The sequence below is a fragment of the Gobius niger genome (genome assembly GCF_951799975.1).
Source record: "Gobius niger genome assembly, chromosome: 18".
NCBI lineage: Eukaryota > Metazoa > Chordata > Actinopteri > Gobiiformes > Gobiidae > Gobius > Gobius niger.
The window spans coordinates 8,759,320-8,831,408 of record NC_136869.1 but is presented as its reverse complement, the minus strand read 5'-3'; the positions used below and the strand labels follow the sequence as shown (position 1 = coordinate 8,831,408).

Below are 72,089 nucleotides of genomic sequence, written 5' to 3'. Positions count from 1 at the left end.
ATGCAACTTGCTACGACGCCTGCAGTGGCGCTTATGGCCTCTAGGGGCAAGAGTTACTTAGTTCTGCTTTAAATTTAACATAAAAATATCAATTTAAAAGGCAAACATTGCAGTGAGTTTCATAATGTGGAAGCACAGATGGCAAATGCAGCTTCACCATGTTCAGTTTGTACTCTGGGAACCACCAGCAGAGCAGTGAAAGCCGAGCTCAAGTCTGACTCATATTGGTTTAAGAGAAGGAGTGCAATGATTAACACATGAGTTATCTGGTGTCCGTTCTTGGTCTTCGTGACAAACCTGGCTGCAGCGCTTTACATTTTATAACCAAACCAGAATCTGAACCCATGCAAATCTTTTCCGCTATTCAGTTTCTTTGCTCTTTGGAGACTTATTGCTCATGACAACGATCACGGTCGTTTATTTCCCTCTGTACTCGGTGAGGCTAGTGTTACTCCTATGATATCCAAGCACTCTGTATTAAATATGCATGAAGAAAATTAATTTTGGAAATGCTCTCTCCCTCTCTCTCTCATGCGGTCTCTCTCTTTGAATGTACAAATATGCCTTCATCTGCTTTTGTGTCAAGCCGTGAATTCATTATTTCATTTGGCGTAACAGAACACAATCTACGGCGACGCGGCGATATTGATCTTGTTTGAAGCGATGAAAACAACTCCAGTCTAAAAGAGGGGGGGAAAAAAGCGAGTTGCAAGAGTTTGAAGAGTTTTTCAGGAAAGTTTGCCCTTAGCACTTATGATTCATGAATATTTAGAGCCGTAAAACCGGTAATATCACATTGAATTATGCATGTGTGAATGGGGGAACGTGCAGGGAAGACAATGCAGTTTGGGGGTTGAGTTGTCCTCTGCAAAATAATCCTGTGTAAAAGAAAATATCTTATTTTTTTGCTGCTCCTGACCTACTGACCTACAGAACAGCTGCAAGGATGGAGAGGCACAGTAATTGTAGTGGAAGTCTACTTTTTCACAGAGCATCAGTTATAGATACAGAGACATGGAGAGGAGTGGTTTAACAGCTCATAAATAGCTACTTTAAAAACTTGAAAAACGGACAATGCTCACCAGGAATGTACGCTAGCTTCATGCTACGTAATATTAGCGAAGCGATGCTGACAAGTGTTTTCTTTTTTTCACTTCTACTGAACAATTTGCTGTGAAAAATCTTCCATTTGGACCCGATTTTGACTTGACTTTATTGGTACAGGATAAATATGTTTATAGACTTCGGGAAATTCCACAGTTACCATGGAGATCCGCCATCTTTGCAGCTGTTAGCACATTTCCATTGACTAACATTAGCTAAAAAAGTATAAAAAGTGAAGAAAAAAGCTGTGGAACAACTCCGTCAGCTGCCGAGTTACTCCTGGTAAATACATCTAACACACTGTGGTGTCCAAGTGTTAATGTTAATGTGAACAATAACTCCAGTATTTTAAAATCTCCATTAGTTTACAATTGCTACTAATCCCATAATGCTTAGCGATATGACATCACATTCCTGAACTCTATAGTTCGCCAGAAAACGGCTAAAAGGTCTCATGAGAGTTTCTTCCCCCTCGACGAGGCCACACCCCCATGTAAGACACATGGTAGCAATGATAAGAAATGGTAGAAATGGTCACACAAGCTCTTTTCTACTTCCACTGGGCACTCAAAGCACTTTACATACATTGACACTCTCACTCATAAACCAGGGTATATTGGAGCGTTGTCCAACCACCAGTTGACCTGAGGAACACCTTCTTGCCCACGGCGATCAGGCTGTGTAATACATCCTTGTGTGGTAGGGGTTAACTGGACGTAGGTTTAGTTGTACTGTACTTGTATTTATTTTCTGCACTGTTCAATTTATTGATTGTCTTTTAAGCCTTGTGAATTTTTATAACCTTCTAATCTGTTGCCTCCATGTGTGACTAATGTATGCAGCTGACAAACTGAATTTCCTTTCCGGATCAGTAAAGTATACCTAGTACACCTTGCAGTATAGTGCAGAAACCTACCCCAACTCAGCATGGTGCATTAAGGATGGCATTCGGTCAAAGCACACTGGATGTTGGTAATCTTTGCAGGACTTTGTGGTGACAAAATCATAGCTGTCAAATCTCCAGTTTTGGACATGGAATTAGCATTTTTTACTATGTTTTTTTTTACAATGTTTTAGGTGGTAATAGGCCGCTGATGTAATGGACTTAATATTAATATTCAGGTCTGAGTCCATGATTACCCCGAGATTTCTAACTTGACTTTTGGGTCCCAGTGAAAGAGCTTCAAGATGACCAATGACTACCTCTCTGTGTTTTTGTGGGCCAAAGACAATTATCTCAGTTTTATCTGTACACTGTGTTCCAAATTATTATGCAAATTGTATTTTTGTGTCAAAAAGGTAAAAATAAATAAAAAAATAATGAAACTTGTGGATGGTATCGTGTCTCGGGGCTCTATGAATCACTGACATTAATCTCAGAGACCTGGGATAATTAGTTGTCAGGTTAAGCCCAGTTAAGGGAAAAACTACTGAAAAAGGGTGTTCCACTTTATTATGCAGATCATCATTTTCAAGCAATATGGTTAAGAAAAAGGGTCTTTCTGCTGATGAAAAGCTTGAAATAGTTGAATGCCTTGGTCTAGGTATGAAAACCTTCGATATTTCATGAAAGATTAAGTGTAATCATCATACAGATAAGAGATTTGTGGATGATTCAGACACACTCGGGTTTATGCAGATAAAGGCACAATATGGACGGTTTCTGCCAGACAAACACATCAGATTAAGAGAACAGATGCCACAAAGCAGCATACAGGTATTTGAAGCTGCTGGTGCCTCTGGAGTCTCCCGAACATCAAGGTGTCGGACCCTCCAGAGGCTGCAGTTGTGCAAAAACCTTCTCTCCGGGCCTCCCCTAAACTGTTAATTGAATGCTGATGAACAGAAACGGCTGCAGTGGCTCAGAAATACATGAGGACTCATTTTCAAACAGTCTTGTTCACTGATGAGCGCTGTGTAACCCTGGATGGTCAAATCAATGGAGTAGTGAATGGTTGGTGAATGGCCACCATGTCCCAACAAGGCTGTGACGTCAGTAAAGAGGTGGCGGAGATCATGTTTTGGGCCAGAATCATGGTGAGAGAGCTGGTCGGCCCCATTAGGCCCTTTTAGGTTCCCTGAAGGTGTGAAAATGACCTTTGAAAAATATGTGAAGTTTCTGACTGACGACTGTCTTCTATGCTACAAAAAGAAGAGCCGTGCTTTCCCTAACAAGATCCTCTTCATGCATGACAACGCACCATGTCCTGCTGTAAAGAAAACCTCTGCATCACTGGCTGCAATGGGCATTAAAGGAGAGAAACTCGTGATGTGGACCCCCTCCTCCCCTCACCTCAACCCTGTTGAGAACCTTTGGAGCCTCAACAAAAAAAACTTCTATGATGGTGGGAGGCAGTTTTCATCCAAACGGCAGCTCTGGGAGGCTATTCTAACATCCTGCAAAGAAATCCAAGCAGAAACTGTCCAAAAACTCACAAGTTTAATGGATTTAAGAATTTTGAAGCTGCTATCACACAAGGGCTCCTATGGTCAAATATAACTTGACCTGTTAATATTTTTTTGATTGAAATAGCTTTTGTTTTCAGTAAGTATGACCTCCTAATGCTACACATTCAACAAATGACCATTTTCAGTTAATTACAAGCTTTAAAATGTATTGAAACGATGAGTTGCATAATAATTTGGAACAGTGGATTTTGAGGTTTTTACTATATTTATTTTTGAACAAAATACCGTTATCACTAGGAAATTTTTTCCACCACATTTAATTGATCCTCAACCAGCTAAAGACTTGAAAATTATGCTGACTCTCATTTGAGTTGACAATTTAGAAAATCTTAGAAAAATGTCATTTGCGTAATAATTTGGAACGCAGTGTATTTAACTGGAGGAAGGTGTTTTGCATCCACACACTAATATGTTTGATACAATGACACAGTGAATCTGCAAGCCCATGTTCACCCGCTGTCAGTGAAACATAGATCTGAGTATCGTCAGCCTAGTTATGATAGGACACATTTTTACTGGATATCAATTGACCCAATGGAAGCATGTACAGATTGAACAAGAGGGGCCCTAGAATCGACCCCTGGGGAACCCCACAGGTCAATGCCATTTGGTCCGAGATACAGTTTCCCATTGCGGCAGAGTAAGTTCGTTCTTCGAGGTAGGATCTTAGCCACTCAAGGGCCACTTAAGATTTTTAGCAGATCTTTAGGTCAAGTCCTGCAGTAGACGCACGGTCATGTTTGATGAAGTTAAAAGCCTAAAAAGCCTAAAAAAAGCTTGTGCCGGTTTGTCCACCTACGATCAAAGCAGGATTCTGTGGACTGCCAGATCCAACCGCGAACCACTCACTAGATAACTCTTGGCTGGGGAAAACAAAAATATGTTATAGACGTCATTCCAGGTTAGTTATAGTAAAAAGCAAAGTAAAAGTTGCTGTGTGACATTGCACTTTACATATAACTAAAATAATAGCAGTGGAATTGTCCTCTGCTTCATCAGTGCGGCATTACTGTGTTGTTTTGCTCGTCCCTGACCCGTTGACCCGCAGACCGGAGCCCTGTGCAGTGAATGTGGGAGACAGAAGACAGAGTTTGAGCCGAAAACCACTGCAGTTTGTGGAAGACAGAAAGAAAACGCCGGAACAGGTCGTGTGGGCGGTGAGTTGACACGAGTGAGAGGATAAAACAGCAAAAAAGAAACTGCTTTTAAATGCTATAGGAGCGTTGGAGATTCAGAGGCGTTGAAGTCTTGAAGGCAAAAGAATAGACTGTGATGCTTTCAACTAAACACACAGAAGAGTAAAGAAAGCTGAAAAACCTAGCGGAAAATAGTCTTGTTTAGCTTGATTCTCCCCAAATGCTCTTCAAAATCACAGCAATGTTTTATGACGTGTAACCACCTTAGCTTGCGTATTCGAAATCACCGTAACATGCGCACATCCTGGTAAACTTTGATTTATCAGGCGGCATTGATGTCGGTCCTTCTCTCTGATCCGTTCGGGGACGGCAGGTTTCGTGTCCCTGTGAAAAAAAAGCCAAAACTGTCAGACCTGCTCCCCCCCCCCTCTCCAGAGCCCCCTCGCAGCCCCCCCATGGCCTGGATCCACTCACCCCAGCTCAATCTGCATAACTGCATCTTTCATGAGCTTTTGGTCAATGCCCAATCCATACTGTACAATCCAGTGTGTGTGTGCAAGTCCGCAAGGCTGCATTTTATCAACTGGCAAGTCCCGGGCACAGTGCAGCTCGCAAAGGCCGTGTATTCTAACCGGGTAATATTAATCGTAGGTCGATAACGGTTGTGGAAAGCAGTGTGATTTTAGTGCAAAGTTATGAAGAAAAATGGAAGTAGCAGCGATAATGTAATGATAATGGCAAAAAGGTCAGGGGTCTGCCCCCTTCAACATCCATAGAGCCACTTTCGAACCAAATGAATATTGTAAAGAGCCACTGTAGCATCAGTAGATTATTAATACATTAAAGGTAGTATGTCATTGCTCATACAAATACACATTATGGGTTAATTTTTTTCTAAGATCAAAAAGAGCCCCACCGGAGCATGCTGCCCTTGAGATGGTTGAGTGGTTTCCTATGCACTTCAAAGAGGTCGTCATAGGTGTAGTAGTAGTAGTAGCCTCCCATGAGCAGTATTAGTAGCATTAGTCATCGTCCATTGTCTGTTGCCTGCAGCAGTGGTCAAGACTGATATGTGTAGCGGTCCGCTTGTAAATAGCCTTTGCTTGATTCCCTCTGGAGCCCTTTATTACAGCTTCAACCAAATCGGCATGAGCAGTATCTGTATTAGGATTTGAAGTTATTGTATTAAAAGATGCAGTGGTAGTTTTACACAGACAGTGAATTGAGGAAAAGTTGTTTATTTGTACCAAACTAAAGGTCCCCAACCCTTGTCCTTAAATCAGGTACCGGACTTTACGTTATTCCATGTGCTGGGAGTGTGTTTTGGGGGAGGAATGGGGAGGGGCGTGAACATTTTCCACTGACAGGAAATCTTTATGTCAGAACCCAACACATAGACACCTATTCAAAACCAGAAGGTCTGTTTAAGGGCTGAGAGATATATCGTCATCAAATCGATATCGAGATATGAGCATTCACGATATCAATATCCATCCATCCATCCATTCATCCATTTTCTTCCGCTTTATCCGGGACCGGGTTGGGGGGGCAGAAGTCTCAGCAATCAATATCAATATTGCAAAAGCAAAATATATCGTTATTGTATTGATTTCGAGATATGAACATTCAAAATATTAAAATCGAAATGGCAAGATATAAACGATATAGATTTTCATTTAAAAAAATGCACTTTTTTGTGGTTTTCACCTAACCCATAGTTATATCGTATCGTATTGATATCGAGATATCTGGCATGAATATCGAGATATGAAATTTTGTACATATCGTTCAGCCCTTGTTTACCCACAGATGTATGCTGTTGTTGTGTCATTGGGCAAGACACTTCACCCACCTTGCCTCCAGTGTCTGCGTACACTGGTGTATGAATGAGATAGAGCTGTCACGATAATTACTATATCGACTTATTTTTTTGTTAGTTTCTGAGGCATTAAAAGGTCTTCAATAATATTGTTTATCACAATATTTTCCTGCCTCGATATATCAAACGATTTTGTTTTCGTGAGTGGGTGACTTGTTCCTTGACGTGAAGCGCTTTGAGTGACTAACGCAGGTAGAAAGGCGCTATTCACTATATATATAAAACACATGGAAATAGTGGGTGGTAAATCTTATTTAATTTTCCTCTGCGGCACAGTACTGGACAGCCCACGGCCAGGCTCTGGGCCGCTTGAAATAAACACTCATAACTGTATAAACATAAAGGCAACAAATGAGCAGAAATCACAATCAATTATTGCAATATAATTGATTTAAATATGATTCCTGACCCCCCCAGAAAATGGATTTCAGTAAGTGTTATGTGTTGCTGCAGTTGGTCAGGTAGGACTGTCACGATAATTACTATATCGACTTATGGTTCAATAAATCACAGATAAACGATATATTTTGGGCTCGATATTTATCGCCTATTAGCATTCCCCCCTATATTTTCTTTGTAAAACTTTGATTTTTAACTGAAGCAAATTGAGTTACATTATATTTCATGTTTATTGCAGCTTCAGTGGTATTTTAGGATATGATGATGCACTTTTAGAACATTTGTGTGCCTGAGAGTTGACAGTATCATTAGAGTCAATAATATCGTTTATCGCGATACTTTCCTGCCTCAATATATATCGAACTTCAAATTTGTTATCGTGACAGGGCTATGGTCAGGTCTAGGTTAAGCACCAAAAAATGAATGTAACACTGGATCTTTTGACGTTGCAGAAGCTGATTGAAACAACGTCACAAGGTGGTCTAGTGACATCAGTAGTCGTGGGCTACTCTTTAAGCCTCCCTCTCTGTCCCCTCGCCTCCCTTCAGCAGACTCTCCTCCCCCCCAGCTCTGCTCCCCGTGAATGTTTTGGCCCCTTTTGCTTTTAGACGGATCTGTGCAGGTCCCGACCCGTTTCTCGATTAAGCAGTTCCTCTTTTGGCATTTTTAGCGAATTAGCTCCCTCACCCCTGTCTCTTCATCACCTGGAGCCTCCGAGCCGTGGCACCTTGTTTAAAAGCCGGTCAATATTAGCGAAGAGGAATGCGGCTAACGCTAGCTGCCGGATGACCCCGTAGTTCTTATCAGCCAAAGTGGTTTTTGATTAGTGTTAATGGCTCGGACTAAATAGCCTTTCCGTCGGTTCATGGGATACACCTGCTAAATGTGCGGGGAGGAGAGAGCGTGCGCGGCGAGGCTCAAGGGCACGCCGGCAATACATCAAGAAGAGGAAGCTATCGCAACACAACGCTGATAAACAAGGCTAAAGTCAGTTAACTGTAGAAATATATAGGCCTGATTCAAACTGTTGGCATCATTGTCCCACGGTATATACACCACTGAAGTACTTTGTTCCAGTGTAAGTAATTGCATAGGAATTGAAGACTTGCTGCAGTATTAAAATAGTTTAAGGGGAGACACTACAGGCAAAACTCAATTTTTTCAGTTTTCAGGTTTTGGGCCAAATTGGTCTCTGAACATACAAGCTTTCACCCAGAAACCAAAAATATACCTAATCTTCACAACATCATGTTTAAATATTGCGCTGATTCAATGTTTGCCCATAGACTTATATGGGAGAACACAATTTGAAGGGCCTTTTTCTCAAAACACATTTTTCTGTCATTGTGGCGACACTATGTTCATGTCAGTAGGATCTAAAGACTTCAAATTTTCCAGCCTTGGACTGAACAATATTTGGAAGATTTTTTCAGAGGGATTTTTTATTATCTAATCCCTAGCCCCGTTTATTGAGTTTTGAATGTCAAAAAATAAGGCAAAAATTACATTTTTCCACATTTTTCCACTAAAAAACAGCTTGTTTTAAAACTAAACAAGAAATCCAAAATCCCCTCTGAAAAAGTCTTGGCAACTCATTTATCAATAAAATGAAACCATAAATATGAATGTAGCTCTATCCATTATTCAGATTTCGTCGCCGAAAAGATGGGAAATTTGGGGCATGTTTAGGCATAAAACACCTTGTTCTTATATGAAAAGATAAAATGACAGAAAACTTGCAATGTATTTTTTCCTCACATTTATGCCAGTGATCTACAGCAAAAGTTTCAAATTGATATCTGTAAATGTACATTGTTTTCCCTATTCGCCTGCAGTGTCTCGCCTTAAGCTCTAAATGGACAACGATTAAAAGGATGACTATGTTTTGACTTTTCGTATAGCACAATATAACAACACAAGGCGCCTCATGAAACATTGAAACAGTGAAACTATTACCAATGTAATGTAATGGAAGGAAACGTACTGTCCAAGCAAATGTAATGTTATTCAAATGATTTGAGGATTCTAAAGCACCATCTGTAGCATCTGTGGGGGTCATTCACCACACGTTTGCTTATGTGCAAAACGAGTTGCATGTGTAAAAGTGGATCGGCAGCAGGCTCATTTATGCATGTTTTACTCACACAGAATTGTCTTATTTACATGTCAGTTTTGGGGGCCTGATACTGTAATATAGGACCTATAATATTGCACCTACTATTTAGCACCTGCCTTGATAAATGACCCCCTATGTACTGCAGATTATACTTTACGACAACTCATTTATGCATAAATACAGTAGCTGAATGTAAAGGCTGGTTTAGGAGTTATAAATTACAGCTGTGGAATACACTTTAATAAAGGTTGATTCTAAAGTGAAAGGGCGCATCACAAACCTACAGAACAGTTCAAGTTCTAATATGGCCAAGACAAAGATTAAATGTAGTCTTGAAGAGCTGTAGCTAAATTTATGCCTGTGCTATCTCTCGAAGTAATTAGGAGTGGGTGGTGCGGTGGTTATCGCTCGTGCTTCACAGTAAGAAGGGTTCAGTTCCCACCTGCAGATTGCATTTTCTCTCTAGGTACCCCGGTTTCCCCTACCGCTAAAAACATGTACAATAGACCAGGATGAGTGTGTTTGCAGGCACCTCTTAACCCCCCACCTGAACCGAGCACATTTTCTCCAGTTTGGCTTTACCCAAATCTAAAAGCTTCTTAAAGGGGCAAGATGCAAGTTGGCCATTTTAGACTCACTACTGTCACTTCAGGTCACACGTGTAACTGCACCTTCTGTATTAAGCTCGTGCTTGACAGGGACAGTGCAGGAGGCAGTTGTGGTGAACAGGTCTGGGCTCATTCTACACATTAGGACATGGCTGGACCATGTAGGGGGAGGAAAATACTTAGTTTTAACAGTTTTAAACTCCATATATTCCCTTTAAAGTGATAGTCTGTAAGTTTGCAAAGTGAGGAGAGGTACATTGAAATGTCAAAATAAACAATGAAATGTATTTGCTCTGTAACCAGTAATTCCTTCTTAGTTTGCAAAATGAGGAGGGCATGAAACTGATTTTTAAAAAGTAAACAATCAAGCTCCTCCCCCTCCTACCTGATTGGACCTGACTGGCTGGTTCACTACAAGCTTGTCCCATTGGTCGACACGGGAGGATTCTATACTCTGAATTGTTGCTGATATCCGGGAAGGATGGACTTTACAAAAATAATATATTATGACTTCCTTTACATCAAAATGCAAGACTAGGTGGTCAAGTGTGCACATTTTATAAAATTTGTAAAACATTTAGTCTTCCAGACTTTAAGCTTTTAGATCTTTTAGTTCTTTTTGTAATTTTTTTTATAGCTATTATTTCTGTTTGTTGTTCTTATTCTGTTTTGTTTTGTTAAAAAAGATGTTAAAAATCTTTAATAAAAAAAAAAATGATGATAATAATAAAGAGAAAATCGTGACTAAAAAGTGACTAAAACGTGACGAAAACTCTTCAAAAATGTAACATAAACGCAGCAACAATGTGAAAAATCTGTTTTTGTATACCTCTATTTATCCAGGATAAAACTCATTGAGATCAAAAATCTCTTTTTCAAGAGTTTTGTAGGTCTTAGCTTTCAAATGAGGCGTAACACTGGCCTGTAGGCTGCAAGCTCCAGTCGAGAAGCTTTTAGAGTTGGGTAAAACTGAACTGTAGAAAATGCACTCGGTTAAGGCGGGGGTTAAGAGGTTAAACCAATAGATATATAAATAAAGCAGTAAGAAGAGGTCACAAGTTGTAAGGAACTAAATAAGTAATGTTTATCTCTAAAGAGTGCTGTACGAGAGAATAGGTGAATAAATACTTGTAAAGTAGAAGCATTCAATTGTAGACGCAGTAAATAATGCAGTTTGCAGGAAGACTAGGCAAACACTAATAGTTGCCGAGTACAGCAGCGTCAGCCGTCTAGTTTAAAAGAGAAGGACGAGGTATCCTATATATAGTACTATGTTTGGTCTGCGGTATAGATCACAGCTCAGCTCTTTCCTTCATTCCCTATAGGTGAAAAACCCCCACTATAAACAAGGATGAATGAGAGCGGCCGCCTCTACATTGGATAAGGGATTTGATCCGGCTCTCACACATGACAGAAGCCGGGCTATAAAACAAGTCCAGTGAGTCGCGGTCCAATTTAGACTACCCACAATCCACCGGGGCACACACCAAAATCTCCCTTTGACAATTAAGACGCGCACAGAGCCATGGAAAGCCTCTCTGTCTGCCCACCCAGCCGCAGCTCGCTTATTAGGACAACTGCGGCGTGTTTGTGAAGGGGGTATTAGAGCAATCTACATGGACAGAAGTTATGGAAGTAGCAGCAGTAAATCAGTGGGAGGAAGTTGTAGTAGTGGTGGTGGGAGAAACAGTAAGCAGTTGTGAGCAATTCTAGGAGTGTAGGAGTTGTATTTGTAGGAGTCGAGGTCGCAGTAGCATCAGTCAATTGGTTGTAGATGAATTTGTACTGCTTTTTAATTTGTGCAGTAATCTGTTGCATCCGTTTTTCTCACAGTAATCTGCAGTTGAATGGTCGAAAGGTTCAACAAATGCAGGCTTTGGTTGGAGGTGTATTTATGTAGTGTTTTACATACATTACATTCAAAAACACCTACACATTTAGCCTCTTAACCCCCGCTGGGCCAAGCTCATTTTCATTAACCGAATCTAAAAGCTTCTTGGGAAAATTGTTAATATAGCAACGAAAAGGAGGATGAGAACACAACAAAAATGCAACGAAACAAAAAGCTTAAAAATAGCCAGAAAGAAGTGATAAAAAAGCAATAAAATAGCAAAGGCGACAATAACACAGAGAAATTTGGGGGCCAATCACAGAACGGGGCGGGACGGAAAGACGATGATGCGCTATTCGACATATGGAAGCTTGTAATTTGTTTACGGACCCAACATGACAGCAGTAGACATGACTCCATCTTTTGATCAAGCTTTAGACCGCGCTATTATTATTTATTAAAATGTATTTGAATAGGGACAAGTCACATAAACTCTTGTTAAATACTACAACATTTTAGTCAACGCTAATTCTCATGTCCGTCCCTAGTTGGGCCTTAAAAGGGACTGTACGGAGTTTAAAAATTTCCAAATTATGTACTTTCCTCCCCCTACATGTTCCAACAATGTCCTAAAGTGTAGAATGAGCCCAGACTTATTCACCACAACTGCCTCTAAAATCCTGCACTGCCACTCAAAATGGTGTTAACTCGGGTCCGAAGGGCACGAGCTTAATATAGAAGCTGCAGTTACACATATGACCTGAGGTGGCAGTAGTGAGTATAAAATGGCGGACTTGCATCTAGCCCATTTAACAGAAAAGAAATTAAACAATACATAGTTAAAACACATATCATAATAACACAGCACAACACTATATAAACACGGCAGAGCAGACGGTCAGTGGTCACATTTCTGACCTCCTGATTAAAAAGTCTTGTGTTTGAAAAGGACCCAGTTTGACTCTCCCCTCAGGTCAGTGGGTAAACAGTTCCAGGCTTTGGTGCCTTGTACAGAGAAAGCTGATCGTCCAAATGAAGTGTTTCGTTTCGGGACCTGACAGTTCCCGTTCTGAGCCCCTCTAGTCCTTGAGCCCACAGCCCTGAGAGGAACTATACAGTCACTCAAGACCTGTGGGGCTTGCTGGTTAAATAGTTTAGCTCCAAAGTCTATTTTAAAAGAAGAACAGCCTTTACAATCTCTACATACGTCATCAAGTACAAGTGATTGGCTATGGCTACGTGCAGGCGCATGTGATAGACATTCGTTGCGTCCCATAAACGGCTATGGACAAACAGTTAGCATAAGTTTTGTAGGCCTTAGCTTTCAAATGAGGCGTTATACTGTTGCTATCCAGCCGAGAAGCTTTTAGATTTGGGTAAAGCCAAGACAGCGGGTAAGAAGTAAAAAAAAAAAAAAAACTTCCCTAAACAGTAGTGTCTTGAGCTGCTTATTGAACACAAAGCCACATGGAGGGACAGGGGAACAGCCCACTCTTTTTCCATACTGGGATATCTTCTTACCTGAGCTTAGACGAGTTGATGCGTTCCTGTCTGGTCTTTACGAGTGCGCTCAGTCACGCAAAAAAGACCAAAGATGTTGTTAGCATTTGGCCTCTCCCAGCAACGCAAGGAAGGAGCACGTCGACGTCCGCACAGTAATACCTTCACTTTCTGAATTCTGAGGATATTACTGCACGGACGTCGAAGTGCTCCTAAGGTGTTATTACGCCTTACAATATAGTCCCCCTTTTTATCCGCTTAGAAAATCGACACGTTTAATTTTGTGTGACTATACTTGGATCGTGTAACTACTCATGTAACTATATTTAAAAAAGGAAACCGTGGAAGAGTTTCTAAATTCGCTTCTAACTTCACCCCTGTTTGGCCCCATAAGAATATGCTGGGAGAGGCTAAATGCTAACAACATCTTTGGTCTCAGACAGGTACGCATCAACTCGTCTAAGCTCAGGTAAGAACATATCTCGGTATGGAAAAACGGTGGCCTGTTCCTTTAATACAACAACAAAAAAATGAAAAAGAAGTAGCAAAATTCACACAGCACACCGAGAGGCAGCGCCATTTTCTGACAAATCAGCAAGGCAAAGCTCTAAATTCAATGATTTGCTGAGAGCCCGGTCCCAGACGCTCCAGCTTGTGAATGTAAAGTAGGGGTGGACGAGTCAGACGAGTTTTCCCCCAAACAAACACGTGTGAAGGAGATGATTCTGAATGTCACTGGGATGTCCCTGAAAGGTCGAATCCCAGAGCTGACAGACACAAGTGTTGACTCTAACATTCATTCCGTACAGTATGGACAAATCCAGAGCACTGTTTACCTGAACTTTAGCGCATACCAAGCTGTTAAGGCCTGGTGTTAGAATAAGTAATTCCAGCCTTAATTTCCCTTTCCTCCATGGCAGATTTAGCACCGTCCATGTAGTCTCTCAAATTCTAAGTCTTTCCTTGTTTCCTTAGACAGCCCGTGCCCCACATACACACCCCCTATTCCCAAAACGCTGGCATCTGCTGCACCAGACAGCCTTGCATGTTAATGTGGAGTTAATATTATTCTTATGAACTGTGAGTGACTTCGCATGTTACTGAGCACTCTGTCAAATTAACGTCACTCCCGTTAATGCCAGCGCCGCCGTCTACTTCCTGTCACAATAGCGCTCACTCCAGATTCCCTCTCCTCACTCGACAGACGTGCAGACCCTCAGCGGCACCCACACTCACACACGCTCACACACACTCGCGCTGGTTTAGTGGCAGAGAATTTTTGGAGAAGGGAGAGGAGAGGACTATGTAAAGACTTGAAATGATTTTCGACGCTCAACACAGAATCTTTGCCCTTTTGCCCTTTTTAAATGTGGTCAAGACAGTGTTGCCGGGTAAACTAGGTCAGAGATTCTAACAACAATGTGTACTCGAAGGACATAGGAGTAAATGGATTCAACTGGATGACTGAGAGCTCATGCAAACACAGTTCACAAGAAAATGACTGTCTGTTATAGATACAGACGGCATCTCTGAAATCGCCCATATATGGTCATGTTTGAAAACAGTTAAGGGGGAAAACAATTTGATTAGATGCAAGTTGGCCATTTTATACTCACTACTGCCACCTCAGGTCATATGTGTAACTGCAGCTTCTATATTAAGCTCGTGCATGACGGCACTTTGGCCCCGAATTAACACCTTTTTGAGTGACAGGGCAGGATTTTAAAGGCAGTTGTGGTGAATATGTCTGGGCTCATTCTACATATTAGGACTTTGTTGGAACATGTAGGGGGAGGAAAATAAAACTCTGTATAGTCCCTTTAACAAATGCTGAATTATGAATATAGTTTTCTATTAAATAAAGATACAAAGACATGGAGAGGAGCAAAGTGGTTCAACAGCCCATAAATACATAAATAATGGAGAATGCTAACAGAATGCTTCATGTTAGCATCGGGCTAATTCTAACGGTTAGCTAGCGCTAGCTGCAACTGCTGTTTTTTCACTTCTACTGAACAATCTGCTGTGAGAAAATTTCCATATGGGCCCGATTTACACTTGACTTTATATATGTGATAAATAAGTTCATATTCCACCATTAAAAGGCTAAAAAGAGTGAAAAAATGTGTTTCCCAAAAGATTATATTTTCCCCCTCGGCGAAGCCACGCCCCCTTCTATGACGAGATGCCGTCTGTGTCTATGGCAAAAAAGTTGTCGATTGTTGGTTTAACAAATGCACAGCCTTGATTTTCTCTAAGGATAAAGATCATTTAATGACTATGTTCCTACAACTGCAAAGCTGCAACACTACATTTAGAGGCTATAGACAAAGGGAGGGAGGGGGGGATGGAGTAACTGTCCCGGATCATTTATCACACAGCCCCAAACGTACTCGCGGATTCAGTGATGAGAATCTGTCCTAAGAAATGTCAGTGAGATATTAAATCCAATACATCAAAAACTGCCCAGCGAGCGTAAGCCGACTGCCACAGGACGGTCCCAGGACGCGGCTAAACAGGAGCACACCAGCGCTGAAGTATTTTAGCTCCAGACACTGACCATTTGTCTCGTCCAAAACGAGTAAATAAAGACGCCGAAGAAATCAGATTAACATGCCAAACGAAGCAGAGATAGATTTGTTTGTGCGTGCGTATTATTTAGAGGCAACCGATCTCCCTGCGATGTCAAATGGATTTGTCATGTCATCCCCGATTGAGAATCATGAGTAGTTTGAGCAGTAGTTGGAATGATGGCAGCAGCAGCAGCAGTGGTATTGATATACTTCAGATATAAATTAACTTTAACCTTGGCTTTTGTATATGGCCATCATGGAATACTGCTGTATACAAGGTGGATAGCAGTAGACACATGTACTGTATGGTTGTTGGTGACATGAACATGCAAAATGAAGCAAAGTCAGGCTTAACATGAAATAGACTTTCTCTCATCTTATTGTGGGTGGGGCGGCACCAGCCCAAACAAACTGAAGGGGTGGGAGAGGCTATTGAACATAATATAATCTGATGGCGGAAATTTGTGGCGGTGTGTAAGCAGTCAGCAACCTCCTTCTCTCTCAGTACGGCTGCATATTTTGCCTTTTTCTGCAAACTGCATTTGTGGTTTCTGTGTTCCAGATTGTTTTATAGTTTTGTACGTCTTTTCCTTGTTTTGTGGGGTTCGGTGGATTTTTGTTACTGCAGAGAGTCCAAAATGGTCCTGAAGAAAGCAGATTTTTAAACAGCTAGCTTATGTGCTAAGCCCATTTGAGACAAACATATTTCTTCTTCTGAGACACTGAAGAGGCACCAAGAGCCCCCCCACACTTGGAGCACAGTCGAGGCGTCACAAGAGGAGCTACAGGAAACAAGGAAGGGACAAATGAGGAGGTATCCGGGCGAGACTCACAGCTAAGCCACACATGCCTTCTGGTGTCCTGGCTAATGGACATTCACTGGAGAATAAAACATTAACTGCTCAGCTCTTCCCAGTAGATAGTGAAAGACTGTTGTGGCGCGGAGGAAGCTGCACAGGAGGAAGAGGAAGGAGGAGGAGCTGACCAGTGCAGGACACCACGCTCTGAAACAGGGACAAACCCAGGAGGCGGTGCACCATTTCAGAGGATCAGAGGAGACTGAGGGCAGCCAGCTAGGTTTCCTCCGGGTTTCCCCCTGACCTCCAAAAACATGCTGGTCAGGTTGGCCCACAGTGGCGGCGCGGCTCAGTCATAGCGGCTCAGGACTAACACCTGAACACAATCGCATTGTGCGCTTATACAATGACAAATAAACCACTTACTTACTTACTTAGTGCACTAGGAGGAACGTTCTTCTTCTTTCAGTGACCACAAGCATTGTCCTTTTTGATGAAATAGGACTGGAAAGTTAACATTTTGTTGCTAACTAATAAGGCAGTGCTTTGTATCCATTCTAGGACAATGGTGCATAACTGGGGGTAGGAAGACAATTGCAGGGGGGCGGCCAGATCATATGGGAGACCTATTTTCTATGTAGTTTGAATGGAAAACAATCCCTGTGCGGTTTTCAACACCAGCTTTTGTTACTCTTGGGGTTTGCGATTTAAAACCGTAGAGACGAAGGTAGAGAGTGATTCTGCAAGGCCACTGTGACTTGCATATCCTCTATTCACATTACAGCTGGTACATTATATATACATTTTTAGCTTGGCCCATACTCAGTGCAGCATGGATCCATATCTAAAATCTATACCCCATCGCTCGCCTGCGCCTTTTCATTTCACAGTGGCACCCAAACCGAATTACGTGCTCATTTATTTGTGCATGGCTTTATTATTTCATACATATTCATTCCGAATGTCAGGAACGTGACTCATTTGAAGAAAAAATATTGCTTTTCCAATCTGAGGCAGCACCGTGTTATTTGTTCTCGTTGCTGTTGTTATCCCTCTACCTTTTATACAGCTCTATTCAGACAGCACCGCCGTCACTAATAGATATGACAATAATGAACTCCACTCTGCTAAATTAGGTGCTAAATACAGGTTTGAAAAGAGAAGAAATTATTGCTTCTCTCAAATAAGAATGTGAGTCATCCTCGCGTTTTCTTTTCTTTGGCTTCAGTAATCCAGCCGGACAAGCCAGGATCTAAAGAACTGCATTGGAATGGTATTGCTGCAAACCATTATGTAAAACTAAAATGATCAGTCGTTCTATAAATAGCTGGGAAAGGTCATGTGACTGAAACCCACGAATAACAGGCCACGTCAATAATGATCAGAGCTGGCTGGAAGATAAATGATTTTCCGCGTCGACAGTGAATCTATCAGTAGATCATACGCCCAGCAATCCAAAGGTCGGTGGTTCAGCTCCTGTTGCGACCAGTGCATGCTGTTATTGTGTCCATGGGCAAGACACGCTGGCGTTTGAACATGTGGGGGGGTTTGAGTGGTGAGCGGAGGAAGGAAAGAGCTGTGCAACTATGAACATTCATTTGACCGTTTAACCCTGAAAGAAAAATCCAAGAAGGGAACAGTAAGTAGCCTCTTAACCCCGATTTTCTCCAGTTTGGCTTTACCCAAATCCAAAAGCTTCTTACAGCCTATTGGCCACTGCCTCATTTGAAAGCTAAGACCTGCAAAAGTTATCTAGACTTGCAGTGTTGTTGTCAATTTTTTGTCGCTTTTTTGCCATGTTTTCATCTCGTTTTTGTTGCTCTCTTGTGGCTTTTTTTTTAGTGGGTATTTTTTCCAGTTCGGCTTTACCCAAATTCAAAAGCTTCTCGGCTCCAGTGTAATGCCTCATTTGAAAGCTAAAGCCAACAAAAATGTCACAATTTTCTCTTTTGTAGCTTTTTTTTTTTAATCACTTCTATGCCATGTTTTTGTTGCTGTTTTGTCACATTTTTCAAGAAGCTTTTAGTTTTGGAAAAGCCAAACTGGAGTCGGTTCAGGTGGGGGTTAAGAGGTTAATAACTACAATTTATTTAGCCACTCTTAATTCATCTTGAACACTTCATTAGTTTTGTGTGACCAACACTTAATAACTACTTAACTACTACAGTTAATGTCCAACTCAAAATGAATAGTTCTTCATATACTTCACTTATTTATTGTTAAGTAGTTATTAAATGCTAGTCACACTTAAAGGGACAAAATGTTAAAATTATTTATTATCCTCCCCCTGCATGTTCCAGTAATGTCCTAAGGTGTAAAATGAGCCCAGACCTGTTCACCTAATGCACTGTCACTCAAAAAGTTGTTAATTCGGGTCCGAAGAGCTTAATATAGAACCTGCAGTTACACATAAGACCTGAGATGGCAGTAGTGAGTATAAAATGACCAATTTGCATCTAGCCCCTTTAATTAATGAATTGTTCATAATGAATTAAGTGTTAACTTGTCATTTAATAAGGCGTATAAGGTGTAGTTATTATAAAGTGTTATATGAGCAGTAATAGCAGTGAAAGTTGTAGTCAAGGATTTATTAAAATATGTGGATACGGTTTCGATTAGTGGCCTCGCTGTGGTACTACATCAGAAAATCCCCTTGGGCCCAGAAAGGACTCTTTTCAGAGCTCTGTGCAAAAAAAAAACATCCCCAAGGTTTGGATTTTGTGGTGATTATGATCTGTTTTAACATCAAGGACTTTTCACCTCTCGCTGAAATTTGAAGAACCTTGTCCCGCTCAAGCTTTCAGACGCGCTGGTTGGTCAGATTCGATCACGGGATGCAGGCAATGGCACGCTTCAACCCTCACATCAGGGTCACAGTGCGTCTGCCCAATCATGAGGAAAACGAGCGCAGGCCATTGAAATCAATACAGCGCCATCTTGGAAAGCGAGGGGATTGGTTGTGGTAGTCTGACTGAATATGGTGTCTTATTGTAATCTCCCTTTATCAGTATAGCAATTGTAGTTGTTGTAGCATCACTAATATTAAGTGCAGTTGTAACAGCAGCTAGTGACAGACAAGGTTCCTTAGTTTGACCAGTAGTAGTAGTAGAGTAGTAGTAGTAGTAGTAGTAGTAGTAGTAGTCGTAGTAGTCGTAGTAGTCGTAGTAGTAGTAGTAGTAGTAGTAGTGACAGCACGTTTGTCTGTTCATTAACCTCTTACCACCTACCTTAACTGTGCACATTTTCTCCAGTTCGGCTATACCCAAATCTAAAAGCTTCTCGAGTGGAGCTTGCAGCCTCTAGGCCAAAGTAACGGCTTATTTGAAAGCTAAGACCTACAAAACTGATCTTAATGGATCTTTGTCCTCACGTTGTTGCCGTGTCGTGGTCATCGTGGCTTTTCACACGTCTTTTTCATCTGATTTTTGTCACTTTTTGTGTTGCTCTTTCATAGCTAATGTGTCGCTTTTTTGACACAATATTGTCTTTTTTTTAATTGCATTTTCGTCGTTGTTGGTCTATTATCACTTTTTTGAAGGCCATTTGTTGGATTTTTGATCGAGTTTTTGTTTCATTTTTGTTGCACTTTCATCGCCATTTTTGTTCTTCCTTTATGGCTTTTTTTGGTCATCATGTTGGTTTTCTTCTCGTCTTTGTTGCTTTTTTGCCTCTTTTTTCAAGAAGCTTCTCGATTTGGGTAAGGCCAAACTGGAGAAAATGTGCTCGGTTCCAGGGTTAAAGGAACAGGCCACCGTTTTTCCATGCTGAGATATGTTCTTACCTGAGCTTAGACGAGTTGATGCGTACCTGTCTGGTCTTTGTGCGTGCCCTCAGTCATGCACAACCACCAAAGATGTTGTTAGCATCTGGCCTCTCCCAGTATATTCCTATAGCTCCAAACGGGGGGTGAAGTTGGAACACTCTTCCACGGGCACAAAGACCAGACAGGTACGCATCAACTCGTCTAAGCTCAGGTAAGAACATATCACAGTATGAAAAAACAGTGGCCTGTTCCTTTAAGAGGGTTTATATGCACTGTCGAATTCAAATAAATGAATGAAATGATATCAACACAATGGAACATCCTTGTATGAATGATGCTTCAGTTTACTCGGTATAAACCATTATGACCAAAGGAACAGAACAAAGCACTTTTCAAAAAGGTAAAGATTGCACTAGAGGTCTGCTCGGGACTGTCCAAGGGCCATGTGAAAGCCCCGGGGAGCCTCATTTGGCCCCCGTTCCGCATGTTGGTACCACAAGTATAAAGATTTGTCCTTGCCTTTATAGCCATTAAAGAATTGCAGCTGTACAGGGTGGATGTAGCTGCAGCGGCCGTTGTTAGTGAAGCAGTCGGTACTCGGAGCTGTAGTGGCCATAGAAGTGGAAAAAGAGGAGATTTATTTGCTCTCGCCGCTATTGCAATAGAACAACCTTTTATAGCCATCTATTTTAGGAAGCAGCGGGCGCCCTTTGTTGCTATTTTTCAACCTTGGAGGCCAATTTAACAGTACTGGTAATTGCAGAAGTTGTCAAAAGCACAGATTTACACTCTCTCGTAACTTTTATAGCGTAGGGGCCGGTTTACCTGCTATCCCCAATCACTACTATCACTACCTCCCTCCACTTCATTAGCGCCGGACTGCTCTGAAACGGGACTGCACTCGAGATACGAGAAAATGCGTTTTAATCTAGAAAAAAGGTCAGCGTTCGCGGGCTATTTTGGAGATTCATTGCGGGTTTATAATTGGGCCTTGTCTGGGCGAACAATACCGGATTAAATGAAGACAAAGTTGGTGCGTATGCTCTTGGCCTTTGATGAGAAAAGGGAGAGAAAGGAAGAAAAAAAAAAAAAGGCGAATAAGGGCTTTTCATTTGCGAGCTTTAATCAGCCCCATAACATCAGATCCACTTGCAGATTCTCCGGTAAAGAAGAAAAATATATATATAAAAAAGGCAGCGGGGGCAGAAATGAAATGGTAATTAGTATTGATTACCAATGTGCAGATGACCCCAAAGTCTTCCCCCTCGCGTTCTTTAAATCAAGCCCGATTATTGCCTTTGCTAATTTCGTAGCTGGCACAAAAAAAAAAAAAAACACACCTTTTACAGATAATAATAACGGAGCCGCCGCTGGGGTCTGACAAAATTATATAGCATTTGGTGGGTGTACAAGAAGTTAAAGATGGTAATTATATGGTCTGCTGGGAGAATTCAGGTATTAGGCGATTTTTTTTTCTTTTTTTTTTTCTGCAAATTATTTTCCTATGCCGGCAATTTCGCCAAAAGATGATCCCAAACGTATGTAATTATTCCTAGCCCCGGTTAGAATAAGGGGCCCGCTTAGACCGGCCATTACACGTACACACAATCAAGGCGACCCACGGGGGAAATGCATTTTATTTTCTTTCTTTTTTTTTTTACTCCCCGTATCAATATATTGTTAGATGAATTCCCCTTTAAGACACTCACTTGCGTAGTTAATCTATTTTGGCCATAATGAGCCTGTGCAGAGAGGGAGTGGAATTGTGGGAGAAGTGGACATAGGTTGATATAGAGGGAATCCATGTCAGAATGGACTCGATGAACCCGGACAGCGCCGGGTGTGGTGGTGCTCTGGCGCCATCTGCTGGAGGACGGGGGGAGCGGCGGCGGCGGTTATGTAAACGGGGACAATGTCAAACTCTGATGAGGGGGGGAGACAATGGAGGATCAGGATACACGGAGGCCGGGACGTATGGGTAATTGAATAGTCTATTAATCTAACCAGGAAGATCAGATTCAAAATGAAAGACATCTCCTCGGTATATTATTAAATGATCTAATTTGTAAAGTATTCATTTTCTCTGCTATAGGGAATAAAGTAATACTGCTCAGATGCTACATGTCTGACTTTCAACTTTCAATTTTCAGTTTTCATTCAATTCTACACCTTTTTATTCAATTCTATGCAGTTTTAACCTCTCTGGTTCGATTTAGGTAGAAGAGAAAATGTGCTCAGTTCAGGCGGGGGTTAAGAAGTTAATGTATCCTGCTTTGTGTATGAATTGTGTCCTGCAAATATAATTGTCTTGACTCTATGACATTTATATGAGAAACTCAGGTCACCGCTTCTTCTGGTCACATGACGTGGGTGAGAAATAGCTGATGTCCAAAAAACAGTCAGTAATGTGGTCATAATATAATGTATAACTTGGTTCAGGCACAGCATCAAAGGAAGTCACTTGGTTCTTCCACAAAACTAAATATCAAACATGGATTTAAATGACTATTTGAGAATATTTGTCTCATTTAGACTTTTTTCCTGATCATACCAAGAATACTTTGCTTGTTTGAGAACATTTTAGACCGGTTCTGAGGTCATCGAGCTTGAAATAAGAAAGAGAAGTGCAATTTGCTTACCCCATTGGCGGATAAATCAATTCTATGCCTGAGATAAAGACAAAATGTATTGAATTTAGGAACACAAGTGAAATAAACTAGGTAAAATACCCAACTAAATCTTCACTAGTCAAAACAACAACAACAACAACAACAATTATTATTATTATGCTCAATTTGAGACATTTAAACTAACCTGGATACACTTTTTTTTTTACAGTGCAGCTCAAATAAACAATGCAAATTAATATTATTGTTCTGTTCTAGACATATAGTATAGGTATCGGAAAAAAGTACTGGCATCGAAGAAAATGTACCAGTACCCAGCCCTATTTATTACCAGGTTTCATTCTCGATGTCTGGGTCCGAGCTTCCCCCGAAAAACTGCAGCTCTTGTGGGGGGATTCCAGAGCTACAAGAAATGTTCAGTGTGTTTCCTGTGTGGGAGTGTAACCTGTCATAATATTATGACAGGTTATATGTCATATATTATTATAGTCATAATATTATGGCTGATCAACTGCAATTAAAATGATAACGCTACACTCTTAGAACTTCAGTATCAATCAGGATTGAGTTCTCAGTTAGTGCAATGCTAATTCTGTTACTGTAGAGAGGTTGGTTCTCAGGTGAGGATCCAAACGTGGGTCTTGGAAGCACTTTCAGAGAGTCGAGAGATAAAATGTTAAAATATAAACAAAAGAACTCTATGGGGTAACACTGTATTGTGATAGTACATAGGCCTGGATCACACAGCAAACACTTCAAATGTATATTATCGTTGCTTGTAGAGGCCGACCGATATGGGTTTTTCTAAGGCCGACGTCGATATTTTGCTATGTTAATTGGCCGATACCGATATGCTCAGCCGATATTCTTGACCGATTTTTTTAAATGTCTGATCTATAATCCTGTAAAAACAAATACTTGGCCGCTCCAGCACTGACCGATTTTATTTTATTACTTTAGGTGATCCAATCATAGTTTCTATTCCAGCTTTGATTAGTTGTCGTTAGCATTAGCATTAGCATATTGTTAGCATGTTGCTCTGCGATCAATAATACAATAGTAGAGGTTAAAACTAACTCATTGATTGAATTCTCCAGATTCAACAAACTTGAAGCTAACCAATTTTCATTGCGATGTTGGTCACCTCCCCTGAGGCCTAAGGTGTTGGAGGAGTCCCGGAAGTATCAGCTTTTTTCGGCGCTAGATCGGCCGGTAGTCGATATATTATTGGCCCGATACGGCCTGTAGTTGCTTGTATTTAGGTCAATAGTGGGTCATGAAACCACTGCGATAGTAACTGTGTATGTTGCTGACTGCGTGCAACAATCAAAGTGAATTTTTCCCTAAATATTAATATCTTGTTGTATGATGTCAACCCTCCAACAGTTGATGATGCAAAGATTGGGCAAGTTTTCGACAAGCGAGACATCTACTATTTCATCTGATTGAATATAAATGAAATGTGAAATAAAAAAACGTGCAGGACGAGGACGCACTTGTCGAATAATTTATTCAGTGGGAAACATAAACTTTTACATCTAAACTCGGTGCGTTAAGACAGACAGCTACTTAATACAGCAGTGCCTACAGTTATTATCACCCAATATATATCCATCCACATGTTTTACGAGCAAAAATAAAATACAATGTTAAAAAGATAAATATTAGTCTTCGTGTAAAGCACAAACGCACACACACACACACACTTCTCGCAACTTGCAGCAGCAGCACAAATGTATTGCATCAGTCTCATAAATATGGTAAATCTCTAGCTGGTCCTAGGCAGATACACTCACTGGTTTTTACAGCAAAAAAAAAAAAAAATATACGGTTGGTCTGTCTAAAAGTCTGTCTTCGCCAAAGCCCAAAGCGACTGGAGACAGAAGAAAGTGCAATTTCAATTCAGTGACACGAGACAAAGACGCACAACAGTTGGATTGAGTGGTTTGGATGTAGAGCTGCACAGTATATGAAAAATACGACAGGGTGCCGCTCCTTTTTCTTTCTTTTTTTTGCCAAAATCAGTATTTAATTTGACTTTAAGACACTTTATGAAACTTCAAGCATTTTAATTCAACATTTATAATTGTTTATATAAAAAATAAATATGTACAATTTTAAATGATTAAGTTTTGGGGTGAGAAAGCTGTTGTTAAAATAATACATTGTTAATAGGTAAATTTTTGATATGTCCTTGCTTTGGGGGATCCTTGTACCAAAAGTTAGCAATAGTTAGACGCTAAGTGCATATAAATAAGACACTTGCTAATGTTGTTGTGCAAATGCAATATCAATGAGTAATAGTGACAGTTTTTAGGTTCCCAATAAAATCTGAAATTGTGATTTTTTTTACCTCAAGAATAGGCCAGTTTCTCACTTAGCGTTACATGGACTTGCTGTTTTTAGTTGTACTTTTTAAGTCAAATGAATATTGGCAACGCTGTGCTCTTAAACACAGCGATCACATCTTATATTGTGCAGCCCTATTTGAAATGAAGGTTCACGGCAAACGGCTGAGGTCGGAGCCAGACTGAGACACATAAACTGAACTGTTCATAAGACTGAGGCCTCACGGAGCTGCTTATCTCACCCGCGCACACGCACACACACAGAACTGGACTTCACAGCCACCGTACTCTTTTAGGTATGCATGTAGTATGTTGGAGTTAGAGGGGTCTACATAGCTACTGCGGCGTCCAGCTCTTTGGGGCGGCTCCCCACGACGTGCTCGAGGATCCCCGAGTCGGACACGTCGTAGCTGGTCTTGTACTTGGCCAGGATCTTCATCAGAGGGCGCAGTTTGAGCCACCACTGCTCCTTCGGGATGCGGTGACTGCAAAAGCACAGGAGAGGAACGTTTGTGGAAGGGTGTTATCACAATAAAAACATAATGCAGTACTGTGGGGAGGCTCACAGCACTGTAAGAACTCTACAAAACTGCCATAAAACAGAATAATAGTGTGCACAGTTTCAATTTGAGGCTATTTCATTGGGCAACATCAGAGGTTTGCTTCCTTCATTTGTGCTGGGGCCGCCTATTTTGTTGGCATGCAGAGAGTGAAAACGATCGCAGAAAGGTCGGCGTTTGCAAGTTCATAAATATGAAAGGCTAAGACATTGCATTGACTATCTTCTTGATCAATCTCACACGAGGACTGCACATGTTTGTAAAAATACATGCTTGCAAAAGCATTTCAGAACATGTTTGATGAAGTCCAGTGCATTTTCTAAGTTTAGCTTTACCCGAATCTACAAGCTTCTTGATGGTAGCTTACAGCCTGTAGGCCAAGGTAACGCCTCATGGGAAAGGTTAGACCTACAAAACTGAGCTAAATGGATCTTTTTCCTTGCGCTGTTGCCGTGTTGTCGTCGTCACTTTTTCACATTGATTTGATTTGATATTTTTTTCAAGGATAGCCCCGTTGAGATGAACCATCTCTTTTTCAAGGGGGTCCTGAACACAAAATTATTTTTCAACTAATTTTTGCCACTATTTTGTTGAGTTATTTTCACTTCTGCTGCTCTTTTGTCACCTTTTTGTTACTTTTTAGTCACTTTTTTGTTGCTCTATTTGGCCACTTTTCTGTTTATTGGTTTATTTGTGGGGACAGTGCATGTTAATGAACATACATGGGTCTCATGCATGTAAACAAACCAAATTATAGCCTTGGGCTAATTTCCATCCATCATCCCCCATGTGCACTCTCAAACATCCTGGGCTATATTGTACATGTTTTAAGTGGTAGGGGAAACTGGAGTACCCGGAGGAAACCTACGCAGACATGGGGAGAACATGCAAACTTCTCCAGGTGGGAATCGAACCTGGGACCTTCTAGCTGTGAAGCGCGAGCAATAACCGCTGTACTACTGTGCCGCCCACATTGCTCTTTGGTTACTTTTTTGTTGCTCTTTTATGGTTTTATTTGGTCACTTTTTGATGTTATTTTGTTGCGTTATCATGCTCATTTTCTTCTCATTTTGGGGCTATTTTGGCGCTTTTTTCAAGAAGCTTTTAGATTCGGGTAAAGCCAAACTGGAGAGAATGTGCTCGATTCAGGTTAAGAGATTAAAATAGGATAAACCCCAGAAAAGACGGACGATTTTGTTGTTTATCACGTAAATAATGACAGTCTTTGCAATTTACAATGATTAAAATGCTTTTTCGATTGTATTTATTTGAACTGCCCCACTTTACCAATCTAATCACACTTACGGAAGCAGAAAGCATCTATAAACTCGTAAACCGCCAAACGTTTACTCATGTGCTATTTATCACCATTACCATAGAAAGATCATACTTCTAACATTAAAGATCCCTCTTCATGCTTTCTGCTCTGACGTGTGTGAAACGGAAAACTTCCCTGAGAGGAAAAAAATGAAGCGATGCCGAGATACAGTCTATAATACATCCATTAACATTAACCGCGCGGCTCATTTAGTCCGCGCTAATCAAAGCTAATGAGCACCGCTAAAGACCTGCTGTCATTTAAATACATTTCCATCTTGTAACAAAGCGAGATGGAGCTGATAATTCATCTAGATATTTATATACATCATTTTTTAATAGGGCTGATACGTGTGACTGTGCGCAAACATTTGTCCAGTTAAAGGCAATTTTAAGTGAACAGACGACCTCTGCCTTGTGAATATGCCGCTCGCAATAGAGCAGTCGTGTTAGCGGGCTAATGGACAAAGAAGAACAGAGTCATTTTTGTAGCCTCATAACTATGGATAAAGCTTGCATCAGTCCTGATCCAGTTTAAAGGTCCAAAACGTACTTTTTTGAGGCACTAAGCATAAGTTGTACAAAGTAATTTCCTGTATGGTAGTTTAGGCTGTCCCTTTCTCAAGAGCTCAACATGTTGAGGTAAAAAGAAATTATAATTGCAAATATCTCACAAACATGACCTATATTGTTTAATGGGATAATGGTTTTACTGAAAAGCAGTGTAATTTAATGATGATTTATTCCCAATTTCATTTTTAAAGTGGACATGTCATGCATATCGAGCCATAATAATAATGCCTGTGTGAGAATTAAATTGTAACAATGAAATGTAGGCATAAGAGCTGGTGAAAATCTTGACTGGGGCTCCTCCTGCTGGCAGCTGTAGGAATAACTTTCTTAAAAAATAACTTTAAGGTGTAGCAGCTCCAGCAGAGCGTGATAAACACACTTCGAGCGACAGAACGGCTCAAAATCAATAATGTTGGATTATGGGCTTGAAAAATGTGGAGGACAGTTTTTGGGTTTCAACAATGACACAATCAGGAAGTACAGAACAAGGCGCTGACACCGCAGAAGAAGAAACAGCTAAATTTAACAACTTACTACTCCAGGTCTGTCTTTGATGAGGGAATCTCAAGAAGGTCGATTTTGAATGATCTGTCCACTTTAAATAATACTTGCTTCTTTAGCAACTCGCGACAGCAGAATGAGCCCTACACTTTGGATTACCAGATTTGGAAGCAGTACTAAGTAACTCTTGTCCCTAGAGGCCATAAGCGCCACTGCATGTGTCATAGCATGTTGCATTCTTTTACTCATTAATTGTACGTGAGAGTAAATACTACGCTGACAGAAAAGACAAAGGGAGAGAGGGATATTGTACATCCAATTTCACAATGGAGATGTTTTTCACTCAAACTTGGCTGTAAATACTGTTTAAGTGGCGTTAGCCCTCAGTTAGCTTTGCCTGTTAGCTTCTTCTTCGTGATTCCATTAGTGTGTATTGGGGCCTCCGACTCGATGCAGCGAAGTTGCAATTGTTTTTTTTCTGGACGGAGACACCAGGGAGAGATGAAAGACCCCCTAATCATCCCATTAACATTTGTATTAACCCCAGAGGGACAACAAAAGGGAATTATTAAAGTAAACAAGTGACTTAGCACTGCTTTAACTCTAAAACTCGTTTGGAAATGAATAAAAAGCCACTCTCTCCTACTATTCCCAGCATATGTCCCCATTCAGGCAATTAGTGCTAGTCCACGCTTCTCGTAGTTAAAGCTCAATGACTGAATGGGATGTCCACATAAACAGTCAGTATCTCAAAATGTTGTACTCTTTCTGATATCAATAATCCGTTGCTGGAAAACGTTAAGATTCATTGCCATGATCCTCCTTATGGTCGGGATGTTGTGGAAAATATATAGCTCCAGCTAAACCAGCCATTTTCATACAGCACTCTGGGATTTGACTTTTACAGTAGTAATTTGTTCTACCGTTTTGAGCGCACAGTGGAGTTAAGTCTAAGCCGTGCCTTCTCCGGGGTGAATCCAATTCCAAATCCTATGCGTTTTGTCTAAATCCCTTTGTCACTTCACCTCCCACATAACACCATTGGCATTCACAGATTTGTCACGCTGTATTATACTGGCTGATGACATCCGCGGTGACTTCTATTTTAAAACACTCACACAAAGTCGGTCTCATCCTTGAGCTGCACCACGGGCTGGAAGACCAGGGCCCGGCGGCGCATGCCCAGTAGACAGCAGGTGTCCTCCGTGTTAGCGAAGACGCGGCCTGCGAGACAAAAGACAATTAGAGACCAAAGTACAACAGCGCCACCCATTCATTAAGACACTCCTGGTGAAGATCAATGGAATATCGGTAACTTTAAGAGGCAGTTTTTGAGAAGTTCTGACCCTAAGACCCAAGTAACTCACTGCAGTGATTATGTGGAGATTTTGGTCCCTCTGATGGCCTTTAACTATACAAGCTCATATAGATATTAAGACCGTATAGGGCTGGGTACTGTTAAATGATACCAGTCTGGTATAGAGAATAAAAAGGTTTAGGTACTACTGGCATCAAAAAAGTAAAAGTACCGAGAAGCAGGTACTGAAAAGAAATATAAAATATTTACATTCATATTTATATTGATGCTGTTGGTCATGAAAATGTAAGAAACATTGGGGAAAAAAGTGAGAAAAAATGGGAAAAACAAGTGGGAAAATTAAGGGAAAAACGTGACAATTTTGAGCAAAATTGGGAAAACATTTGAAAAAAAAAAAGGAAAAAATTGGGGGAACATTTTTTATTGAAAAATAATAATATAAAACATTGTTGTTTAATATAAAAACAAAACTTCAAAAAAGGTAAAAAAATTGGGAAGAGATGGAAAAAAAAATTACATTTGGGGCAAAACTGGGAATTAATTTGGGTGGAAAAAGTTGGGTAAATATGTTTTTAAAGTTTGGGAAAATTGAGGGAAAAAAAAGTGGAAAAATTGGAAACAAATGGGGGGCAAATAAGAAAAACTTGGAAGGTGTTTCTTTCCACCCTTTTGTAGTTACAAAGTTGCTTGGTTGTTTCACCTCAAACAAATGATAAAAATGCTAAGGAAATTAAATGGAAGGAAAATGAATAAATCAACAGTATTAATCTGTTTTCTGGTTCTATATGACAAATAATTTCTTAAAGGTATCGAAAAAAAGTATCGTTCAGGTATCGGTATTGGAGAAAAAAATAACGATACCCAGCTCTAGACAGGGACGCACAAAATATAACCAAAATGGCAATGTTTCTGCTCTAGACTCACGTCATACTCAAAACTCATTGCCCTGATGTTGCAAAGTCATGATTGTATTTTTGATTCAGTTTCACTATATGACACGTGAATGCGAGTTTACATGTGAATACAAATGGTTGCCAATATCAGTAGCGCACACACACACAACAGCAGATATGTCATGGGTGCCAATATGAACGGAGGGTGCTCCATGTGTGCGCTGCTACATGTGAAGGCAGGGGCTGGATTGGACACAGTGGGGTTGATGAGGCACAGGAAGGTTGTTTTTGGAGACGTGTGAAGTACTTCAGAGGTAGGCGGCGAGCATCATTTGTTTCAATAACTCCTGCAACCAAATTCTCAACTGCCTGAAGATTTATTTTGCAATAATCTAAGGGGATAATGGTATGCAGGATTCCTGGCACGTTGCAAATTACGGAGATTTTAAAATGTAAATGTTATTGTTTGCATGAAAGCATAAGGATTCTATTGTGTGTGAGATGTAAGTTGTAGCCAGGGCCGCTGCAAGCCATTTTGGTGCCCTAAGAAATGTTTAATAGAGTGAATGAATAATGACAACAGTGTAGCATAGCTTGTGACACAGGTTTGTTTTGCGCAGTATAAGTGAAAGCTATTACTTTTTAAACACTGTTAGTCTATGGGAAATGTTTGCTTTCCCAATGTTTCCATCCCAAGCTCTATCTTCAAGAGTTAACGCCTAACTCTGCTGTACTTCGATTCCAAAACAACACAAAGCTACGACTCAATGGTGCGAACAAAAACACTATTGACATTGACTGCATGAACAACGGAAAAGAAATGGATGCAGCGTAAGAGACTGGAGCCTGGGGGCGAGCGGCATGAGCAGTGAAGCGTGGTTAGATGCATTACGGACTACTTTAGAGCATTTAGTGGAGCTTTCTACTGGCTAACAGCATTCTGCAGAACAAACGGACAGGGGATGGTCATGGAGCCAGTGAGAAACAATATTTACCTTCGGCTTTAGGCATCCACGAGTTTGGAAAATGGATACAAACACACAAACGTTTAGTCTTTGCATGCAAAAAAAACGGCCTTTCAGCGAGCAAAAAGCGCTCTCAAGAATTACCATAATGCTTTGTCAACACTTTAATGTTAATGATCGATATGTTTCATTATCAGAGGAAAGATATATAAAAGACAGAGTGACTCCATGACAGATGTACGGGCTTTTACAAAACACTCCTCTGTGGGAAGGGAAGGTTAGCTAACACAATCTTAATATTAACATAAGAACAACAACTGGACCTAGAGACACTGTATCTAAGCTTACCTTGTCTGAATGTCTCCTGGAGTTTGTTCGTGACCCACTGCATGGCCTTAGCGGAAATCTTTGTGCCGAAGTTACGATCAAAAGGAGACGGCGCACCACCCTTTAGGAGAAAATGCAACAAAAAAAAAGGTGAAATATTTGGACAGTGAGCACTTCATGAGAAATGTTCCCTCTCAACCCAAAACATCAGGCCTTTGGGTTACGTTTACTGGCATTAAAATACCTTATAATATATATAGTAATATGATGATCATTAACTACTTAGACGGACTATTATATCAATTACAACCAATATTTTATTGTTTTGCAGGTTGAAAACAAACAAGCGACCAAACACCTACTACATATCGGTAAATCATTCAAGACATGCATAACTGTGCATGTTTTTTATGCCATAATCCCAAATACAGTGATTAAAACAGACTAGGGCTGGGCAATTATTTGAATTTTAGTCTAATTTCAATTTTAATGAAGGTCAACCTCGATAATCGTGTGATGCGTTTTAATCGACAGAAGAAAAGGCGATTGGTGTATTTTGGGAGGGGGGGGGGAATCATCTGGTGCTGCAGAGCCTTCAGGTCAAACCCAGGGAATACTCTGACTAACAAACAGGAAGTCACAAACTGGTGAATTTCTTGTAAAATCATCTACAAACTCGCACTAACTTGTCAACGGGCAAAACAGAAACACGCGAGGAGCCGCCAGACTATTTTTTGAGGATGAAGCCGTAGATTAGCTGGACTTCTAGAAGTGAATTGTAAGTTTGAACGTCTTAAATCCACTGTTTACTAGTATTTCTTTATGCATATTAAGATGTGCTAAACTCGGTGAAGTCGGGATTGTGTGAGGCTCTGCATAAACACAAACCCTGCGCTAACCCTCGCTGTCTGCTTCTGACGTTCCACTTTTTTGCGTCTCCTTTGCAGATGTTTGTGTGTTACATTGTTTGTGGACTGGTGAAGTGACATGGGGATGTTGTTCTGTGAGGCTTAGAAATGTGGAGCTTGTTTTTGCTGCTGCCAAACGGAGTTAGCTGCAGTTTTCAGCTTCAGCATCTGTTTACTTGCAAGTCCAGGAAAGGCCACATTTATTGGTTTTATCATTAAAACATTAAACATATCGAATAGAAAATTGAGATCGGTCAAGGGAAAATAATCGTGAGTTTTAATTTATTTTTTTGCAAAATCACCCAGCCCTAAAACAGACTGAGTTTCAATAGACCTGTGTTATCAATTTGTAAAAGGATACCATTTAGATTGCTGGAATTCTCACACCAAGAACTCCCACATAAAATATTAATCCCTCTCCTAAAAGCCTGAATATTTTACCACTGGTGGTACTTGGGCTTCTTCAGTTTTCAATTTTAGACTTTGATTATTTTAATAACAGATAATTCAATTATTAATTAAATGATTCAATTACCAGTGCGTTTGGCTGCAACTGTCTTTTGTTTATTTCCTGTTTAATTGTGGATAGACTACCATCTTATTCACAAACAATTAAAGGAGAAGTTCAGCTGAGATTGTGAGCCATTCTGTGCGTAATTACCAAGATATTTTTATTCGCTGCTGTTAACCCTTTACCTACTTCTTCCTCCAGTGAATAACAAGATTTGGTTTGATCTATTTATAACAACATTAATCCCAGGAAACACTGACAGCCAAAAGAGAAGCCAATAATCCAGTCTAGTCAGTGCAAACGGGGCAGACAGGGTAAACGCTTCATTAGACACGGTTAGTGCCTGTTCTAATTAAAAGCCTTTGTAAACAGCTCGTAAAAGTCTGTAATAGTGTTAAGTGAATGTTCCCCACCTGCTGCATGTGTCCCAGGACGTTCTTCCTGCAGTCGAACACTCCTTTGCCCTCCTCGCTGTACAGCTGGTAGATGAAGTCTGTGGTGTAGTTGTCGTTCGAGTTCTCATTCCTGGACAAATGGAAATGTTTACACCGATGTTTCTTGGTTAAAATATTTTCAGATTGCAAATTTGGATTGTAAAGGCTGAAATTATTTTGGGTAATAATGATCTGAAAATAACAAAATAAATCATAAATACATTTTGGCTAAACTTGGGCCTATTTTTGGAAACTGTCTGAGTTGTTGAAATGCACTATAAACAAACAAAGTTGGATTGGTATAATGTGCTCTGATTTTAACACTGTAGTTTATACCAGTGGTGTCATATATACGGCCCGAGATTCTTTAATCCAGACCCTGCCCTGTAGAGCATTAATTCCAGAGTATGTAAACAAAAGTAAGTCTCTAGCCCATTCCTGTGTGGAGTTATGAATTTTTAAAGAATAACCAGAATGCTCATTCTAGCCACTAGGGGGCATTACATTTAAAAAAAGGAAAGAGTTCCACACGTCTCCAGCAGAGGGCACTGACATAATAAGAGCTCAGGATATGACCAACACATTATATAGCCACGTGGTAAATGGACAGTCTGCCCCAGGGCGGCTGTGGCTTCAATAACAGCTTATCACCACCAAGTGTGGAGTGAATGAATAATGACTACTATGTAGTACTTTGAGGAACTTGTGACACAGGCTTGTAAAGTGCAATACAAGTGTAAGCCGTTGGTATTCATGAAGCTACAGTCATGTTGGGGCTTTGACCAAATCACAGCTTATTATTATAAATGTATTGGAAAAATGTTCTCTATTATATGCGGCCCGCGACCCACCGTGGGAGCTATATTTCGGCCCGGGATCCGAAATGAGTTTAACACCCCTGTTTTTTACCAATAAAAGCATATTCTGAAAAGCATGGGATTCTTGTATTTGTTTAGCAATACATATTTATTTTCTCAAGTGTTAATGCCTCTGAACTTGTTGAAAATGTACATTGCAGTTAGGTATTTTCCATCATGTTGCATCTTTATGGTCAAATCAATGTGTAATAAAGTTTCTCTTTACCTCTTTGTAACATTACGCGACAACATGCCACCATCTACAATTAACTGCTATATACAATTTCACTTTTTCTTTTACTCACTCACCTAAGAACCAGTCCTCTCTGAATACTGGTCTTCATCTTCTCTGTCAAATGCTCAACATTTGCCTAAAGCAAAAGAGACAGGAATTAAAGATCGCCAGCAGATGGCGCTTTAGAGGCGCTTTACTGCGACACACAGTGAGACTCAAAGCCCTCTAGTGGGGAAAAGCAGTCTCTACAACCATGAAAGAAATACTATATCAGATTTACACATACATTTATGGTACTAAGTAAAGCCTCCTTCCAACATCCAAGGAATAACTAATGCTCGTGAAGTATTTTTGTATTTATAATGTGAGTCCACTGGTATTCTGACTTCCTGGTTGTTGTATAGTCACCTGCAGGTCTCTGATATCGAAAGGCTCTTCATAGATATAGACAGCGTCCGCGCCCGAGGCCAGACCTCCCACACTCGCCAGGTATCCACAGTATCCGCCCATCGTCTCGATGATGAACACGCGCCTCTTGGTCCCACTGGCCGACTGCTTGATGCGGTCACAGGTCTGGGGTGAGCGAAAGACTCAAAATGTAAGAAACACATCAAATTCTAGACAAAAAAGTGTAAGCGTCGCACATTCCGCAAAGCAAACGCCATTCATTTCAAGGCAGGCATGCGTCTACCTACAACAGAGACTCTACGATGCTGTTAGTTAAAGGTCAAATATTTGAGATACTTTGTGTGGGAGACATGAAGGAATGTGTAAAAACTTTTGATATGTCCACAACAACATAAAATCTATGTATATTATCATACTTCTTCAAGTTATAGCAGGGTTTATAGTACTATGTGAAAATTATTGCTTTAATGTCTAAACTCTATATTTTCTAGTGCCAAAAACGTAAATAAATCAATTAATAATATTTAAAGACTTGTGTCAATTCCAGTAAATAGAAGATTGTGGATATTTAAAAGCAAATTGGGCACAATGGGAAACATTTGAGGTAAATGTTCAGCCAAATCTGCAGTCGTGCTAAGAATGTAATGCCTTTTGGAATCAAACATTTTAATTATATTTAATGCCATAACTGTAGAAGAGTAGAACAGTGTGATTCTATCATCGTTGTTGTAAGTAATGTCAACTAGAGAGTACATTTTATAAATGCACATCCTAAGGTACTAGAGCCGTGGGAACTTATTTTGGTTAGGGGCTGCTCAGGGACAGGATTTTTACTGTGCTTATTTCCTATTGAATAATATTGCTTAGAATACACAAACTATCCACCATTTTTGTGTAACATTATTTTAAAAGGAAAAGCTGTATTTGGCAAGAAAATGTATAGTTCTGGGAGTAGTATTGTATTTAAAACATTGCACTTTTGCTTTTAAGTGACTGCTTTATTAGGGTTTATAAAGACAGGAGCAGATCAAATGTAATGCTTTTTAATGACATTTTAATGCCCAAATTAGGGATGTCGGGTGTCTGGTACAACTATCCGATACTGAACAGATACCAGTTTTGTCTCTCACCGCTTTAAAAATACAACTTTAACCAACTAAATCTAATTGAATATGCTGCATGAAGTCACTTAAAACAAGATAGATTAACTTGAATGCTTAAAATAAGACAAAAATACCTTGAATTGACACTCAAAATCAGAACAAGTTCCCCTAATTGAAGCACTTATGTAAGGTTTCATTATTTCCGGTTCCTGAATTTACCATTTTAAAAGGGTCCAAGCAGTGAGTACACCATTAAAGTATGGAATATGCTCTGATCTAAGTATTCATGTTATCGAGAGAAACTTCCCTAGTACTGCTTTAAACAAATACTAGTTTCAGCTATGGGTTATATTTGAAAACTGTGAACTTTTCCGCTTTCAAAATGGCAAAATCCCACATTGTGAAGCATGGACTGCTTACATTATACGGTAGCTCTTATCCGACATAGCTCCCCCCGCTGTGCCTTACCTCCACGATGGCATTGAGGGCCGTGTCAGCCCCAATACTGAGGTCAGTGCCTGGGACATTGTTACTTATGGTGGCGGGGAGAATACACATGGGGATGCAAAACTCTTCAAAGGATTGGCGCGCGTCATAGAGCTGCAGCAGACTCTCAAGTGCCTGGAGCAGCAATGGCGTATGAAATAAGTAAAAAAAAAAAACACTATTAGAGCCACAGGAAAGCCCGCCAACCACACAGAGACTCTGTTTATCTCTATGTGTCTGCTCGAGCGTGGCCTGCCTTTCCGGCTCTTTCCGTGTGATAGGGGTTATGGCTTCCCTTTGGCAGAGATGACAGGAGGAGCGAGGACGTTCGTGGACAGGGAAGTGAGAAATTGAAAGTGGAGGTTGATAGGATAGATAGGACGAGGTTCGGAAAATATCAGTGTAGTGGGAGGCTACGAAAAGGAATGGAAATATGGAAAATGGGATGAAGGTGGTTTTGGTTCGTTTCTATGCAAAGGCAAGCCATGTTTAAAACGGGGCGGCAGAGTGGCTGCTTCATGACGACAATGACGGTGATAATGACAGAGATGACGACGAGCCGCTACCTGCATTACGTTCTGGCGGCGCTATAATCATTGTCATGTTGTTGCATAGCAGTAATTACAGATTTCTTTTGGAACAAGAGAGAGGACTGGGCCAGATATGACTGAAGCTCGTCTCGTTTTCCTCATCTCCATGGACCAGTATCTCTACCAAATGAACCTCTTACCCCCCCGCCTGTACCAAGTACATTTTCTCCAGTTTTACCCTAAAAGCTTCTTGACTGGAGCTAAGACCTTCAAAACTGCTTTGATCACATTTTCCGTTGCTCTTTTTCCCGTTTGTGACACTTTTTCCAGCGACTGTTTTGTCGCTTTTATGGTTGTGTTATTGTTGCTTTTCCGGCATGTTTTTGTCGCTCTTTTTTGTTGTGTTTTGGTAACTATTTTGTCTCTCTTTTGTCACTTTTGTTATCTTAATTTTTGTTGCAATTTTGACAATCGTGCTCAGTTCAGGTGGGGGTTAAGACTCTGTTCCTGTGTAGAAGATGCTCAAATAAAAAAAGATTAAATGAATTGAAGGCATTATGGTAACTAGAAAAAAGAACAAAAAAATAATAAGCAAATATAAATGAGGGTTTATAAAGGTAGTCATCTAGACTGGGTTAGTAGCCAAAGCCTCCTGGATGACAGGTGAAAGACACATCCTCAACTCAAAAGTCTAGATCACTCATCATATATATATATATATATATATATTATAGGTATTATATGCATCAGAGGCTCCCAACTTGGTGTACTGGAGGACTGTCTATTTCAGATTTTTAAAGAAAGTGAAACTAAACATTATTCTGAAAGGAAAAGCTATATTTTTCAGGAAAATGTATGGTGTTGGGAGATGTGTTGTATTTAGAACACAACATTGCCTTTTTATGAACAAACTGTCCTTTTAAGTGACTGCTTTAGACAGAAACTCAAATTTAATGCTTTTTAATGGGTCGTATCGTGATATTAGGTGATGCAATATCCACATCGCAAGAAACCACAACATATCGCATCATTTAAGTCTTCATCGGACTGAGATCCACATATTTTTTGCAAACTCTAGCAGTCTTTTTTAAGTGCTCTTTTGACACAATTTGCTGAAAACAAGTTACTTACGATTAGTGTTGAAATGGTTTAGTGAAATATCGCAATAATATCGTTATTGCGATATTGCACAGCCGTATCGCATATCGCAAGTTACTTCAATATCGTTCAGCCCTAATTTTTAATGACATTTTTAATGCCCAAATGCTACATGCTACAAAAAAGGATGCATATTTATTTTCTTAGGACTTGCAAACATTTCATCAAACTGTGGAAAGAAATTTGGACAAAACAGGCAACTTATAAACAAAACATTTGCAGCTGAATATGTTTTAAACTATCATTTTGGTATTTTCAATGAACTTATACACTAAATATTGTTGAGCAAGGTCATAATTTTCGAATAAATTTAGAGTTAATGCAAGTATGAATCGAATGTATTGCTTTTTGGTGACATTGAAGGGTTTTGAATGTCTTGCGGAAACCCTGTTAACAAATGGGTACGAAAAGTGCCACTAAAAAGTCCAAAAAGGTTGGGAACCACTGATCTACATCACTAAACGTACACATAATCCAGCCATTGGCGATATTCCCTCCCTGCATTAGTACAGATTTCGATCACAGCTAGAGCTTGCGTTAAAACGATGACCAAAGAAAAAGCAGGCGTCTCTAGATCCCGACACGCTTTATTCCGACATATTAGTTTCTCGTCTAACGTCTTCAAACAGGCAGCAGGCGGCGACTACATCTACCGGCTGTGAGTATGTCCTCTGTGCAGGAGCATACCACAGACGTCAAACACATGCCTCACATCTTCAGGACAAAGACGTAATGGACACAAACACCACTAGAGGAGCAGGCAGAGCAAACATGTGGTCACGACACACAGCATGCCTCCATGTTCTCACTCACTTTACTTACCTGATACTGAAGGGCGGACGGCCTTAGGGGACCGGCAGTTATCTAAACTCATGCTTAACTGAGAGCATTTTAAGTGTCCCTCTATGGTGTTTGGTGCATGTATTTGCCTCTGTATTAAAAATAAGTATGCCGGTCAACTACCTCTTAATCTGCAAGGGTAAGGCACTGGTTACGTCAACTTGGAAGAAGAATCGTGACTAAAAGTGTAATTACTTATGGACACGAGGGATGCAACAATTCTTGATATTATGCTGAAGGATTGACAACCATGGGATAGAAGATAGAAGATAATGGTGTCTCCTGAGTCATGAGCACTCATCTCCAGCATCATGACTCAGGCGAGCTGTCTGAGTGCAGGACAGACCAGGTGAAAATCTCAAGAGTATTGTCAGAGCCTGTAACACCGCCTCCAATAAACACAAGAAAATCACTTGTGCTGTTGGAACATTTGCTGCAGACTTATTCTGTGGTTGCAAATGACTGCTTTTATACTCTAGGAAACCAGCAGATTACATTACAAAGGTTGTTCTGAGCACTTTACCTGGTAAACTCAGGAGGGAATAGGCTGTATCAATTGTCAAAGTAATGTCAATTGTATGAGATACTGACATGTTATTATCATTAGTAGTGCTCATGAGTGAGTTACTGTAAAGCCATACAGCCTTTGCTCTGCCCATTCCCGTCAGACCTTGGAAGCAAAGCAGGGAAGGGCCCGGTCGGTACTTGGATGGGAGACCGTTTGGTAACACCAGGATGCCTGGCAAATGTAGCGAGTGTGTGAGTGGGTGGTGGTGGTCCGAGGTGCCAATGGCGCAGACTGGTTGCCTCGCTTCAGTTAGTCTACCCCAGGGCAGCTGTGGCTACAGTAGTAGCTTACCACCACTGAGTATGGAGTGAACGAATAGTGCAATGTAAAGCGTCTCTGAGTGTCCAGAAAAGTGCTACATAAAACCGATGCATTATTATTATTTTTATTATTAAAATGCTCGAATCGAATAGGCACATTGAATATAGCTATTATACCAAAACATGTTTTGGTATTATACCAAAACATGTTTTGGTATAATACAGCAGAAGTTCTGTTTGTCAATAGATCTTGTATTTCTTGTTCCGCAAATTAAATGTATTGAATCGGACCGAAATTGTGACCTTTGTATCAAAATTCGAAAGTGAATCGTTGCATCCCTAATGGAAACACGGCACACCTGTACTTAATTTCATGACAATGTAATCAATCATAAGCCTAACCCTCTACACGGTAAATTACTTGGAAGAAAGGTTTGTATTTTCGCCCCTTTGCCTTGTTATCCCAGTGACAATGGTATTTATGTCCTATTATCATGCCATTACTGTAAACCTAAATGATGTAGCTGCACGCGCAGTTTTTCTACAATTACAGCGTCCACAGCCCTGATAATTTAATTTCTTCTGCGGCTCACAGCCCTAACCAGTGCCTTACACCTCCTCTGAAACAAACCAAAAGCTAAGAACCGCTTCTCCTCAGCTCTCAGCCTCCCTTTGTGCCACACATGCATGTACGTAATACCATTCCACGTGACTCGCCCGTTAGCGTGTTAGCATTCGCTGGCCCATCACTTACGCTCGTGATGGCGTTGAGAGCCGTGTCGGCCCCAATGCTGAGGTCTGAGCCCGGCACATTGTTGGAGACAGTGGCGGGCACCATGACCATGGGCACACAGAACTCATCGTATCTGCCGCGCGCCGTTTGCAACTCCAGCAGCGACAGCAAGGCCTGGGGAAGGGGGGCAGAGCCGGGGGTTTAGTCCGCGGTCACGCTAAGCAGGGCGTTGGAGGAGGGGCGCGGGGTAGATAGAGGGGAGAGTGGTGGGCAGGAGGGGGCCGGTGAACAGGTGCTACTTGCCACATAGAAAAAAGGTAAAAGTGAAGGTGCCAAGGGAGGAGCCAGGTCTATCACAACGGACAGCAGCGAAACAGACAGGATCCACTCTACTACAACACACTTGTACACATCTATATACACAAACATGGTACTGAAACAAGAGAGTCAAGCCGTGAGCTGCTAACAAGGCTGCGTGAGATGGTTCGGAAAAGACAGGTGACGTCTGCTCTATGTCACACATTAGAATAAAGGCATAAACTGGTTTAAGGGCTGCACAGTCGCAACATATCAAAACATCAGCTCAATATGTTTCCTTATGTTTAGTGTTCATTGACATTATTATATTTTATACTTTTGGTTTTCTGTGCAGCCCTAAACTGTACATGACAGCATTTAAAAGCTTCATTATCACATATTTAATGCATGTAATAGCCATTAACATATAAGTATATTGACAACAATGCAAAATAATGTGAATATTATGATGTATTTTATCCATTTACTACAGTATGTGTTGCAGATGTAAAGTACTCTTCTCAAATCAGATTTGAAAGTATAAATGCGTACCTCAAATCCACCGATAACAAGCAGCGCACTGATATTGTGCTTTTTCATTTGCTCTGCTATTTTCTCCACGTGTTTTGCAGGGAGTGTTCTGGAGGAAAGAGTAAAACAAATATCTTTCTCATTATTAAACAATATGTGGTTTATTGATGTATTTCATTGTGTGATGTGGACATAACAATAACTTAGGATGAACCGGATGCATTGTTTTCCGTGTCATAGCAAGAGCAAGACTGCAAACCTTTTAGTTCCCAGCAGTGATCCACCTTGGCCAGTCCATCCGCCGACGTCGGCCCATTTGACCTCTTTAATCTGAGAAAACACAGTCAACACATTTTAGATTCATTAGTATAAACATCACATTACACACACCAGACTTCCATTATCTGTGCTAGAGTTAGGAGTCAGAAAGAGTTTTTATTTTTATCTTATTGAAGGACCAATTGGAGTGAAATCAGTGCGATGTGTAGCAGAAAGTCCCAGAGCAGCTGAGTGAAGAAATCCATTACCGTGGCTGGACAAATCTGCTTTGAGTCACTTGGCACAGCCTGATTTTGGCAGAGGCTTCGGTGGAAATTTAACCAAGCACTGATACAAAAGACTGTTCAGATAAATGCAGGGTAATAGGAACATTTCCCATAAAACAATTATGGAAATTTAAGGGCAGAAGTTGTGGAAAGCAACAAGTCTGTGGTGCACTCTGGTTACTAAAATGAAAGAGTGGGATAATAACTGAACTGGATTAAGTTAGGGCTGAGGTATGCACTTAGAATTTGGCATTAATCTAAAATATATACTGCATGTACATAATCACACACTGGCCAGATATTGTCATTGTTAATCCAGTACGCACCTGTCCCTTGCTGAATCCTTCGAATCCATCGCTGACGGCGAACATCTTGTGCCCCTGGGAGATGCCCACCCTGACGGCGGAGCGCACCGCTGCGTTCATGCCGGCAGCCGGGGCACCCACGTTCAGCACCGCCACGTTGAAGTTACTCTGTGAACAAAAATGAGGGCATTTTGAGGAGGATCGAAAGACAAACAATCACTTTCTGCTTCACTGTGGCCTAGGGTGGGAACCTCTGGGTAACTCACGATTCGATACGCGATACATGGCTCACGATAATGGCAACCTTATGATCCGATCCTTTTTTTAACATACTAATTTACAGTGGCATCACTTCACTTACATTTAAAGGGATATTTCAGGAATTTTGACATAGGGCCTCATTTCGTTTCGACTGTTGATATCTGGAGAGATATATATACTTTTACTTCATGCAGTCCTTATATTTGAAGAGTTTAGTGGTGCTAGGCTAGTGCTAGGCCAGCGCATGTCTATGGTAACTAGTAGCCTGCATTAAAAACAGTCTGACCCAAACACAGTGCACCTGAGGCAAATCACTTATAACACCAGACAACCGATATAAATGTCTGTGTTGACTGAGTTTTTTTTTTTTTTTTTTAATATAGCCATTTTGCATTTAAAATAACTTATATTTGAGCAGCATCAGCTTCCTGGTTGTGAGCTACGCAGCGGCGGAGTGATCTGCTAGGTTACCGGATCTACAGTAGTTTGTTTACCTGCAGCCGGCATTACTACATGTGGAATTCACACAGGACCTTTCTACAAATCAGATATGGCAACGTTTGGAGGACGACCCCATGATTTTGAAGAGGTTTTTAATGCAGGCTACTAGTTACCATAGACATGCGCTAGCCTAGCACTAGCCTAGCACCACTAAACTCTTCAAATATAAGGACTGCATGAATTTCTCCAGAAATCAACAACACTATATCACCACCAAAAAGAATAGATCAGTACAATTATTAAAACTAAACTAAACTTGGTGTATTTGTGTGACAGTTGGGTCAAGGGGCTGCCCTCTGCTGTTCTGGATCATTATTGGCCTCTACTGACTGTAAAAGCACTGCTACCTCATCAATATGCATGACGTCATCTAAAGCATCAATATCGTCCCGCAAAATATCGCGATATATTGCAAGATCGATATATTGTCACAGCCCTAATGTCGACAGCTGGAGATTTCATTTGCTTGTTTGTTTCATTGTTGGATATCGTTCTCATTGTTTTTCTTTTTCCCAACTGTTCATCCTTTTGATTGAATGATGCATTTTTCCAATAAAGAAATCAATATCGAGATTACTTTTCTTGACTGTTTCCTGACTACCAGGCTGTACTCAGTGGCTGTTAACTCCCTCAGGTGCAGCAGACAATAAATCAAAGTACGACCCGAGTACAGGAGCCTGTTCCCGGCTTATTTAGGCTCTGCGGGCGATCAATCAATACGAGCTCCCCGGTCTGTTTCGGCTTCACGCTGCGGCGACAGCGGTTATTACCGAAACCTTTTAGGCCTGAGCCCCAGCGTGAGGAGTAGCGCGCTGCCTCTGCACATCAGCGCTCCGAGTTAGGATTGTCTCCTCTCACGGAAACAGCAGACAGCACTGCGCACACTCCGGGGGGCTCAGCACGACATCCCTCTGTCATGTGAGAACAAAACAACACCTGCGCCGCACAAGCTGTCTCTGCCAATAATGAGCCAGTGACGAGGCACAGCACAACAGATACAAACTGTTCATTAGCCACAATTCATTTCACAGCGGCAATTAAATTAAGAGCATTTTCGGATGGATCGGCAATTACGGCGAGTCCTGTGAGCAATCTACACACGCCTTCTTGAATAATAAGGAGCGGATTTAGCAAAAAAACATATTTCTCACGAGCACCGCCGCGATCTCAGACCCAATTACTAGGTTAATTAGTTTAACATTTGATAATTATAGCATCAAGAATAAAGGATGCAATTCACATTATATTCTGGACAACTTTGCACATCATTTCGAACAATTTTTTTCCCCTGTGTCACCCATAATATATAGTGTTTTAATTGTGGCAAGAGAGACAAAGAACTGCCTTTAACTTTGATTACAGCAAGACATTATTTTGATAAGTGTCGGTAATGTCAGAAGATTTATTTCCATCCGTTTCCAAGCGTTTCCATTCATTTAACCAAGATCTTGTATTGATGGACGGTTATTAACACAATTTAAATCAGCTTCATCTTTCTCCGCTTGATACATGTCAGTGATTTCGCCCTTCTAACTAACTAACTTTCTTTTCACATGGTTGTTAAAGAAATTAGAAGCTACTAATTGCCTACTACTAATGCCCATGTACTATATTTTAATGCCACAAACTAACAAAAATCTTTCCGTCAAACAGGGGAACGAGTGGAGATTTTGTTATCCAGATGCAAACTTGACACAATGGGAAACTTTTGAGTCGCTTTGGACCAGAATGTTTGTATTTTTGACAAATTTGTGCTTGCAAACAACTGACACGAAGTCAAGTTTAGATTTAATGCCAATTTGAAGCCAATTTAATGCTTTTTAATAACTCTTAAAAGGAGCTAGATGCAAGTTAGTCATTTTAAGCTCACTACTGCCACCTCAGGTCTTACGTGTAACTGAAAGCTTCTATATTAAGCTTGTGCATGACGGCACTTCGGACCCGAATTAACATATTTTTGAGTGACAGTGCAGGATTTTAGAAGCAGTTGTGGTGAACAGGGGAACATGAAGGGGAATGACAGTACTTAGTTTTAACATTTTTAAACTCCGTATAGTCCCTTTAAGGCTTTCATTTTGGCATCATTAATGCAATGACTTTTAATGCTTTTTTAATGTCCCGCAGAAACCCTGAACTTTTTGCTCATGCAGTAATTATCCAATAGGAGGCTTTTATCTATTTGCTAAGTTAAATGGTGGCCGCGCAAAATGACTTAATATACTTTCTAATAAATGTATCAAATTGTAGTAAGATAACCAGTTCTTTGCAGGACAAATAGTTTATTACCAATAACTGTCACATTGAGCTGACTAATGTTTACTGTTAAAAGCGCATGAGCTGAAAAACCGTGAACGCAGATGACTTGTTACTGACACATACAGCAACAGATCTAACTGTGCACTTAGTGAGAATTATTCTTCCCAGTTCCCAGCACTAAAACACACAAAACAACAAAATAAGAGTTTGTCAACGAGGTTTGTACTTCATTTGCCTAAGAATTTTTCATAATAATTATAGGCAAGAAGGAAATCTAGTGCAGCCAAATAACCAACTACACACTGGTCCTCAAGTCTACTGACTGACAAAGCAAGAATTAAAATGTTGATTTAAACTGTGTCAAACCTTTTACAAGCTGGTGAAATGAACAAGGTATTCAATAATGAAACAAAGATAATGTGGGGATCATACCTATTGAAAAAGTACAATGAAATCATGTGTATGTAATGTGAATGTGGGTGTACAAGTGCAGTCAGATTATCCTAATTTGTGACGTGTATGAGCCTGCACCAACATTGATCTCAAGCCTATGAACGTGACAGCGGTTTATTTTAAGATCTCCCCCTGAGAGCCTCACGTGCATCACGCCGTCTCCTCGGCTGCAGCGGCTGAGTCATCGTGACCAGGCAGATTTTATAAACTAGATACTAAAACATACATCACCTTTGGGATTTAGAAAGACCTGGTTCACCGAGTAAACGCCCACATCCACAGACGGGGACAGGGAGCTTTGCTTTGGGTGAAAATAGTTTTTGTGCCAGTGTTTTTGTTTTGTGTTGATGGAGGAAACACAGGGAGAGAAAGGGCGCTCTCACCACGGGGAGGTCCGACTCGGGTTTCCGATGCGCCAGCAGTTTATACGTCCTCAAGTTGTTCTGAAAACTCCTGCAAATACATAGTTTTTAAAAATAATTAGCTCTTAATTGCATCATATATGACAGAAAATGAGTCAGTGAGTTCAATGTAGTGCTTCAGGATATGACATTTTTAAACTGTTTAACTGTATGGCAGATTGGAATTGTGATGATTTACTAAACCACTTCAACACAGAACATCCCATTCCTTTGTGACCTTATGTTGAGCAATTTAACTTCACTTTCGTACAATTGTAAAGCTACTATGTGGTTTTGTTTTAGGTTGCTGTGTCACTTTAAATCAGCTGTATCAATATCAATAATGTGATATGGATGTTGTGTCTCCTGATATGACGATATATTTTTTCAGCCCAACTTCAATTTAAGTGTGAGATTTCCACAATTTCATAACGTCATTCCTCTTATCAAATCATAATGCGCATTCCCAGCAATGTACAGGGAGATTGTTTTGTATAAAGTGCACATTTTCACACGTTCGACCACAATTGGACACAGTTGATCTGATTGACCCCACATTGAACTCTGCAGATGTTCCAAAAATAAAAACATCACTGGTCACTCTCACCTTCCTCGAAGCTTCACTGCATCCTCAAACCGTTTCTCGTCCATAGCCTTCTGGACCGCTTGAGTCTGACAAAAACAATGAAGAAACAGCTTTATAGAACAAACACATAACTTCTTAGGTTTTTTATTGGCAAAGTGCTTCACTCACTTCTAGATTAAGCTCTTGTTCATAAAAACATATTACATAACCTTTTCATTTTCTCTTGGTTTGTGTTGATGTGTTACCATTACCTCACTGAGAGGCTGAGAGCCAAATGCTTGAAATAATCATTAACTCCTCTCCACCAAATCCTCTCAGTAAATGCAGCTCTTGTGCGGACATTAGAGCCACTCAGCGCTCAATGATCTGTGCTGCTGTGTGTCAACATTATCACAACATCTGATTACCACTCTCTGTATTTGTGTTGCATTTGATGATAGGGATGTGACAATAATTGAAACTGTCATATTTCAAAAGTTACTGACCAAGCTCACCCTGTCAGTGATTGAAAGTGAGGTTATAACCTTTGGCAACTTTGTTACTGCATCCCAAGCAAACACAGTCGGTAGCTTTACTTTGTGTTTTGGACTTACCATCTGCACACACTCCATGAGGGGAAGCCTCACGGACTGGTTCCCCGACAGAGACACCACGCAGGCCGGGGTGTTGGCTGTGGTCTCCAGCAGGGCAAGGACGGCCTCCACTCCCATTCGACTGGCCTGGAAGAAGAACAAAGCAAGTTCTGTACGCCATACTGCAGACTGAATCCTCCCACAGAACTGACATGTTTCTGACCATTCTCTACTAACCGCTACCTCATCCAATTTCTTCCCTGAAAATTTGGCATTACACCAAATGCCCTCTGAAATGCCAAGCCTCTTTACTCAAATCACAAAATACAGAGATTAGAGATCCTGTAAATATGGGTGTTGCATAACAGAATGTGTACTTTCATTTCAGAAACAACACCGAATCTGTCATCATGAGTCTAGTTCTCCTAATATCACAAGCACATCATTTAGACAGAAACAGAGTGTGATATGAAACATGGTACTTTGGGCGCCTGAGGCCGAACATAATCTCTCAGCTGAAGCCGTCTGTGTTCTTCGCTGTGAATTTTAAACTGCGAACATATCGATGTTCATTTACATCACTTTTTCCACTGCCCTGTACCTCGATATATATAGTTTCAAGCCTTCAATGTTACTCGGCAATATCATTGTTCAACATGTGTAATACTTTATCCTTGGAAGAATGTGGACTCAGTGATTGAATTTTATCCTGGTTTTGCCCAATTCTTCAACTTTGCTGCAACAACTATGCCATATTCTCTGTTAGAGTGTACAATCTTTCTGTCACTTAATCTTGAGGCTAAAGATGTGGACTTACTAAAGGGCCCATCTCTAGTTGGACAACACGAGTCTCCAGGTAGTCTCGGTGAAAACAACAGGTTTGCATGGTCTCTTAGAGGTCTACGTGGTCTCAAGCAGCTGTGATGTTTCTGTGAAGTCTCCCCACAATGTCTTCATGATTTGTCAGATACCAAAGAGATCTCAAAGAGTCGTATGGAGTCTCTGAGATCTCCTTGGAATCCGACAGATCGCGGAGGCATTGTGGGGACGTCACGGAAACGTCTCACAGGTTATGGACAACAAATAGTATTTGCAACACAACTGCTTGACACCGCTTAGACCTCTCGGAGACCTCTCGGAGACCATGTAGAGTTTCAAGTCTCTATGTGGTCTCCGCTGAAGCCGAGCATGTTTGTTTTGACCGAGGCCACCTGGAGACTCGTCTTATCTCCAGGGGACGTCTTGGAGACATCTCCGTGACCAACGGCATGTCAAGTCTCCAACTCTCCAGGCCAATGAGATGGCAAAAGAGCTAGCAAACTCCTGACTTTTGACTTTTGTTAAATCAATCAATCAATCAAATTTTGTTTCCATACTAAAAACAAAAATATACTTTAGGAAAGAACACAAGACAGACCCTTTAAATGAGCATCAGCTTAAACCAATAATGAATGCTTTTCCACTCTAATCTATAGATCCTTCATACCCGCACCCCTTTATCAGCTGTTACTTACCAAGATACGATCGAAAGCAGACGGTGTCCCTCCTCTTTGCACGTGTCCCAGGATTGTCACTCTTGTGTCAAATCCCAAGTTCTTGACAACAAGCTAGCGGGAAGCAAGGACACAGGCATTACATCTGGCTCAGTTTCAACTCCTCTTTCATGCACACAACATCCAACATCCGTGCATTGTCATACAAAACATGTAACACATTTCGCAAAATACACAGGGTACACAAGTTGCTTCACAGTTAAGGGACGAACACAACGCACAAAGCAGAGATGAAGGGGAAACGGCAAAGCACAAGCAAGCCTTTCTAACTTTTCAGTCATGTTAGCTAGGAAACCCAACTTCACATAAGCCCCAACAGAAAAGCGCTAGACTCTAGGAAAGACATACAACTTCTGCCAATACTAGTCAATTTAGAGTTAAATTACAGTGATCCCTGTCTCTAATTTAAATTACCGACTGATAAATACAGTGTGGTGAAGTTTAGTACAGCAGAAGTGGTCGTGAAAGCGTTTTGATTGACGTTATTGTACTTACAAACTACCCAGTGGGTGACTGAAAGTGCATTCCAAGAAACACAGCAACAAGAGTCAAAAGCCACACCGGGACAGCAGTAGAGGTGGCGACAAGAGGTCCAAGCTGGTTTGTCAAAATATGTAAAGGGTGGGGACTGTCCACACACCATATTCACTCTGCATCATGTACTCACAACACCGCTGTACTTACATCCTTCACATAGTCAGTAGTAATGGGCCTGTTGCTTTGATCAATCGCACCCTCTGCTATTATTATGATATTCAGCCTTTTCATCCCTGCTCGGTTCTACGGAGGCGAAGGTGGGGGAAACAAAGAACATGACAGAAAACTTAGACGTTGGCGTTGACATGGGCTTTCAAGAGCACGGTGCCTGGAGACGGGGGATTGGATTGTTACGAAGGTCGTACCAGAAATATGTCCGTTGTGCAATTAATGATATTCCTGCGGCTGGAAACTTGGCAGGAGCTGAGCGTTCCTTTGACGTTTGGATTAGTCTGACGCAAAGCATTCATTTTTGCTGAACCTGCTGCGTCCGGTAAGGCTATGCTCACACTACAGATAACTACGGCTGGGTATCGTTAATTTTTTTTCAATACTGGTACTTTAACGATACTTGGTTTTCGATACCGATACCTGACTTTTTTCGAAACCTGTACTAAATTATTTGTCATATTAAACCATAAAACAGATCAATAATGTTCTTTTTCCTTCCAATTAATTTCTTTTGCATTTGTATCGTTTGTTTGAGGTGAAACAACAAAGAATCTTCCTTTAACTACAAAAAGGGAAGAAAAACACTTTCAATGTTTTTCTTATTTTTCCCCCTTTTTCTCCCTACAATTTTCCCGAAAATGTTCACGAAAATTGTAATTTTTTTCCCTTCATTTTTTTTTTCAATTTCGCCCCAAATTTTCCACATTTTTTTCCCCACATGTGTTTTTCCCCCAATTTAACTCACGTTTTCTTTTTTCCAACTTTTTTTGGTTCTTTTTTCAAAAGGGAAGAAAAACACTTTCCAAGTTTTTCTCCCTTTTTTAACCAATATTTTTCAAGTTTTTTTCCAAAATGTCTGCCCAATTATTCCACCTTTATCCACCAATTTTCTACATGTTTTCCCCCAAAGTTTTCATGAAATAATTTTTTTTTTCCCTAATTGTTGCATATTTTTTCCCAATTTTGCCCCAAATTTTCCCATTTTCCCCCCACATTTAAAAAAAAAAATGTCCCCAATTTTACTCACATTTTCCCACTTTTTTCCAAATGTTTGAGATTATTTTCCTGATTTTAAGCCCAATTTTTAACTTTTTTTTCTTCAACAGACCAACAGCATACAAATGTCAATAAAGATTTTATATTTCTTCTCGGTACCTGCTTCCAATACTTTTATTTTTTCGATACCAGTAGTACCTAAACGTTTTTTTCCCTATACCATACTGGTATTGTTTAACGGTACCCAGCTCTACAGATGACGTGCCCCAAAGTCTGAAATATAAGATGATTTGGCCCATGCTTCTTTTCTGGTTCAATTTAGAAAACCACTAACTATAAACAGGAAGACTTTTATGTAGCGCTACCATTGTTTTGGCCAGGTCAAAAGTTCACATTATGATTTGTTGTTCAGCCCTCGGGTCTGTATTGACTTGGTTACTTCAGCATTTGGAATACGAACACCATCTACTCTATCAAACTTTAAATCAGTGTGAGCATAGCCCCAAACATACAGCATCAGCACGAGGAGGTTGCCAGTTGGAATCTCTCCGTTGAGGCCTCCATGCTCCTGGTTTCCCCTTTGTCTTTGGCACAAATGTACTCACATCCTTCACCAAACTAGAGGTAATTGGTTTCCCATGTCTGTCAATGGCTCCCTCTGCCACTATGATAATGTTGAGCCTGGTGCCCCTCGAACGCGTCTGAATCCAAGGACAATATGGCGCATTTTACATCACTCAAATCAATACATAGACATACACAACAGGTACATGATTTTTTTCTGTTAACTATTGTTAAGGAGAAGATTCACATTAGATAGATATAAATGTGGGCAATAACAATGATATGGAGATTTCATGAGGTGCGATTTCGTTACCGCAGACAGTTTTTGACACATTTTGTCCTCCCAGCCGTCCTCAGGAGGCATCTCGGGAATCAGCACCCAGTCTGCACCACACGCCAGCGCGCTCACCAGGGCCAGGTACCTAAACAGCAGCAGCAACAGCTTTTCTCTCTGAAAGGTTCTTTAATATGGACTTAAGTGAGATGAAAAGGTGCTTACCCGCAGTGTCTGCCCATTACTTCCAAAACAAAGGTCCTCTGGTGGCTGCAAGATCAGAAGTCTTTCAGCAACACAGCATTTTGTCGCTTGTTAAAAGCTTCCATTAACAGCTAAATGTCATGTTACTTATTTAGTCATTTCAGGATGCTCCAGCGTGTGAAAAAAAAAACAACTGGCAGTGTCAGCCTTGTTCTTGTGAAATCTCTTACTGAAGATTTTACACCATCGTGTTCCTACTTCAAACAGGAAGGACGTACCAAAAAATCACATCTGTGCAATGCAACAATAGTTTCATAATACTGCAGGAGTTCTGAGTGTCTCATCCATAGAAATAAAAAAGATAAATGGCGTTCCATCATAACATATGCAGGCAGATAGCAAGTCGGCTAGTCCGGGAGACTTTTCAGAGTCTGTTAGCCTGCACAATGTATTTTCCTAGAGCCATTAGCATTAACCATCGATAATCGCAAATTATGAATGATCCAGATTAGAGGTCGATATATCGGGCTGATATTTGGGGCTTTTTAAGATCGATAGATTTTAATTTTAGAGCTTTAAAAAACTCGGAACAGAGAAACACCGCGAAGAAAATTGGTTAGCAACAAGTTAGACTTAAGTTAGTTTTTGACTAAACCTCAGTCATTTTTTGACTGAGGTTTTTTTGAAGCACAGAACCTAGATTCAATCACTGAGTTAGTTTCAATCTCCATAATTGTATGTTTGATCGTCGCGCAGAATGCCGCGGCTAGCAACAACATGCTAATGCTAACGGCAACTAATCAAAGCTTGTACAGAAACTATGATTGCATTTATGCTCAGTGAAGTTTTTTGCTTTTTGTGGGTCAGATAGACATCCAGTGGCCACTAAACACCATCTTATATTATATGTTAATGAAAAAGAAACATATGTTAGTGTTGTTCCTGTTTTTCCTATTCATTTGTATAGGATAGAACGTTCAATTTAAATTGGGTCCAGGATTCGACGGCTAACATTATGTACGCATTTGTTGGGACAGGCTGGGTACTGTTACAGGCATTTTTGCGATTTCTATCATCTCACCTCTGTGCAGTCGTCATAATTGCGTCCACCACTTCGATGATTCTGTGCAGAGCCGAGTCAGTTCCGATTGTCATGTCAGTGCCACAGAAGTCGTTGTCGATGGAGCCCACCATCCCCACGATGTGCAGCGCGGAGTATTTCTGAACTGACTCCTCTTCAATAGCACCTGAAAGACACAGTAATAAGTCAGAGTTAGCCCGTTAGCCCTGTATCAGTTCATGTACAGCATTACTATCATATCTCCAAGCGACGTCCACTGCATTTATTCATTTGTCTGGGAGGAAATCAAAGCACAGCGATGTTGGTTTGCGCTGACGTACCCTGTTCCACCAGCTCAGTCAGCAGTCCACTCCACTCCTCTCTGAAAAGGTTGGCTCCCGTCAAGCTGCCGTCTCCTCCGATCACGCACAGGTTGGTGATGCCGCGCTGGACCAGGTTATGCGCTGCCTTCAGGCGTCCCTCGTGCGCGCGGAACTCTTTGCATCGAGCGCTGCCGATGACAGTGCCTCCCTGGTTATGATGAAGGAAGGGATGAAGGCTGTTAGTTTGCATCGTTTTAGGCCATGTTTTTTGCAATGTGTTCAAAGCATGGAGAATGGACAAGGACCAAATTGTGATGGAGGCGACAGAGCATGTGTTAAACTGCAGCTCCTGTGGGGTTTTCCAATCAGTCCTGCTTTCTTTATAAAAGCAGAAGCATCTGGAACTGTCCCCATCGCAACTCATGTCAGCCAGGCAATTTTGGATGCTCCACAATTGTTTGTCACTCAAATGAGGATGAAGACATTTCCTCTCAAATATCTCCACATCTATCAGAGTAGGGCTACCGTTCCTTTTTTTTCAATACCAGTATTTTAACGATACTTGGTTTTCGATACCGATACCTAAACGATCATTTTTCTGATACCTATACTGAAATATTTGTTGTCTAGAAGATCTGCAAATTTACCATATCAGGTTCATCTCCAGTGTCAGGAAATGTGTGAAAAATTAGGAATAATTAGGGGGGAAAATGAGAGAAAATTGGGAGAAATTGTGGCAATAATAAAGAATAAATTGTGGAAAATGGAGGAGAAAAGAGGAAAATATTACTAATAAAAAATAAGCAAAAATTAGGAAAAAATTGGGAAAACAAGAAAAAATTGGGACAAAAATAAGAAAAAAAATGGGGGGAATAGGAAAAATATTAGTAATAAAAAATGAGCAAAGATGAGGGGGAAAATTAGGAAAATTAAAAAATAAAAGGCAAAAATAAATTGGAAAACATTGAGCAAACATCGGGCAAAAAATAAATAAAAAAGGAAATAAAAAAAAATGATAATAATAATTATATAATAATAAAATGGGGACAAAAAACATTTACTTGAGCTGAAACAACCAAGTCACTTCCTTTAATCCTGTCCCCGGACCAACAGTATCAAAACTTGGATCTAAAGACAGAAGAATACTTCACTTTTTTCCCCCGATACCAGACTGGTCCTCGCTCAACGGTACCCAGCTCTACATCAGAGCCGACTTCAGAACTGATCTCACCGTTCCCTAACTTGATTTGCCTGTTGATTCATGTGTCATTTTCATCCTTTTCTTTTCAGTTGCTTAAGCCGCCATGTTTGTCGTATTAACAGAGCACTCTGCTTGGTTAATCTTCCTGTTAGTCACTTCATCTGACCAGGGGGAGGTAATAAGATCCTAGAATGAAGTCTTGGTGTAAAGTAGGAAACTAGAGTGTTCTGAGTCTCTAGGTGTCAGTATCAATCAGCAACCACCAAAGCAGATTGTTTGATATTGGAAGCTCACACAATACAGGAACATTAATGCAAGATGCTTTTGTCCAAAATGTTACGTTTTATCCATGTTTTCAATATAATCCCAATGATCCCATACAGAGATTTAATGTGTTGTCGAATTATAAAAAGAAAAACAACTTCTGATAGATAATTTCTGAGAGCTCATTTATTTCCAGCAGGAGATGTTAGTCCAGCAGAGCCAGACTCGATCATGTAAATGAGGCCACAGAAAATTGATTTCTAACACGTTTAAAAGATTGAACGACTTCCAAGTCCATTTGCACGTGTGATCATTAGATGAGAAATTACCCATAATTCAGCTTTGGGCAGACGTGGGGGCTGCTTGTGTAAATGGACAGCCTGTTCAGTTAGTGGATAAATGTGATAAAGAAAAAGATAGAAGCTTATCTCCATGATAAATGTTGGACAGTAGTGAATAGTTTAGGAATATTAAAAGCCACATTAATATAAGTTCCTCAGTTATACGTGTCTCTACCTCTTCAAAAATAATGCCACGTGATGAAACAGGTCAAAAGTTTCCCCATTGGAAAAACTTTAATCATTCATAAAACTAAACCACACATGACAAAACTACTCGTGACAAATAAACGGTTATATATTAAAAGACCAACAATATATTATCTATAATGTAATACAGAGTTCCCAAACTTTCACAAGACGTAAACAAACCCAAACCAGTAAATTAACAACTGAAAGATGACACCATGACTGCCTGTTTAGTTTAGTTTGTTAGTAAACCTCGGCTGTTTAAGTAACCCACTTCTTTCTAGTACTGTGTAAAGCACTTCTACAATAAACTCTAAACCGTGCTTTGCCCCAGTTGGACAGGCCGTTATAATATGTTACTCACGATTTGCAGCATGCTGGAGACGCTCTCCCAAGAGGCCTCCTTAATGTTGTCTCCTCCGTCCACCATCCCCTGATAACCCTGGAGAGACGGGGAAACAATAAGAAAACATTACAATCAACAGCAAAATGAACAGACGGTGTTGTGGTCCTGTAATTGTATGAGCATAGTTAGAAGAACACCAAACAGTGTAAAAAAATAAACATTATAAGCCCTGTACCAGGAACAACTTATAATGAAACCGACAGGATCTTTTATCAATATTGGTAATCTTCCGGAGATAACCCTCTAGTGAGCTAAAATGTACAGTATCATATGTTTAACTTCCATTTCGGTGTTGTTCCAATCTCATAACAAGACCGTAGATATTGGTGTCAGCAAGAAATAAATTCAATAATGATTTTAAAATAATATTTTTATTATAAGGTACACGGTTTAGTCTGTGTGGCTAATACTACAGATAACACCCAGAGCGCTTTCACACAGACAGCTAAATCCTGGCTATGAAGGCTCTACAGGTGCTAAATAAACACAAATGTTCAATGAGGGCCTCACTTAGGCTTTAGAGTAAAAGCAGAAATTCAAAATAAAGGAGCAAAGGGTGATGTCCTTGATAAGGCACATTAAGGAACCGGCCACTGTTTTTCAATACTGAGATATGTTCTTACCTGAGCTTAGACGAGTTGATGCGTACCTGTCTGGTCTTTGTGCGTGCCCTCAGTCACACAAAACAACCAAAGATGTTGTTAGCATTTGGCTTCTCCGAGCATATTCCTATAGCTCCAAACGGGGTGAAGTTGGAGGCTACCACGCTCCTCCATGGGCACAAAGACCAGTAAGGTACGCATCAACTCGTCTAAGCTCAGGTAACAACAAATCACAAGATGGAAAAACGGTGGCCTGTTCCTTTAAAGAATGTGGTTTTGGGCTTAAGCGTCTTTTTTTTAGTGCTCGTTGTTGTTTGTAAATTCTTGACTGCAGGAAATGTCTGTGTTTATTGAGGTAGGACTTTTTTATTCATTTCAGAGCTAATTGGCCAGTATCAAAAAACAACACCACAAAAATTCAATAACTATAAATCTTGGCGCTATTTTCAATTTTATTTAGTGATAGCAATTTGCTTCAACTTCAAGACATAAACACCTACGGTGACACAATGCTTTTTAACACTAGTGACACCAGTAACTCACTGCCTGCCATGTAAACTTGAGCCATTTATTTTTTTGGACAAGACACCAATACAAAGTCATAGGGAAATAACGGGACAGGCAGACGTGCATGGTAAAAACAATGGAATTGGAACAACACTACTTTTGATTTCTATTTCGGGGACTTGCAGATACAAACTTATACTTCCGTTATAACTAATAGAAGAAAAAAAATCTTTCAGATCTTTTGCAATCATATTCAGTCTACAAGTGGCATGTGTGGCATCGTGACGGAGCGCTGCAGTTTGCCAGTAGGGGGCGTGGCCTAGTCCTCCCATGCCCCCAGTGAGTTACATAATCACGCTCTTAATGAGGAGGCAGATGTGCAGATCAAACATGAGATCAGGGCTGAGCTCACAATGACATCTGCTCTGCCGTGTAAACAGTATTTAACTCTTGTAATCCAGAGCTCTTATAATGAAGTGTGGACAAATACACCAAAGATAACAGGTTAAGTAATTAGCAAACATGTCGACTTTTTCACATGTAATAATATGGGCTACAGTTGGATATTAGGCATACCTCATGAATGAAATAAACTTTGGCTCCCACGTATAATCCCATTCGGACCACGGCTCGCACAGCAGCGTTCATCCCTGACGGAGAGAAAGACAAGAAGAAATTACTTTTTGGAACAATTTTAAGAGGATTTGGGAATCGAAACAAAAGCTAATTAAAGAGTTGTTTCAAACAAGCAGAGGTAAATATTTAGAATAAATCTCCTGAATATACTGTATATAGTCATTGTTTCCCTTGTAAGCACTTTCTCAGTTCCTCATGATCCAGTAACAAAACACTTTTCCTCATTTCAGACAATCTTTAATCAACACTTTGAGCTAAAGTGCAATAATGTGGCCTTAATGTCTATAAATGGCAAGGGCCTCTGTACAAACAGGAAGCGAGTAGATTATAACTTTATTACTTGTAGACTGGAAGGGCATTGCAAGAAAAACAATGAGTCAACACTTTTAAATGAGCCACACAAATTCATGGGAATTGAAAAGGAATGCTAACAACACTTTCCCTTCTTTCTTTTTTTTTATCTACTTATGTCCACACAAGTGCAAACTATGTGTGCTCCCTATGGTATGAGCTGCAGAAGTATGCCACTGAAGCTCTCCATTTTAGGTCAGCAATGCATATTGTCTCCCGCTCCTCCTCCAACCACCTCCAAAAAAGTCTCGCTGTGAAGTCCCACTAACCAGGACCTCGTGACTCGAATTTCAATGACTCACACGCCGCCCGTGCTCGTAATAAATGGTAATGTTTCACCCACATTATATGCAATCGCCGGACGGGGACTTGGCTGTGAGGAAGGAGAGGTCCGAACAGGAGGAGAATGGGGTGGGTGGGTTTGCTTTTAGAGCCTAAGTGAACATGACTTGGCAGAAGTTCAACAAAGCTACCAAACCAAGGGCAGAGGGACAGAAGTTTTCAGAAAGAGTGAGGCAGCGCTGGCCAAGACGAAAACAAAGTTAAGCTTAATATGGACATTCATCACATAATGTCATTTCCTTTTGCCGTTATCGTAAATTACGTCTCAATAACAACAACAATAGTGCAGTATTATGAAAGTAGACGATTCACGTGTCTTCAAAAAGCAGGGTTCTGTGGTTAAATGTTTTAGTAGAGCGTTGGACAAACAACTCTGAGGGGAGTTTAACTAGTGGCTATCAACTTTCAGACCTGTAGTGCGTAGACAAAGCGTCTTTTGTGTACTTATCTTTTTCTCACAAAGGCCGAGCTGAACACTAGTAATATTATCAATACTGTGCAAATAAGGAAACAAGAAGAGTGTGTTTATTTTAAGAATGACACACTCTTACCGCTGCAACCAGCATTTTAACTAACCACAACTTATAGCCTGCATGGACCTGCATGCTAAATGAGGCTTATTGTGTTACAGGCCTAAGATGCAGTAGGAGCGAGGACCAGCCTGGGAAAATACCAACCTTTTCAACAACAACTCATAGATCCTATAGATTCAGCTGCTCCCACTTTGTGAGATTGTGACACTCATCAATTGTCGGTCAAACAGGAGACAGAACACAAAAGGGAAATCACATTTTATTTCATGTGTCACAAGTATTTTGCAATAGACCATGGGGATGTCATTGTAACAGTTTTTTAGAACAGGAAATGTGAGTACTCGCCTAATACTCATTCAAGTATGATTCAGAAACTCACCCTAATAGTAAATGATGCTATATTTTGTAATCAGCAATAGCCAAAACTACTGTACTGTGGGGGGAAAAAAGTCTAAATCCTTTCAGATATTTTTTTCTGATTTGACAATATTGTTACCGTTACATGATAGAGGCATAATATGATAACTACTTCTGATTGCATTTGCATTACTAGAGGCTGTAATGCTTGGACAGCTGTGTTTTTCTTAATTTCGTGCCTATGGATCATTTTCCGAAACACAAATTCTGCGTTTTAACCTTGAACTACATTTTTTCCGAATACAAACAAGTTGCAAGCAGCTCTGTGGCTCGTAACTACTTAGCCCTGCATGTCCACTGCGACGGCTGTGACCTAATGCCTTCTTACGTAAGAGCGCTCAAGTGCACAGTCAGGTTTAATCATATCAACGAGAGACACAGCAGGAGGAGATTTAGACGGGGACACAGGCACAAAGATGTACGAATGCCACGAAAGTACACGAAAAAAAGATGCTTCATAACTCTTCCTGACTTGTAAAAACTTGCTGTTGACTTAGGTTGTCCTGCTTCTTCTGCGTGACTAGCACTCAGCCTCAGTCAAAGAGCCCAGGGCGCACATACAAAGCCCCTTTGGCACTGATGGGGATGCTGTCATGCGTGCTCCCATGTCATTGGTTGAAGTTGGAAAAGGAGACTCTGCTGTGCTACGTGCTCTGAGAGAAGAGCGGTGGGTAACTCATTGTGAAATCCCCCTCTAGGAACAAATGAGTATATGCATAATGTTAGCATTCACGAAATGGCAAAGCTTATGGAGAGAACAGTAACTGAGACGTGAAGAGGGATCCAACACTATTTTGATGCAACTTCATTTAAACTAGAGTGCAAAATCTAAGGGAAAACAATCACAAAGCATCCGGCAACAACACTATAAAAGAGCAACAGTTGAATGAACGTCATGGTTATGTTGTTGGCCAGACTTGCTTTACAACATCATTCATATTAGCAGACAGGTTTGCCCACTAACTGAAATACTGTGGGTTCAATCCAACTGCAGCCAGAAGCGAAGGTCTGCTTCTGGGGTGTCTATTTTTTCTCACCTGTTTACTGATTTTAATGGGAATGTTTGGTGCCTGTGAATGAGTGTGTGATTGATTGGTTATTACCCCTTAACGCCTTAACTCCCACCTGAACCGAGCACATTTTCTCCAGTTTGGCTTTACCCCAGTCCAAAAGCTTCTGGAAAAAAGCTGTGAAAACAGCAACAAAACTGAGACGAAATCAATGATGGAAATGTGACAAAAAGTGAGAAAACATTGACAAAAAAGTGACAAAAAATTGATGAAAACGTGGCAAAAATGTCACAAAAATGTCACAAGAAATTGACCAAAAAATGGAAGAAAAAATAACCAAAAAATGGACAAAAAAATGACAAAAATGTGACAAAAATGTGACAAAATGTGACAAAAAAATGACAAAAATGTGATAAAAAAATGACAAAAAAATGACCAAAAAGTTACAAAAATGAGTTGAACACCCAACAACAAAAATGATGGGGAAAAAATCTGATGACATGAGGAAAAAGATCCTCTCGGTTCAGGCGGGAGTTAAGAGGTTAAAAAACCTTAGCATGACACCTGCATGTAAAAAAATGCACCTATTGGAGTAACACCGTTTCATTTATACTAATGAACAAAGCAGAAACTACAGTTGAAGTTCTCATCTTTGCTAGAGCATCACCCATTACGTGACCCACTGTTCTGATGGTTACATAACACCAGCACCACATGTCCACATAAAACGATGCCACTCTAATAGCAGTCAAGCCAAGTTGAAAAGTGAAATGTGTCTCTAATTGGATGCTCAGCCCTTTGGCCAATCGGGAGCCGAGCCGGGAACCACCTGACTGGGGTTTCCTCTGTGACGCATGGCGCACTGAGAGGATGTATGCCGCACATCACGTACACAGGATACCAGCATCCCTCCACTGCGGCTAACCTCTGCACTTATCCCCCTCCTAATCTAATTTCAAAGTTTCGTGCAACCAGGACATCACTACACCCCGGCTCCGTCCTTGACAACCCCCACGTTTCTGACTCTCCATCTTTACCTCATGATTTCAAAATGACAACGTTGGCCAGCACCGGTTTGGTTGTGTCGTGATCTGATGCAAGTTCATTGTAAAGTGAATGGAGGTTAAAAAAAATTGCTGGGAGGGAAATGGCTCTCGGGTATAAAGGGGCAGGCTTTTGCGAGACAAAGCTGCATTGTTATTCGACCTTGACGTGTTTTTTTTATCCGTGCGTAATAGCGCGGCGTGCCATCGAATCAATGAGTGTGGATGGATGCTGTGTAGATTAGCGCGTTAGCAACAAAAAAAAAAATGTGTCAGCTAGCATGCCGCTTAGCCATTAATAACTGACGCATTCACCCAGATCAGCAGTCACACTTTCGAGCTATCACCAGTTGCAGCACAGGTGACGACGGGTTGTTTCTGACTTGTTTTACACACGATGAAGCGCGACAGAATGCGCAGGAAGCTGGACCCGGAGTCCATTACCTTGTGCATCCCCGCCGCTCGTCAGGACAGCGATGGCTTTCCCAGCGCCTGACAGGTTCTCGAAAAATATCTTCTTGCTGTCCGGTTGCGCCATTGTGCGTGTAAATCCTCCGGACCCCGTTCACAGAGAAGCGACAGCGGACCCCGAAGCGTGTTCAGTTGTGCGGATAAGTTTGAAGGACACGGCGGGGCTCGCTATGTATGCCCGCTATGCTGCTGCTCTTCTTCCTCCTGTTCCGCGTCTCTCCAGCTCATTTGCATAGAGCCGACTGGAGAGCGCGATTGGCGTGTCTGAGAGCCAATCGGGTCGCATCGTGCGGTCCGCTTCAGCCAATGAGGGCGGTTCGATGTGAGGAATGGGCGGGATTAAGCTACCGGTGGGAGGTAGTTCGTGACAGCGTGCGAATAGTATCCAAAGATGCAGTTGCAAACACTCAAAATGTTCCTCTATTGTGGTGTTTGACCCAGTCCTTCACAAAGTCCAGCACATCCCTCTTTTCAAAGAACAACCTTTGTAATGTTATAACTCATTGTGCAAAAGAATTAGGACGAAACAAAAGTAAATAGGCTATTATAATTAAACAAATACACATTATTTCAAACCCATGTGTGGATAATCTTTGAGGGCCCCCCATGCAGTGTCTCCGACGAATAAGGAATGTAAGTATAGATACCTCTATTTACTATTTAAAGGAAAAGGCCACTGTTTTACATACTGATGTACTTACCTGAGCTTAGACGAGTTGATGCGTACCTGTCTGGTATGTGTGCGTGCGCTCAGTCACGCAACTAGACCAAAGACGTTGCCAGCATTTAGCCTCTCCCAGCATATTCCATCCACGCAGCAAAGTCGAAGTGCTCCTAAGGTATTATTACGCCTTATATACATAGTTCCCCTTTTTATCCGCTTAGAAAATTGACATGTTTAATTTTGTGTAGCTATACTTGGATTGTGTAACTGTAGTTAAATAGGGAAAACGCAGAGGTCGTTTCTAACTTCCCCCCAGTTTGGAGCTATAGGAATACGCTGTGAGAGGCTAAATGCTAACAACGTCTTTGGTCTTTTTGCATGACTGAGCGCATGCACAAAGACCAGACAGGTACGCATCAACTCGTCTAAGCTCGGGTAAGAACATATCTCAGTGTGCTAAAACGGTGGCCTAATCCTTTAATTGTCTGCACATTTCCTTTCTATTTTGCGCACCATGAGTGTTTCTTGAGAGCTGAATGCAACAAGTGAATTTTTCCATTGTGAGATCAATAAAGGCTTATCTATCTTATCGTATCTTAGTAATAGGCCTTTAATGCTGCAGTTATGAAGAGGAAGAAAATGAATATGACAACATCAAGTTGCAGTCAGAGATTTCAAATGATAGGCTGAATGGCTTATTCAGTGTCTCCTATTACAGTAAATAGAAAAGACTATGTGCCTCCTAATAGTCTTCACCTCCATAGTCTAAAGATCACCTGCTGAATGAACTTTGTTTCATGGGTTTATTTTCGTAAATATTAAATGAGGCAATCAATGTCATTCTAACAAAACATGGCTGATCAGATAAAAACGACGCTGGGTTAGCGCCGCAGCTCTCTGAGTGCTTTTACAGGCTTATTGCACTGTCATCCCAATCAATATCTCTAAATGCTGTTCTGTGTTTATGTAGAAGTAAGCTGTTAATGGTGATGCATTAACCTGTTTGAGACACAGCAGAGGACGACGATGAAATAGATTCGATGAAATGTTCTGACAGAGTTAATATGAAGATGAATAAGGGGCCATTGAGTGCATTCCAGCTCTCACGTTCCCCTCTTGTCTCCATCTGGTGGTGCATAAGTTGAATTACAAGCCACTTCAGTAGAGCAGAGTGGGCTGAGGCTGTGTTAGGGGTCTGTGGTTGTGTCTGACCTCTTGAAGAAACTCAGTGAGAGCGGCCACAGTCTCATCAACCTCTGACTTATTGTGTAGTAGATGAATTGAATAAAGTAGTTATAAACCTCAGTTATGACGACGGTGGCATCAAACTCAAAGCACTTTCACGACGCCTCTCGGGAGTACACCATCTTTGTTGCTTCTGTTCAATAAACTTTTAGCATCCCATTATCACTTCACTTCTGTCTTTATGCAACAGAAAGATTGTTTCCTTTACATTAGCTGTGCACCCCGAGGCTGTTCTCTGTGGGCTCCCTCCGTGGCGCTGCTGCTGCTGAGGACAGGCCTTCGCTGTGCACAAATAGACCCAGCAGCAGGAAACTCGAGTCGGACTGTTCATCTGTGCTTTTTCACCGTCAGCACTTTCACAGTTTTGCTGTGAAACTTTGCTCCATCACAGACCGTCATTCGATTCCACCAGCGACACCCGAGCATCCCAATCCCAAGACATCTGCTTATTGTCTTCCGCTTAAGCAATTATGGCTTAATTTATTCCGCCTGCAAAAGCTGCATGGTTATAGCCAGTGTTTAGAGCCTGAGAACAGTTACAGCATTATGACAAAGATGGATGAAGCTTTAATGTTGTTTTCATTTTTATAAAATACCTCAAAAAGCATTTGTATGAATTGTCACCCTGAGTTGCCCTATAATAAAGCCATATGTGCCAACAATAACAATGGTGTCAGTTTGGGCTCAAAAAGCAGAAATATGTCAGTGTGTGCAATAAACTATCCCATAAAACAACAATCCAATCGGGCCGATGAGTGACCAGATAGGACCAGTGTCTTCTACTTATACTTAGAGCACAGTGTACAATAATAAACAGATGCATTGTTTTGAAATAAATACTGTAAATTTATATAAAATTTCAAAACTTCCCCAATCTTTAACAATTTAATATTTCTCAGACTCATGAATAATAATTAGCAGATTATTCCAGCTTGGCGTATAAGTAAATTGTAGACGTCGACATTTGTAGAAGCAGCAGGCAAATTCTTTTAGTTTAGTTTATTTGAGCAATTCCAAGTTCCAAGTTGTTAGAAGACAATGCTTATTTATGCCTACCCCTTTAAACGTATTTACAAACTTTACAACTGCCGTTCTTTTACATTCCGGTTTGTTCTCTGAGACCAGCTCATTATGGTACAATTAAGATATACATAACCATAATCAACACATGGATTAGGATATAGATACATAACCATAATCAAACATAGGAAATAAGTTTACATAGTCTTTGGATGTATAGAATCAGGTTTAGAATACTGTCTTACAGTACATTCTTAAATATGGAATGGTAACAGGTTATTGCTTGCGTCTGATACTGCCCCATATAGAACCATCATTGCTATATTTATATATACCTGTACATGGACAGTACGTGCATATATAAACATATAGTTTCCTTCTTATGTGTCTTAAATGTTGTGTCATCTGTGAGTACATTTCAATGTGTCCTGGTCTATGCGTTAAAAGAAGCAGGATTTGGGAAGCTGTTGCCAAAAGGGGGCGCCCTTCGAGCACCAGCCCACCTCCTGCTCAACCAATTTTTCATTGTACATTTGGAGGAGTGCCTTTGAGTGTCCTGATCTGTGCATTAAAAAGAGCAAGATTTTTGGCGACCCGGTACCAGGGCGGTCCCACTCGAGCAGCGGACTCTTGCTTGCCCTAGTATTTTGCTGTAATTGATGTTGGTATTGTTGTGACAGTAATCCTTACACCGAGAGCTGCAAGAACAAAAAGAAGTCAGTTGAAGGAGAAATGGCAGAGTGCTCACTGGATCGCCACAGTAGCAAAGTAAATGCTGGTGAGATAGCTCGAACCAGATGCTCTTCAGGCTCGTGGGCCAGGTAACTTGGAGAGGAAAAAGGAAAGGAGCCGAGGCACTCTGGATAAGCAAAAAAAAAAGGCTATTCTATTGTACCATCAATTTTAGTGGTGACGCAACAATAAAATAGTCTTTTTTGCTTGTCCAGAGTGCCTCGGCAGCCAAGTCAGTTTTGCCTTGTAACCATAAAAACATCTTTTCAACATTTCCAAGCAAAAAAATACTTGAGAACAGCCACATTTCCAAAGCTGCAGAGGATCTTCTTAGCACACCGTCATTATGTTGTTGTCGTGACACACTACACCTGTGTTCAGTAAATAGACCGGGTCCTTTGGCTCACGCTGGCACTCAAGCTTGTGTCTGCAGCTGACATTACCTGCTGTCTTCAGAGGTCTGCGACAGCTCGGGAAACGGGCCGACTGAGTTAAAGGGAAGTAGAAAAGGTTGGTGGATTTGACACATTGCTTTGTGAGACTATCAAGTTCAAGCTGCATGTATGGCGTGTGTTACAAATGTCGCAGGAGCTTGTGAGGGCGTCATTTGACATGCCAACATTTGAACGCAACATGATGTCAGTATATAGTCACTTACTCACAATGGGATTAGTTAGTTATATTTAGTTGCGTATTACAGTCCTTTGTGTATCGCATCATTGTCCCTGTCAAATAAATAAATAACCAAAATATGCACAAAGTATTCCTTTCAAAGTTACTCAGGAAAATGCATTTGCACCAAGCAGAGGTGGTCAGTAACAAAGTAAATTTAAAATGTAAAAGTTGGCCACATTTTGTACCCTTTAAAAGCAGTACTAAGTAACTTGTTTACCTTAATAAATCCTTTCCGTCCCCCCTCTGGAGATAATACAAGTGTAAATTGGATAATTGGTGGTGTCTCTGGCCAGAAAACCACAATTGCAACTTTGCTCTGACCCGGAGGCACCAATACACACTAATAGACTCATGAAGAAGAAGCTAACAGGCTAACGGGCAAAGCTAACTGTGGGCTAGCACCACTTAAACAGTATTTACAGCCAAGTTTGAGTGAAAAAGAATATCTCCAGAGTGTAATTGGATGAACAATATCCCTCTCTCCCTTTGTCTTTTCTGTCAGCGTAGTATTTACTCCCACGGACAATTAGTGAGTACTAAACCGCATGCTAAAACATGCTACGACACCTGCAGTGGCACTTATGGCCTCTAGGGGCATGAGTTGCTTAGTTCTTTAAGGCCTTATAATGCACACTTCAGCACAGAAGGTGGCACTGTGCAACTGTACAATACCAAGCAGCCAAGATATTATTCACTACACATATTTAGAATAATTAGCCATTTCTACTTTAAATACTTAAATATTTTCCAAATACTTCAGTACTTTCCCTTGAGTTAAAATTTGACAAAGCAAATGTATAGTCACATTCAGTGGTAAGTAAATGTATCCTTTCAGCATACACTGGCATGTAGTCATATGATTCGTATTGTAATGTTGTATCCTATTGTCGTATATAGTTCGTCGCCAGCAGGGGTCACTCTCCCCAAAGGTCACCACCAATGTGTCTCGAATCACATCCCCCGCCTGTAATTTCACTCCGTGTTTTGTTTTGTTCATTCATTGTGTCTCTGAGTAGATGTGAGAAGGTCCTGTGGGAAATCATGTCCCATTTGGAGCAGGTCTGCTCCAGAGGCGCACGGGGGCTGTTTGTTTATTGGCGGCAGGATGTCACTGTGATTGGTTCATTTTGTTTGGAAAAAGGTTTTAGCACATTCTCTGTCCCAGAGGAAGAGAGCCCAATCAGTGGAACATGGATAAAGTTGCTGTCTCGATGCGCTGAGAGATGATGAAACATTTCAACTCACACTCACTGGGGAAAGTTAGCACAGACAATGCATTCATGATGGGCTATATCACAACCTGGAGGAGGGTATGAAGTTAACCCTTCAGAGAAATGAATTGTGTATTACTATGTGCATTAATATCCTTTAAATCAGAGGTAGGGAAGTCTGCTTGAGGGCCGATTTTATTCATTGTAAAAAAAAACCATTACATTGTACTAAACTTGGCAGGTACAATGTATCAAGGGTAGTGTAAAATAAAGGAAAAGTGAAACTGATTACAATTCCAATATTCATTTCAAAGGAAAGTTCGTTATAATTATGTTTTTCTGTAAAAGGTTTGGTTTTGAGAGTAGTTTAGCTTAATTTTGAACACAACACATTATTAAATACTGAATCATCTTAGTTTAGTTGGACACTTTGTTATAATAATGGCAAGATCCTCGAGGTAGGGGGTACTCAGAGTATAAATGAACGACCAACTTTATCTCTAAAAATGTTACAGTACTTTCTGATTTGAGTACAAATATTTCTCAAAATCATCTTGAGGGCCTGAGGTTCTATAATGGAGGGCTGGATTTGGCCCCCGAGCTTGACATTGCCTTTAACCTTGAACACCAGTATACAATAGGGCTATACCAATGTTGCAAATGCACATTCCATTGTTCATCTCTTAACCCCCACTTGAGCTAAGCACACTTTCTCAAGTTTGACAAGTTTTACCCAAATCTAAAGGCTTCTTAAAAAAAAGAGTCAAAATAGCGATGAAAACGAGAATGAAAAAATGCAAAAAAATGTATAAATGACATAAAAGTGACAAAGAGAGATACAAAGCATGCTGGAAAAGCAACAATAACAAAATGGTCACACCGCCTTTGCTCTGCCTGATTCTGTCAGACCTCGGATGCTCAGCAGGGACGGACCTGGTCGGTACTTGGATGGGAGACCGTTTGGTAACACCAGGAAGCCTGTAGTGAGTGAGTGTGAGCTGATGGCGCAGACTGGTTGCCTCGCTTCCGTCAGTCTACCCCAGGGCACCTGTGGCCACCACCAAGTATGGAGTGAATGAATAGTGCAATGTAAAGCGTCTTTGAGTGTCCAGAAAAGAGCTGCATAAAACCGATGCATTATTATTATTATTTAAATGGAAAAGGGACAAAACAACACAACAAAAGAGCAACAAAAATGTGCCAGAAAAGCAGCAATAACACACACAAAAAAGTTACTTTGAGTTTTCTTTCAAATGAGCCGTTACACTTTTGCAGTCGAGAAGCTTTTAGATTTGGGTAAAGCCGAACTGGAGACAATGCGCTCGGTTAAAGCGGGGGGTAAGAGGCTTTAATTATCACATCAAGTGTTAAATATTGGTTGTTGTTAATGTATTTAACTTTGCACAAAATGTATATTGTGATCTATACATGAGGGTCATTCCACCTAATAATATAAGCTAAAAATATATATAGTTGTTACCATGACAATCAGTCTCTCATCTATTAAAAATCTGTGCTGTTATTTAAAGCACATTCCTATTATGTCCATCAGTCTGCACCAGTCGGACTAATAACCCGTGGAAAGTGGAGTAACAGATGCGTGAACAATATCCTCCGCGAATAAGCCCAAAAACGGCGGCTCCACTCGATGTATGGTGACATTACGCGTCATTAACCTGATACATAGCCCTGTTAATATGCACTCATCTATCAGATTTCCTTTTATGTTTTTACAGGTGGATAAAATAGAGCCCATTGTTCACTTTGGGGGGGGCTCAGAAATGAGAGGTTAACACAGGCCGTGATGGAATAAGGGAACATGCATTTTGGAGGGAACAATAGGAATACAATGGCCTGGTTTAGAATGTCAGGTAATGGAGCAGAGGTGGTGAACTCGGACGGTTTTCGTTTCTGATTGCCGCGCCCGGGAACAAAGCGCACAATCTGCCGAACTGATTTGGGGGCCTCGGGTTGTTGATTAATGAAATGTGGAAGGACAAAAAGACAACTGCGGGCGCTGGTTATACCCACAATCCCTTGCTGCTCTTTCTGATTGGGCTAATCACCTCATTGTCCCCCCCGACTGAGCTGACTGAATCCCGGTGCTGGAGCAGGAAGGCCAAGGCGAGAAAGTGCACTTTTCCTTCCCCACAATTTGCCCCGTTAAGCCATATGTTTTTTCCTCCCTTGCGGCATCGATTTACAAACTCAGTTTCTACTCAACTGAATAAATGTTCTTTATGAAGTTTTCATGGCGGCGACACAACAAAAACAACTTTACACACACACACACACACAAAAAAAAAACAATGTTAGTAACGGTTGGATTTTGCAGTGGGGAAATGGGTTGAACAGATACTGCAACTCTATCTATAGGCCAGTAAATTTTCCAGGGGGGCAAAATATATATCGGGAATGTATTGCCAGGGTCCATAAACAAAAACTCCAGAAGAATATGTTCTAATTGGGAAAATCCTATTGAGGAAACCCTTTTCAATAACTGAATAAGAATGTTTTTTTTTATTTATTCATCCACACTGTGTGCTGGTAAGCTACTGTTGTCGCCACAGCCGCCCAAGGGCAGACTGTCCATTTACCATGTGGCTGTAATGTGTTGTTTGTATCACGATCTATAATTATGTCAGTGCCCTCTGCTGGACACGTGTGGAGTTCTTTCCACTCTTTATTCAAGCTGCCCCCTAGTGTCAGGAGCAAAGAATTCACTGGAGGAAACGCGTTCATCAGGTAAGTGAAAGTAGCAACAAGATTTTGAACGAGCTGGTCAAAAAATAATCGGCCTGTCTTTGGTCTAAATACATGTTGTCATGACCAAAAAGCCACAAAAAAGGGACAACACTTACAAAAGATGTCAAAAACGAGACGGCAACGAGACAAAAAAGAATTACAATCAGTTTTGTAGGTCTTAGCTTTTAAATGAGGCATTACACCAGTCGAGAAGCTTTTAGATTTGGGTAAAGCCGAACTGGAGCAAATGTGCTCGGTTAAGGTGGGGAGAAGAGGTTAATCTTCATGCCATTTTTTTCCTCTTTTTGAGTCTGTGTAAACCAGAAAACGGTTATCCGATTACTAAAATAGTTGACAAATATTTCAATAATCAGTTAGTTGTCGATTAGTTGTGTCAGCCCTAATTTTGTTGTTTGTGATAGTGTCCTCAAAACCGTCACCGGACACGCTCTGAGCAGTTCTGCCCTAAACCTGTAAAAAAAAAAAAAACTCCTTTTAGGATTTATACCCTCAAACCCATGCAGGTCCCAGGTCTCAATGAAGAATAGATTTGTCAGTATTTTTGTAAAATGTATGGGTTTAATCTGCATCTTGCACACATAATTATTCACATTTCTCTGTGTGGTCTTGTAAAAAATGTACAGAATAGTGTTTTACATTATACATTGTATATATTTTAATGTTTTGTATTCTATGAACCAGGTGACAAAGAACACACCCACCTTGGACCAACCCACTTAGGACATGTGACCAATTCTGTAAGCTTAGAGCTGTACAGAGGCAGCCATCTCGAGCTTGCCCTGAGGAAGGCCTGGAGCCGAAACGCGTAGGCAATGATTTTATCTCATCTAGCCATGTTTTAATAAAGGCTTTTTATTATCTCTACTTTTGGAGTGCCTCAGTTTGTTTGATTTTTTTTTTTTTTTTTTGGCTGAAACTGATCCCTGCAATGAAGAGCACCCAAAAGACCAAGTTTTATTCAACTTTTTTTTTTACATCCAAGTAGCACTCCAGCCTCCTAATCTTTTCATCTGACCTAAACCTGTGTTTATCTCAGCACCATGGATTGATCAGCATGGTGTTAAGCTAAAATGTGGCTTGAGTTTTGTTTTATTTGGGGTTAGTTCCCCTTGTGTCCAGCAGAGGAGGCTCCAAGCAACATACAAGATGTGCAAGTGCAAAGATGAAATAAAAGTATAGAAGTACTTTCCACCTGGCCTTACTTACCGTATACCATCTTATGAATCCCGACATTATTGGATCCAGTCCAGCCCGGCGCGGTTCCCCCCTCCCTCCATCTTGCCCCATTAGCCGCGATTTTGCCTCCGTCCTCCATCCATCTCGCTCACTTTAATGGCAGCCTCATAATTATTTAGATGATTATGTGTTGCAAGCCATTTAGCATGCCCAATGACACATGTTTAATTTATTTGCCGCCGCAGCTTCGCCCCCGAACCCCTCGGATCGAGACGGAGGAGAGGGAAGATGCGTACATACGGCATTCCATATATCGCTTTTGTGTGTTGCGTTAGCGGTGCAAAGCGGCGCCAAAAGATTGCATGATGAATCGCGGCTGTTGTCGGAATACGCTATGCCACATCAACTGGCTAATGTGATACAAATAAGGTGCGCGCGTACGGCAACGTTTGCTAAGATAATGGCCTGTGTCTTGGTTGACCGGTGAACCCTCATAACACATCGCGCCATTGAGCAAGCTATTAGGACGTGATAATGGCCTCCGATGCAGACAAGTTTTTTGTTTTGTTTTTTTTAGCAAGATTTTTACACCCGAGCTCATAAGTAGTACAGTTAAATTCAGTGATTGGATATGCAAATGAAATGACCCAGCCAAAATGTATAGGCTTCTTTAGAGGAGGCGGTAATCGAGTGGAGTAAAAGTGAATACTTGAAGGTCTGTTATAGGTGTATAAGCCTTTAATAATGCCTGAAAATGTCAACACTTTTTATTATTTAAGTGCAGGAATAGCCTATAAAGTATGCATGTGCACTATGATGTGCACACGTTGTAGTTTTGGGGCTCCTGCAATGTTGCCAATTACCACTGGAGGGGGATAGAGGATTGGTAAAGACGGACAGGAATGTGACGGGAAAACATGAAGAAAGCGCGGGGAAAAGGCCTAATACAAGGCCAAACCTGGGTTAAAATGTAAATAAAATGATGTGATCATTAACCTCGTAACCCACACCACCTGAACCGAGCACATTTTCTCTAGTTCGGCTTTACCCAAATCTAAAGTCTTCTTGAAAAAAGTGTCAAAATTGCGACAAACATGAGATAAAAAAAAAAAAACGAGGATGAAAATGCAACAAAAGAGCGACTAAAGAGCAACAAAAAAAGAGATGAAATAGTGACAAAAATGTGTGTCAAAAACAGAAAAGTGACAAAAAGTGATGAAAAAACAATGTCAAGATTCATTTTGATGAGTTTTGTGGGTCTTTCA

General features: G+C 40.8%; 1 protein-coding gene across 5 annotated transcripts; it reads right to left on the bottom strand.

Annotated features, from left to right (window-relative positions):
- Window positions 1-25,176: 25,176 nt before the first annotated feature.
- On the bottom strand, window positions 25,177-61,567 carry pfkpa (phosphofructokinase, platelet a). Of its 5 annotated transcripts, XM_079576579.1 has the most exons (23): window positions 61,309-61,567; window positions 57,109-57,182; window positions 55,382-55,459; window positions 53,044-53,233; window positions 52,724-52,889; window positions 51,664-51,708; window positions 51,478-51,586; window positions 49,581-49,676; window positions 48,858-48,950; window positions 47,365-47,490; window positions 46,793-46,857; window positions 46,168-46,237; window positions 42,335-42,481; window positions 41,723-41,793; window positions 41,485-41,572; window positions 40,657-40,809; window positions 36,529-36,681; window positions 34,958-35,122; window positions 34,624-34,685; window positions 33,437-33,548; window positions 31,626-31,725; window positions 29,220-29,325; window positions 25,177-25,635 (listed from the first exon to the last, which is right to left on the bottom strand). In XM_079576579.1, exons 1-23 carry the CDS (start codon window positions 61,400-61,402, stop codon window positions 25,479-25,481), a joined length of 2,520 nt encoding a protein of 839 aa, XP_079432705.1. In that variant the 5' UTR covers window positions 61,403-61,567; the 3' UTR covers window positions 25,177-25,478. The 5 variants fall into 5 exon arrangements, with proteins under 5 accessions (XP_079432705.1, XP_079432702.1, XP_079432703.1 ...); XM_079576576.1 differs by lacking the exons at window positions 40,657-40,809; window positions 49,581-49,676 and adding an exon at window positions 51,206-51,301; XM_079576577.1 differs by lacking the exon at window positions 36,529-36,681.
- Window positions 61,568-72,089: the final 10,522 nt, after the last annotated feature.

Bases quoted from the DNA above. Each gene is read 5' to 3' on its own strand.
- pfkpa (XM_079576579.1), bottom strand. From the start codon at position 61,402: ATGGCGCAACCGGACAGCAAGAAGATATTTTTCGAGAACCTGTCAGGC. The intron at 51,587-51,663 runs GTAAGCACCTTT...GCTGCTGTTTAG, and splicing joins GTAATGGGCAGACACTGCGG to GTACCTGGCCCTGGTGAGCG. The intron at 40,810-41,484 runs GTACGCATTTAT...CCCCTTCCCCAG, and splicing joins TTGTTATCGGTGGATTTGAG to GCCTTGCTGTCGCTGCTGGA.